The 58,106-nt window shown below is 40.8% G+C and overlaps 2 protein-coding genes across 2 annotated transcripts; both read right to left on the bottom strand.

The window, feature by feature from the left end:
• Positions 1-14,299: 14,299 nt before the first annotated feature.
• On the bottom strand, positions 14,300-34,776 carry LOC101389928 (vomeronasal type-1 receptor 4-like). Its single transcript, XM_004440213.2, has 2 exons — positions 34,710-34,776; positions 14,300-15,678 (listed from the first exon to the last, which is right to left on the bottom strand). The coding sequence occupies exon 2, from the start codon at positions 15,475-15,477 to the stop codon at positions 14,530-14,532; it is 948 nt and encodes a 315-aa protein (XP_004440270.1). The 5' UTR covers positions 15,478-15,678; positions 34,710-34,776; the 3' UTR covers positions 14,300-14,529.
• On the bottom strand, positions 32,203-35,532 carry LOC101389655 (vomeronasal type-1 receptor 3-like). The gene has a single exon (XM_087421442.1). It carries the CDS (start codon positions 35,427-35,429, stop codon positions 34,482-34,484), a length of 948 nt encoding a protein of 315 aa, XP_087277568.1. The 5' UTR covers positions 35,430-35,532; the 3' UTR covers positions 32,203-34,481.
• Positions 35,533-58,106: the final 22,574 nt, after the last annotated feature.

The raw sequence follows: 58,106 nt of genomic DNA on the forward strand, positions 1-58,106 counted from the left end.
CAGTAGCCTAATACGATCACAGAAACTTGAATAGGGGGTGGGAAAGTGTAAAATTTATTGATTCCCAATTTAGGCCAGTAGGGTAAGATATGCCCAAAATAAGTGGTTTTGGAAGGGTAAAGGTATAGGAAATATAGATTCAAATGGTGTAAGACATCCTTTCTAAAGAGAAACAGATGTGAAATGGATTATGGAGGCTGATGGGATCTCACTTCTGTGTGCTTTTTTTGTAGGTTGTTTCATTGTGGTATCACTGGTGACTCTTGCCAGCTCTTCTCTCCTGTTCTTGATAATGATAAAAACTTAAAACATCTGGACTGGGAAACAATAATGTTAAAGATGGTGGTATTATGCTATTGTGTGAAGCCTGGGAACACACAGAATGTCAAACTGAGGCTCTAAAGTAAGGCTTCATTGGGGGCTGGCTCAGTGGCACAAACGGTTAAGTGCGCTCGCTCCACTGCGGCAGCCTGGGGTTCGCCGGTTCAGATCCTGGGCACGCACCAACTCACCGCTTGTCAAGCCATGCTGTGGCAGCATCCCATATAAAGTAGAGGAAGATGGGCATGGATGTTAGCCCAGGGCCAGGCTTCCTCAGCAAAAAAAAGAGGAGGATTGGCAGATGTTAGCTCAGGGCTGATCTTCCTCACACACACACAAAAATAAATAAAGTAAGTCTTCATTGAATTCTGTGATAGAAAGAGGTCCTCGGTCTTGGTCGAGTTATGATTCAAAGAAATAATTCACCACTTAGACAGAGTCAGGCTGCCTCTGGCTCTCCATCTGAAATAGTCACCATAAACTAGGTATCACTTCCATTTTGGGTCATTTTGTGGGGTCTGCTCCCTCAAATTCATATCTGAATGTACTTAAGAATGAAATAGCTAAAATATAAATAATATTTATAAGCAAAATTCAAGTTAATTTTATTCAAATAAGCTAATTCAGATACACTAATTTATGCTCCTATCATCCCTCAGAAAGTTTTAGGGATATTTAACTCATTCTCTTGTATCATCATCATCACTTAGCTCAACATGATACCATAGCCCTCAGGTTTGAAGTCTGATTTCAGTTTTTTTCCCTCTTCCATGGAATAATTTCTCTGCTCTCTGGACTAGTTACAGAAAAACAGACACTATTATTTCCCCTCTGGGATCTTAAGAACCTGTAATGTAGAGAATTCTTTAGCTTACAGAAACACTATTCACAAGGAATCCAGGAAAGAAATAAATGTGTCTTTTCCTCCTATCTCATATTGAACAGCTCTAAAATGAGGGGTAAGGCAGACTTAAATTTTAGGGGAAGACATTGAGGATCAGTGGAAAAAATAACTGTTTCAAATTTCTTCTGCCTTCAGGTTACACCATTATAATTTTGACTTAAAATATCAGAATGGATTTTTTAAATATTTACTTTGTTCTTTGAGATTATTTTTTGTTCCTTCAGTATTTTGCTTCTCATTATGGAAGCAATGTGGGAGAGGAAATAAAAATAACTAAGTTCCATTTCATCCCCTAAATTAGCCCTTCTGCACATGATTAACTCTCTAATTAAAAAAAATCTATTCAAATAACTTGTCAAGTTCATATTTAATTTTACAAATGAAGCAAGCCCTCTGTTGTCATTTACTGAGATTCAGCTGAACATCCAGGATCATATAGGATATAATATCATACAGGATCACTAGTCTCATTTTACAAAGTTTAACAAATTTCTCTGAAGAGATTATTTAATAGAATAATGTTGGTGACAAACATAAATACATACAGTATAAGCAAGCTAAAAGCACATTAAAAATAATATGGTCCATTTATCCAGATATACGGCTACACAGATGTGTATGTGTGGGGGGTTTATCACTGCTCCCTTAACCCTTTCTGTTATCATGGGCTTATTCCCTATACATGATGTTATGAGAACTACCTATATTACCAATAATTTTTCTCGTCTTCATATTTTGAATCACAAGTGAATTATTCCCATTCTTCCTTCCTCCTTTTATATATATATTCATTTTATATATATATTCATTTATATATATTCATATATATTCATTTTATATATATATTCATATATATATATATTCAACATTGTCTGGAAGTCACCATTTATAGCACAAGCTCATCTTAACTTACATCTTAATTACATCTGCGGACCCTATTTCCAAATAAAGTCACATTCACAGGTACCAGGAATTAGGACTTGAATATATCTCTGTGGGGGACACTGTTCTGCCCACGACATGCCTCAACAGCAGAATTGATCATCTATGACAGAGACCATATGGCCTGCCAAGCCTAAAATGGCCCTTTCTTGACCCTTTACAGGAAAAGCTTGCCAACTCTTGCTTTAGATGTTCAGTTTAGAACTCCCGTTTCTGGTCCAGTATGATAGGAGCTTGGAAGACATCTCTCCTACCTACACAACAAGAAAAAAGCTGAGCAAACAAAAAATCCAACAACTCTTCTTAGATCCTTCAGAGACCTGAGGTCACAAGGCAAACCACTGCCCCCAAAATTGGAGAGACAGAAAGGTGGACACAGAGAGTCACAACATAGCAGAGCAGAAACCCACCAGCAGAAAACTCCATGGGATCCAGTCCAAAGCGAAGCATGCCAAAGTTAACTACTAGGTCATGGGGCCAGCCCCAGTACCATGGTATTTTGATTTCTATAGCTTTGTAGTATATTTTGAAGTCAGGGATTGTGACACCTCCACCTTTGTTCTTTTTTCTCAGGATTGCTTTGGCTATTTGGGGTCTTTTCTTGTTCCATACAAATTTTAGGATTCTTTGTTCTATTTCTGTGAAGAACATCACTGAGATTCTGATTGCGATTGCATTGAATCTGTAGATTGCTTTAGGTAATATGGACATTTTAACTATGTTTATTCTTCCACCCCATGAGCATGGAATATCTTTCGGTTTCTTTATGTCATCTTCTATTTCTTTCAATAATGTCTTATAGTTCTCAGTGTATAGGTCTTTCACCTCCTTGGTTAAATTTATTCATAGATATTTTATTCTTTATGTTGTGATTGTAAACGGGCTTGTATTCTTGACTCCTCTTTCTGCTAGTTCATTATTGGTGTATAGAAATGCAACTGATTTTTGTAGGCTGATTTTGTACCCTGCAACTTTGCTGTAGTTGTTGATTATTTCTAATAGTTTTCCAGTGGATTCTTCACGGTTTTCTATATATAGAATCATGTCATCTGCAGACAGTGACAGTTTTACTTCTTCCTTTCCAATTTGATTCCCTTTTATTTCTTTTTCTTGCCTAATCGCTCTGGCCAAAACTTCCACTATATTGAATAGGAATGGCAAGTGTGGGCACTCTTGTCTTTTTCCTGTTTTCAGAGGAATGGCTTTCAGTTTTGCACCATTAAGTATGATGTTGGCAGTCGGTTTGTCATAAATGACTTTTACTATATTGAAGTATTTTCCTTCTATACCCATCGTATGGAGAGTTTTTATCATAAGTGGATGTTGGATCTTATCAAATGCTTTCTCTGCATCTATTGAGATGATCATGTGATTTTTATACCTCATTTTGTTAATGTGATGTCTCACATTGATTTATTTGTGGATGTTGGACCATCCATGCCTCCCTGGCATAAATCCCACTTGATCATGGTGTATGATCCTTTTAATGTATTGTATTCAATTTGCTAATATTATGTTGATAATTTTTGCATCTATATCCATCAACAATATTGGCCTGTAATTTTCCTTTTTTTGTGTTGTCTTTGTCTGGTTTTAATATCAGGATAATGTTGGCCTCATAGTATGCGTTAGGAAACATCCATCTTCTTCAACATTTCAGAATAGTTTGAGAAGGATAGGTACTAAATCTTCTTTGAATGTTTGGTAGAATTCACTGGGGAAGCCATCTGGTCCTGGAATTTTGTTTTTTGGGAGATTTTTGATTACTGTTTCAATCTCTTTACTTGTGATTGGTCTATTCATATTCTCTATTTCTTATTGATTCAGTTTTGGAAGGTTGTATGATTCTAAGATTTTATCCATTTCTTGTAGGTTATCCAATTTGTTGGCATGTAGTTTCTCATAGTGTTCTCTTATAATTGTTTGTATTTCTATGGTATCCGTTATAAGTTCTCCTCTTTCATTTCTAATTTTATTTATTTTTCTTTTCTCCTTTTTTCTTAGTGAGTCTGGCTAAGGGTTTGTCACTTTTGTTTATCATTTCAAGGAATCAGCTCTTAGTTTCATTGATCCTTTCTACTATTTTTTTTAGTCTCTATTTTTATTTTATTTTATTTATTTATTTATTTTTTCCCCCCAAAGCCCCAGTAGATAGTTGTATGTCATAGTTGCACATCCTTCTAGTTGCTGTATGTGGGACGCGGCCTCAGCATGGCCGGAGAAGCGGTGCATCGGTGCGCGCCTGGGATCCGAACCTGGGCCGCCAGCAGCAGAGCGCGTGCACTTAACCGCTAAGCCACGGGGCCGGCCCAAGTCTCTATTTGATTTACTTCTGCTCTGATTTTTATTATTTCCCTCCTTTTAGTGAATTTGGGCTTTGTTTTTTCTTCTTTTTCTAGTTCTTTTTGGTGTAATTTAAGATTAATTATTTGAGATTTTGCTGGTTTGTTGAGATAGGCCTGTATTGCTATAAATTTCCCACTTAATACCACTTTTGCTGTATCCGGTAAAAGCTGGTATATTGCATTTTCATTTTCATTTGTCTCCAGGTACTTCTTGATTTCTCCTTTGACTTCTTTATTGGTCCAATGGTTGTTAAGTAGCATATTGTTTATTCTCCATGTATGTGTGACTTTCTCAGATTTTTTCTTGTAGTTGATTTCTAGTTTCATAGCATTGTGGTTGAAAATATGCTTTATATGATTTCAATCTTCTTAAATTTATTGAGGACTGCCTTGTTTCCCAATGTATGGTCTATCTTTGAAAATGTTCCATGTGCACTTGAGAAAAATGTGTATTCTGTTCTTTTTGGATGGAGTGTTCCATATATACCTATTAAGTCCATCTGTTCCAGTTTTTAAGACCACTATTTCCTTGTTGACTTTCTGTCTGGATGTCTAGTCATTGACATAAGTGGGATGTTGAGGTCCCCTACTGTTATTGTATTGCTGTCAATTTCTCCCTTGAGACATTTGTTTTGAAATAGATTTGTTACTGGTTGCTTTATATACTTTGCTGCTCCTGTGTTACTTGTATATTTATTAATGTTATGTCTTCTCAGTGTAATGGCCCTTTTATCATTATATAATTCCCCTCTTTGTCTCTCACTATCTTTTTTATCTTAAAGTCTGATTTGTCTGATATAAGTATGGCTACGCCTACTTTATTTTGCTTGCTATTTTCTTAGAGTGTCACTCTAAGCCTATGATTGTCTTTAGAGCTGAGATGTGTTTCCTGAAGGCAGCATACTGTTGGGTCTTATTTTTTAATCCATCCAACCTCTCTGTGTCTTTTGATTGGTGAATTCAATCCATTTACATTTAGAGCAGTTATTGATATATTAGGGCTTAATACTGCCATTGTCTTTCTTGTTTTCCAGTTGTTCTATATTTCCATTATTTCTTTTTCCTTTGTATTTCTGACTACAATTTCAATTTGATGGTTTTGTGTGATGGTTTTCTCCATTTTCTCTTTATTGATGATTTGTGACTCTGCTCTGATTTTTTGTATTGTGGTTACCATGAGGTTTGTATAAAAGATCTCATAGAGGAGCTTCTCCATTTTCTGATAGCCTCTTATCTCCATTAGTCTAAGCAGATTCCATCCCATTCCTCTTCCCCGTCTATGTTTTTGTTGTCACAAATTATTCTTTCTTGTGTTGTGAGTTTGTGACTAAATTGAAGTGTTTATAGTTATTTTTGATACTTTCTTTCTCTTTATCTTTTCTATTATAATTAAGTGTCTGCTAGCCTATTCTGATATAAAGCTGCAATTTTTATGATTTTTTTCTGTCTATTTATCTCCTTGCTGAAAGCTCTGTAAACTTTTACCCTTTTGTTTCAGGTAGAAGGGCTCCCTTCACCATTTCTTGTAAAGCAGGTCTAGAGGCAATGAGCTCCCTCAGACTTGTGTATCTGGGAAAGCTTTTATTTCTCTGTCATATCTGAAGGATAATTTCACTGGATAGAGTATTCTTGGCTGATAGTTTTTGTCTTTCAGTATTTTGAATATTTTATTCCTTTCTTTCCTAGCCTGTAATATTTCTGCTGAGAAATTCACTGAAAGCCTGATAGGGGTTCCTTTGTAGGTTACTTTCTTCTCTCTTGCTGCCCTTAATATTTTTTCTTTATCATTGACTTTTGCCAGTTTTACTATTGTATCCCTTGGAGAAGGTCTTTTTGCATTGCTGTAATTAGGAATTCTACTGGCTTCATGTGCTTGTATGTCCAGTTCCTTCCCCAGGTTTGGGAGGTTCTCTGATCCTTCTTCCCTCTCTTCTTCCTCTGGGATACGTGCAATCCTTATGTTACTTTTCATAATTCAGTTGGATATTTCTTGAAGAATTTCTTCGTGTTTTTAGGATCTTAGCTCTTTCTCTTCCTCCACTTAAAGCATTTCTGGGTTTCTTTCTTCAAGATCACTACTTCTCTGTTCATAAGATCTACTCTATTTTTTATGCTTTCTACATTATTTTTTATCTCATTAATTGTGTTCTACATTTCCATAATTTCTGTTTCATTTTTTTTTTTAGAGCTTCAATCTCTCTGTGAAGTATTCCTTCTGTTCATCAGTTTTATTCCTGATCTTATTGAACTGTCTTTCTGAATTTTCTTGTCACTCATTGAGTTTCTTTATGACCGCTATTTTGAATTTTATGTCAGTTAGATTATAGTCTTCTGTGACTTCACGTTTGGTTTCGGAACTCTTGTCATTTTCCTTCTGCTCTGCAGTGTTAATGTAGTTCTTCCTGGTGTCTGATGAATTGAGCCTCTGTTGGTGCTTTTGTGGTAGTCATCACCTTTTCTTATTTGGGTACAGCTTTGGTTACTTTGGTCCTGGTCACCTGGGTCTTGTGTTCCTCCACTGGCTCTCTGTGGGCTCGGATGCTGCCGTCCCTTGCACTGCCTGTGCTGCTGTTCCTGGGTTGTGCTGGGGTGCTTTTGCACCACTGGCAGGGGTGCTGGGTTCACAGGTGTCACTGTTGCTGGCAGGGGCCTGAGGACCCGAGGACTTGTATACAGCCCCCTCTGCTTGTGGAGCTAGTATTGGGGTTGCCACCACTGGGGGCTGGAGCACCAGTTCTGCTGTGGTTCCTGGGGCTTCTGGTTACAAATTTCCTCTCCCACTCTTGGGGGAACAGGGGCTGTTTTTTCTGTTCCCACCCTGTCTGCTCATAGTTCGACCAGTCGGCCACTCTGCGTTCACACAGGCCAGACCACAGCCACTCAGCAGGGCACCTTTGCATGGGGCAAGCAGCTGAGCTCAGTGAGGAGCATTTGCATGGGCAGGGCCACTGTGGTGCAGTAGGTGCTCCCTTGTGCCAGGATACCCCTGCCCTGCAAACTTTCATACAAGGGCCAGGCTGCCCCTCCCTCCAGTCAAAGTCACGCTGGCGACTGTGTGATGGTCTGCCTCCTAGATCATTGTCACTTGGGAAGAGGAGGGGGCTGCTCCTATATTTCCACTGCTTCCTGGAGGTCCAGTCCACCCTCCTCCAGGTATATGGCTGCATGGATATCTCAGGGGTTCTGTTGTGCTGTGTAAGGAATTCTCTGTTGGTTAATGGATGTCTGTTTATTTGTAACTTAGAGGGGAGAGACAAAGGGAACAACTCATTCCACCATGATGCTGACATCACTCTGTGAACATTTATTTTATCCTTCACTTTTCCTGATAGTTATTGCTGGGGGCATCTTGAAATCATAATAAGAACCACAAGGGCTCATCCAGTCACAACATTGGTTATTGACCGGCTGAGACGACCACAAAACAATGGTCTTTACATTCTTTTCACTCTTGTAATTTGTATCTCCTTCATTCACCCGCAAACTGAGAATACCCAAAGTCTGATCTCCTACTATTCTTTCAGGCTGTCTCCCTGCTCTATAGCCCACATCCCCCGGATTCCTCAAGAAAACTGCCTTGGCCAGTGTGTGCTAACTCCCTTGCAAACACAGAATTAAGAAAACCTTGGCTAATGCAGGATTTTATTTCTTTAGGTAACAAACCAAATGGCTTTTTAGAATTAAATTTTTTTGAGGAAGATTAACCCCGAGCTAACATCTGTTGCCAATCCTCCTCTTTTTTTTTTTTTTGTTACTTTTTTCCTGGGTGTTTTAGTAGTTCTCTGTTCCTTTCTTCTTCTCTTGCTCTATTCCCTTGTGATTTGATGGCTTTCTATAGTATTATGTTTGGGATCCTCCCTCTTAATTTTTTGTATATTTATTATAGGTTTCTGGTTTGTGATTACCATGAGGTTCATATATAATAGCCTATGTAAATAGCAATCTATATTAAGTTGATGGTCTCAATTTGACCTCTTACTAAAAGCTCTACACTTTTACTCCCTTCCCCCTACATTTTATGTTTTTGATATCATATTTAACCTCTTTCATGTGTGTGTGTGTATCCTTTAACCTCTTATCATGCAGATAGATTTTTTAGTGCTTTTGTCTTTCGACCTGCATACTAGTTTTACAGGTGGTTGATGCACTACCTTTACAGTATATTTGCCCTTACCAGTGATTTTTCCTTTGATAATTTTCTTATTCTTCTTTGTGGTCTTTTCTTTTCCACTTAAATAAGTCCCTTTAACATTTCCTGTAAGGCCAGTTTAGTGGTGATAAACTCATAGATTTTGCTTGTCTGGAAAACTCTTTTTCTCTCCTTAAATTCTAAAGGATAACCTTGCCAAGTAGAGTATTCTTGGATGTAGGTTTTTTTCCTTTCAGCACTTTGAATATATCATGCTACTCCTTTCTGGCCTATAAGTTTTCTGCTGAGAAGTCAGCTGATAGCTTTATGGGGTTTCCTTTGGATGTAACTTGTTGTCTTTCTCTTGCAGCTTTTAGGATTCTCTCTTTATCTTTAATTCTTGACATTTTAATTATAATGTGTCTTGATGTGGCCTCTTTGGGTATGTCTTGTTTGATGCTCTCTGTGCTTCCTATATCTAGAGGTCTGTTTCCTTCCTTAGATTAGGAAATTTTTCAGCCATTATTTCTTCAAATAGGTTCTCTGCCCCTTTGTCTTTCTCTTCTCCTTCTGGGATACCTATAACATGGATGTGAGTATGCTTGATGTTGTCTGGAGGTCCCTGGACTATCCTCATTCTTTTAAATTATTTTTTGTGTTCTTCTTGTGTGATTTCCTCTGCTCCTTCATCCAGATCACTGACCTATTCTTCTGTATCATCCACTCTGGTATTGATCCTCTCTAGTGAATTTTTCATGTCCATTATTGTATTCTTTTTTTTTTTTTTTTTTTTAAAGATTTTATTTATTTTATTTTTCCCCCCAAAGCCCCAGTGGATAGTTGTATGCCGTAGCTGCACATCCTTCTAGTTGCTGTATGCGGGACTCGGCCTCAGGATGAACGGAGAAGTGGTGCCTCGATGCGCACCCGGGATCCGAACCCGGGCCACCAGCATCGCAGCGCGCGCACTTAACCACCAAGCCACAGGGCCGGCCCTCCATTATTGTATTCTTTAGTTCTGATTGCTAATTTATATATTTTCCAGTTCTTTGTTGAAGTTTCTCACTGTGTCCATCTATTCCTCTCCCGAGATCAGTGAGCATCCTTATGACTATTAGTTTGTACTCTTTACCAGGTAGAATCTATATCTCTGTTTCACTTAGTTCCATTTTGGATGATTTGTCCTGTTGCCTTATTTAGAACACACACCTCTGACTTCTCATTTGACCTACTTCTTTGTGCTTATATCTATGTATTAGGTAGGTCAGCTGCATCTCCCAATTCTGGAAATGTGGCCTTATGTAAGAGATGCCTTATGGGGCCCAGCAATGTCTTTCCTTCTCATCTTCTTGCCCCACATGTTCCAGGAGTGTCCCCTGTGTGGGCTCATTGTACCCTTCTGTTGTGTCGGGGTTGTTCTTGCTGTGGGCACATGTGTAGGCTATTCTGGCCCCCAGGCCAGCCGGTGAGAGGGCTCAGCCATGTGTGGCTGCTATGATCACTTTATTAGGTTGGGCAAGCCCTGGCAAGCCCTGCTGGCTGTAAGGTCTAATAGCCCACAATTCCTGTTGCTTCTTTGTTAGTGAGTCTGGCCCCCAATGTGGCTTGTTGCTTGGCTCAGGGGTTCAGAATTGCTGCAGGCCTCTGATACAGCTCTCTGCTATGTGCAGCTATTGTCAGCTCTCTTACGAGTACTGATGGGTGGGGCCAGCCCCAGGCATGGCAGCACCAGAAGGCAGGTCATATCCTTTATGTGGCTGTTTGCATTGGTCAGTGGCACAAGTCAGCCACAGCCAACATGTCCCAGCAAACATGGACCCACACATCCCACCAACGCAGGCCCACCCCACTTGCATGCCCCGCCAAGGTTGATGCACATGCCTTGCTGCAGAAGTCCCACACACCCCAGCTGCTCGGGCCTACAAGTTTTCCTTGGGCTTGCTGGAGGAGAGGGCCAGTCCCTCAGACAGGCTGCCTGCCATAGCTGTGCTTGATTGTATCAGTGCTCTAGTGGGCTGGGCAAAACCCTGAACTAACAGGCTAGAGGAAGGAATCCAATGGTGTCTACCAGTGTCTGTATCAGCACCACTGACTTAGGTCGCAATAACAGCTGATGCCAGTGTCTCATTCCCTGGGAGGGTGGGTCCAGCCACCTCCTGTCTCTGAGATGCACTCAGAGCTTAGTAAGTGAGTCTTTTTTACCAATGGTCTATGGTCTTTTCTTGTGTTCTGTTGGTTTCTGGACTGGGTGAATGTCTGCGTGGGCCCTTTAAGAGCAAGTTTTTCTTTTTGTGAAGTTTGATAGTTTTTCTGGGGGTATTCCCCATTGGTTTTCAAAGCCAGCAAACCTAGGCATTTTGGGATCTTATCTCAGTTGTGCTGAATCCAAAGGCTGGGATGCCTATTGTGGCATGGATCCCCTGCTCAGATCCCCCTTTCCTCTGGGAAAGCTTTGTATTTAAGATTGCTCCTGGCCATGAAGCACTGTGGCTAGCACGTAGTTTTTCTTTCCTCAGCAGAGGTATATTTCTGCCTCTTCCACCCCTGTTAGGTTGTCACTTGTTGTAGGGGTTCTTTTTATTCAGTTTCCAGATCTCTCTCAGGACAAATTTTTCCACAAGTAGTTATAGATTTATTGTGTCTGCGGGAGGAGGTGAGTTCAGAGTCCTCCTATGACACCATCTTCCCAGAATCCCCCAAGCACTTTTAAACTCTTATGCTCTAGTGTGATTAGAAACTGAGCATTTCATTGATGTATGCAGTTGGCTTTATATCTTGTTGTCTCTGTGACTTTGAGAAATTCATTACTTTACTCTAGTCTTTGTGCCCAAAAAGAAGAAATGGGGGCTGGCCTGGTGGTGTAGCAGTTAAGTTCATGTGCTCTGCTTCAGTGGCCCAGGGTTCGCAGGTTTGGGTCCCAAGCACGGACCAATGCATGGCTTGTCAGGCCATGCTGTGGCGGCATCCCGTATAAAGTAGAGGACGATGGGCATGGATGTTAGCCCAGGGCCAATCTTCCTCAGTGAAAAGAGGAGGATTGGCATCGGATGTTAGCTCAGGGCTAATCTTCCTCACACACAAAAAAGAAGAAAGGGATATAATGACACCTAACGCTCTTGATTTGCCTACCTTTAATCTTTCACTCCTGGCTTTCTAGGACCCTCAAAAGGAAAATATATATCTATTTCAAAACATTAGAATTGGTAAAAGTCACTCTGAATTTAAGATCCTTAAAAATGATTGAGAGGTGCTTTTCTTATTCAAACTGCAAAACAATTAAATTTTCATAATTTATTCTAAGATGATAAAATGAGTTGCGCAATGTCATTCTTCACTATTGAAAAATTATGATGTGAATGCCTTCAGAAATTTATTTAGATATACACAAGTTTTAAAAGAGTTGACACTCATTTAAATCAGTAATTTCACTTGGGGTAGTCTACGCCAATACGCAAAGTGTGAAATTGTATTTACCACCAGGACACTGCTAATGAGAAATTAGAAGTGATTTTACTTCTGGGTAATACTGGGGCATTTAAGTAGGATTTAGGGTTTTAGCCACATGACATATTATGCCCCAGTAAAATGATATGTAAGAATGATTATGATTCCACACAGAATATACAACAACCTAAAGTGAAAAAATATGTAAAATTATAGTCCAAAACCAGCTATTATTCAACTTCTTTAACAAGTACATTTGAACTGCCTTCTTCAGGCAAAGTGTTAGGCAACACTGGCAGGCAAATTGAAATCCCAGTTGTAAAGCCAAAACTTACGATGTATAATTTTTTCACAAAATGAATACACCAAATGCCAAAATGTTTCCTTCGCCTGAGTTAGTGTGTCTTGGAAATATATAATATGATTAATACTATTTTTGCTTATTTTCAATTTTTAAAATGGTGTTGTTTGGGATTAATAAATAAAAATAATGCATTTCACCAAAAATTGACATGTTTTGAAAGCACAACGTAGTTTGAAACCTGCTGAGTTAAATTCTGATTCTATTGAACATCACTATTATTTCCAGGTGAGCAGAACCAGATGCAATATAATGGGAACCAAAGCTCAGAGGTTGCAAGTGGGCTGAGATCTGCAGACTCACACCATAAACCAAAGACACAGAATAGAACTCAACATAAAGTAATATTTGAGAAGACTCAGACACAGTTAAATAAAGACTCTATGGAATTAATGAGGAAGAATTTAACCTAAAAATGATTACAGTGGATGGTGTTATTAGTTCAGTTAGTAAACACCCTTGGTGGGTAGTGACTGGGAGGGGCATGAGTGAGCTTTTGGGAGCGTGATGTTCTGTTTCTTGATCTGGGTGCTGGTTACATGGGTGTGACCTCTGTGAAAATTCATTGAATTATATAATTTTGGGGATATTTTTTATACTGTAAAAAAGGTTAAGGAAAAATCAGTAGATACATTTGAAGGAGAGAATGCCTGATGCTTAAACCTGAATTGGGTTTGTAAGATCAAGGCAAAAGAAAAATTTCAACTTGTGTTGATGAAAGAGATGAAAACCATGATGAAGACAAGGCTACAGAATAGATATGGAGAGCTATCCAGGAGGCATTGCACATCTGCTAAAGAGGAGTGACAATTTCATATGGAAAAAATGGACCTGGTGGCAAAATAATAACCGAAGACAACTTCCTAAGTTGAAGTTCACCTGAACTGCACATCCAAATCACACCCTGGATGGGAGCAGTAATGAAAAACATCTATTCTTATTTAGGTAACAGTCTTACACACTACGAGAATTTATCTAAGGATACAGCACAAATGCTCATGAAAAAAATTTCATCAAAGGAAAAGCATTATTCTGGTGTTGGAGACCTTTTCTGCACCAGGGAAAGCTGGGAGATAGAGGAAAGTGAACTGCTGAATGAAAAGAGGTAAGCCCAAGAATGCTATGTGTAGGCAAAGTAGAACCCAGCAGCCATGCTGACAAAAAATTTAGGCAAAGATTCAAACTGTATATCATTTGAATCATATCCCCAAGGACTTTAATCAAACAATGACTTAAATAGAACAGAGTCCTCAAAATAGCAGAAGATAAAAATGATGGAAAGTGGTGCTGAGCAAAGAGTTTACAAATTACGTCTATTTAAGGCAAAAGCATGACAGTACATGGGGAAAGTATCATGCTATTTCTAATGGAAAATCACTGAAAGTGAAGGGACACATTTAATTGAAGTTATCCCAACAGGCTGGATCTAAAATAAGAAATACCTGAGCATAACATGGGTAGGGTTATTATTATGGATGGATTTACACAGACATTGAAAGATACACACTTGCATTTTACTGTGCATTAAAGAGAAAAACTCTCAGCGTCCCCAATTCTCTTAACCTGCTCTATTTTTTATAGCTCTGTCATATGCACTTATAATTTTCATATAGCAAAAACATTCTATATAATCTACTTGGTAATTATGCCTTGCTCCTAAAATAGTGCCTGGAATGTGTAAAGTGTGCAATATAAATTTGTTGAATAGAAAAATGACTTTCCTGAGAGCAGTGCAGTTCAATAGAAATATTATTGAAGCCACAAATGTAATTTTAAATTTTCTAGCAGCCACATTGGAAAAAGAGTAAAACCAAGCAGATAAACTTAGTTCTAATGATATGTTTCTAATTTTGTTTAACCCAAATATTATAACATAAAAAAGTCATCAATGTGAAAATTATTAATTTGATATTTAGGTACTCCTTTTCATTGGAAGAATTCAAAATGTGTGTATTTTTAATTTACCACTCATCTCAATTGTACTAGCTTCATTTCAAGTGTTCAATATCCACACGGCATTTTTTTCCTCCTATACATAATCATGGAGACTTCTCTGTTGCTGAAGAAAGTTGTGGGTATCAGATCATCTACTGAATGTTCTTGGAGAAAAGATAATTCTCATCTTTGAAATGGAAGAAATAAATTTGGAAATAATCTTATTATTTTTCATCAGCACAAAAGGGCAGATGGTTGGGTAGCATGCTGAAATAATCCCTGTAATTCTCTCCAGACTGGGGTTTTTCTCAGGTCTATAAAATAAGTAAAGGGTAAAAAAGTCATTTGAGCAATAAAAGAAGACAAAGCAACTTACCAGCGAAAGAATATTGTGGGTGGCTTTGATTTCAGGAGATGGCTGGGAAGGGAGGCTGAAGCTATGCACGTGCTGGGCTCTCCGGCTGTGTTTATAGAGGAGATTCACCATGTAGATACTGGATGACATCATCAGGACCACAAAGAGGAGATCTCGAATCATCATAACACTAAAAAGTGCTATTGAATACTGCTGTTCCAACTGCTTAGCTTGACAATATAGTTGGGAATACCCAGAACCAGTAATTGTGACATTGTTTTTGGCTTCTACAGTTTTGATGATGTGGATATAGATGAGCATGTTGACGATCCAGAAAAAAAGGAAAGAAGGAAACATGCATGTAGACATTTTAGATTTAAGCCATGTCCATTTAGAAGTACTGGGACTGATAGTGATGGCTTGAAATGCACTCAGGAGGGAGGTAGTACAGATGGAAAGACCCCGAGTAACTCTGTATGTGTACAAAGTTGCCTTACAACCAACGTCATCCAGAAAATGTCTTACTCCAAAGGATGACATGACATCTGGTATCAACCTGAACAAAATGGTAAATACATTGACCAATGTCAGGTGTATGAAAATCAAATCTATGGGCTTTTTCAGGTGAGATTGAGTGAAGAAGGTGTACATATATAACATGAAGAGCAATGAGTTCCCCACGAACCCAATACAGATTGGAGACATGAGGAAAACCACAAAAATAATATCGCTTGAATACATTACCTTATTGATGTTTTAATTAGCAAACAGGTTTCACATGAAACAAAATAGATTATATTGTGAAATTATAAATAATGGAGCCCGTGGAAGAATATAATGACTGACAGTTCAGTATGGGGGGTGTTGAAATGTTCAACTCTTCTGTGTTTCAGGCCAAGACGGGTCAGCAACAGAGACTGGATTCCAGAAATTCTTTAGAACCTAGAGTACACAATTACATTTTTTTGTGTGTATGAGGAGATCAGCCCTGTGCTAACATCTGCCAATCCTCCTCTTTTTGCTGAGGAAGACTGGCCCTGGGCTAACATCCATGCCCATCTTCCTCCACTTCATATGGGACGCCTCCACAGCATGACTTGCCAAGCAGTGCATCGGTGCACGCCGGGGATCTGAACCAGCGAACCCCGGGCCACCACAGCAGAGTGCAAGCACTTAACCACTTGCGCCACCAGGCCAGCCCCCCACAATTACATTTATTTTTTTTTGTGAGGAGATCAACCCTGTGCTAACACTGCCAATGCTCACCCCCCCCCCTTTTTTTTTTTTGCTGAGGAAGACTGGCCCTGGGCTAACATCCATGCCCATCTTCCTCCACTTTATATGGGACGCCGCCACAGCATGGCTTGCCAAGCAGTGCGTGGGTGTGCGCCTGGGATCGGAACCGGCGAACCCTGGGCTGCCACAGGGGAACGCACGCACCCCACCGTTTGTGCCACTGGGCTGGCCCCCACAATTACATTTTTAAAGAAGGTGGAATTCAAATTGCTAATTAAAATGGAAAAAAAATAAAAAACCAGTGACACTAGAAAATGAATAGTGAATTTATCCTAAAAAGAAATAAATAGAATTGATATCTGTAAAGCAGAAATTAATAAATAACAACCTTCTATGTAGAAGGGAAACAAAATCTAAGTCAGTTTTTTGAAAAGAATAATAAAATCAACAAACTTATGTGACTTTAACACTTCCCCAAAGGAAGGCACAAAAAATCAGGATTAAAAATGTTAAAGGGATAGCAGTGGAGAAGTTGCAAATATTAGAAAATAACATGATACTATCATTAACTATGCCAATACATTTGGAAATCTAGGCGATATAGAGGCAAATTTCAAGATGAATTGGCTTAAAAAAAGATAATAGAATAATGGAAAGTCCTAAATGTGCAAGGCTCATCATGATGAAATCAAACAGTATGTAAAACTCATTCCATAAGAAGTCTTAAAGAATGTTTCAATGGTGAAGTATGCCAAACACCTTAGTAACAAATAATATCTACAACCAATTGCTAAGGAAAGAAAAAGGGAAAACATTACACTACTCACGTTATGAGGTTAGCATAATCTTGGGAGAAAAACATAAAAAAATAATGTGAAAAGGAAATTACAAACCATTTTATCAACCAAATCAAAAACAATTTATACAAAATAATTTTAAAATTGTGTCCACTATATATACGTAAAAAAGAATCAAACATTTGATCAAAGAACTATCCCAAACAGAAAAAGAAATTTCAACATTTGAAACTTGATCTCTATGTAGACTACATAGAGAAACTTGATCACTAGTAGACTACAAGAACAAAAAGATATGATCACTTCAATATACGCACAAGATCATGTGATAAAATTCAACTATGTGTATCATAAAAAGTTTCAGTTATGTATAAAGAGAAAGGAATAACCTTACCCTGAAAAAACATGTACAATGTCAACAGTATCATATTAAATGTTACACATGGAAAGCTTTTCCTTTGAGATTGGCTATGAGAAAAATGTCTGCTATCATCACTTATATTCCTCTTGTCTTTTGATATCCTGGGCTTTGTAGAAAAGAAAGAAAGTAAAATTTATAATAATTGGAAAGAAAGTAACACCATCTTTTATCACTGGCAAATTCTATAGGTTTTAAGAAAGGAACAGATAGATTCATTCACTAAAATATTGAAATTTTTAAGAGCAATTTTTACGGTTACTGAAAGCAGTCAGTATAAAATCATTTGTATTCCTATATGTCAGCATAAAAATGCAATTTAAAGAAAGATACCATTTAAGTAGCATAAAAATATGTTGAACGTTAGAAATTAATATGATAAATGCGTAAAATCTCTAACGGAAACTGCTATAAATTATTCTAAACGTGATTGAAGCATTTTTAAATGAAAATGAATGTATGATAATTTGAGATAAAGGGTATTATCTATAAAAATAAAATGAGGATTGAAAAACAAAAGTGAGGATAATGGATACTAGAAAGGGGGGTAATAAAATGAAAGGAAAATTATATGAAATGTAGATAAATGTTAATTAAGGTGTAGAGAATAAAGAGACATAAGAAAATCATAAATAAGGGGAGATATAACCCAATACATGGATTGTATGGAATTTTCAAATAGTTCTGAGTAATAAAATAAAAAGTCAGAATAAAATGAAGAAAGTGTGATATGGTTTTCAAATGAAATAAAGTTGATTGAAGACAATAAAACAGTATTGGAGGGCTGTAAGAGCTAGTAAAAATCAAAGAGATGAAAGAATGAAGAAAGTAAAACAAACATGGAGGAAAAGAGAAATAGCGACAATAATATGAGAAAGAAGACAAAATACACTTCTATGAAACAGAAAATTCACAGAAGGTTAAATCTGAAAAAACTGAAATCTCAGTAAGGAAGCTAGAATGGGGAATTGGAATATTGAAAAGGTCTTCATACCGCCCTCTCATTCTCAAGGCTGTGTGGCAGAATCCTACCTAAAGGCAGTTGGCTTCCCCAAGCAAGACATCTTGGAACGGCTGGATTGGACCCTTAAAGACTGTATATGAGGGACCGTATGGAAGGACTTCTCCTCCCAGTGGATCACCTTGTCACCTGTGGTCTCCTTGACCTTGCTAATTGGAGATCATTTTGATGTGCCCAGAGGAACAACAAATCACTCTCCCAGATGCAAAGTGATTCTCCTGGTAAATTTAATAGGTTTATTGATCAGCAGTGTACAGTCACCATCTGAGGATGTACATTTTCTCAAGTTGAACTACATCAGAAGTAAACTTTATGATCTAGGAAAGTGATTAAAGTTAGTTTTCACTCAGCCGGTGGAAATTCCCTCAGGACTTGATAAAGAGCAGCTACTCAGAGAGCGCGTTCACTTGTCCACCTGGGCCTGTTGTGTCTCCTGCTTTTATAGACTGTTTTTTCACCAAAGTTACTGAGATGTGACGTATAACATTGTGCAATTTTAAGGTGTACAATGTGATGATTTGATACCTGTATATATTGCAAAATGATTACAGTAATAAAGTCAGTTAACACCTCAATTACTTCACATTACCATCTGTTTTTGTGATGAAAACATTGAAGATTTACTCTCTTAGCAACTTTCAAGTATACAATAGAGTATGGCTAACTATTGTAACCATGCTGTCTGTTAGATCCCCTGAATTTATTTATCTTAGAACTGGAAGTTTATACCCTTTCACAAGATCTCTATTTCCTCCACTCCAGCCTCTGACAACCACCATTCTACTCTCTGTTTCTGAGTTAGGATCTTTTAGATTCCACATACAAGTGAGAATATACAGTATTTGTCTTTCTCTCTCTGATTTATTTCACATTGCATAATGCCCTCAAGGTCCATCCAGGTTGTTGCAAGTGGCAGAATATCCTTCTTTTTAAATAGATGAATAATATCCACTCATCCAAAGGCCTAGCTATTTGCAATCACACCATTTCATCCAGACTTTGTACATTGAGGTCTCAGCATACTTTTGAGGCCAGGAGAAAATCTTTTTCAAATGAAAGGAGAGCAAATATGAAAACATTCTGATATTTAAGAGAAATGGAGAGTGTGGGGGCGTTTGTTTGTTTACTCACAATATGTATTGGGTGTCTATGTGAATTAAACAACCTTCCAGCCACCGAGGATGCTAGCAATGGAGATGGAGATACCTGCACTGTTTTTTTCCATATTGGACACCACAGAGAGAGCCAGAAAATCACACAAATACACCAAAAGATTCCTACAGTCTGGACACCAGGACATTTTACAGAATGGAGGCAGGACCAGGTGAGGGAGGCGTTTGGAGCTGTGACCTCTGAGGGTTGAGGTCCCCCAACCCTGAAATGTGACTGGAACCTCTATGTCCAGCCCCAACACATGGGCATGACCTAACCGAGAGGGTGATTGGCCTAGGGCAAGGGTGGCACATCCTGAAGCTGATCTCTAATCTCTGGACACTATTGTGTGTGTGTGGGGGGAGGTGGGATTGGAAAGCTTCAACAGAAGGACAACCAGGATCTCAGGAGTTCAAGGGGCAGAGAGTCAACTCAATCAACAGTGTGATAATATTTTCCCATATTAATGAAACACATTAGCATATAGAGACAAAACTCTTTTGAAATAGTTGCAAAATATTCCAAAATATGGACTCACTTTTTTTTTTTTTTGGCTCTTCCCCTATTCCTAGGCATTCAGTTTGGTTTTCTATTTTTCCACTGCAAACAACACTTCAAGGAGGATCTTTCCACGCCATGTCCCTGGATATAAGTGCTTTTATTTTATAGAGTAGATTTCTAAAAGTGGCTTTTTGACCAAGTGACAGTTTTAAGCTTAATCTATATTTTCCTACTATCCAAAAAGTTTAAAGCAATTTTTAACTCCTCTGTTAATTACATCTTATGGATAAAGCCTTACTGAAGTTGTTCCTTGCATAATATTGCCCAAGGAAATAATTTGCTACTTTTGAAGATATTTGATTTCTACATCAATGCAGTTGTTGGAGCCCAGGGCTGGTCACACCAAAATATCTCACAATAGTGATAAATAAATGAAAACCAATAGGTTATATTGTAGTATATGAGGACACCATTTGGTTTAAAACCAATTAGGCCTGAAGTGGCCAATTGAGCATGCATTGTGCATTTGCATTAAATACTTACTATGTCCCGAAGACAAGAATGATCCCCCTAAGGAAAGGGATGTAAGCTCCACTATTTTGGCATTTCCTTCAGGATAAGCATGTCTCCTTAAACTAAGGATTAATTGCTGTCTTGCTGTGCTCACCTTGTAGCCACTCAACACGTGACCACTCACCTTGTGACCGCCGATCTGCTATTGCAGCTAAGCATCTTGTGACAATTGTAAAAGGGACATTCTTATCATATGTGATGTATGTTCTTTGTTCCAAGATGGTATATAACCACTTTGTCCACCCCACTTCTTTAGTGTCCTTCCTTCCACAGGGAAGGAATGCCCTGGGCTAGTCTTCAGATCTGGCTCATAGTAAGCTCACCTCAACTTTGATTTATAGCTTAATTATGAATCATTTGCATTGACATTTCAGGGCGTAGTCATGGCAGGATTTCAAAGAAACCTACCAGAGACCACCTGGAATCTACACTGAACCAGGGCCCATTGAGCTCGTATGCATCATTGCATTCTTCAGGTGACCCTGGTGAGTTGTCCTGAAACTGGACCTCCTTACTTTAAGTCAATGGTCCAAAGTTTATAGGAGCTGTTTCAAACCTTAAGACTAGGTTTCTTATGGGGGTACCAGTACATAACCTAGGTAAGAGAAACCTAGCGGGGTAATTCCTAGGAAGGTGAAAACTAGGGGGAGTTTTCTAGGCCAGGGGAGCCAAGGGGGAACATTAGAGTGAATGGGACAGGCTGAACATTTAAAAAATTTTTTGTTTATTGCAGTAACATTGGTTTATAACGTTGCATAAATTTCAGGTGTACATCATTATACTTCTATTTCTGCATGGATTACATCATGTTCTCATGTTCACCACTCAAATACTAATTACAATCCATCACCACACATGTGCCTAATGATCACTTTCGGTCTCCTCCCTCTCCCTTTCCACTCTGGTAATCGCCAATCCAATCTCTGTCTTTATGTGTTTGTTTGTTGTTGTTATTATCTACTACTTAATGGGTGAGATCATACTGTATTTGACCTTCTCCCTCTGACTTATTTCACTTTGCATAATACCCTCAATTTCCATCCATGTTGTCACAAATGGCTGGATTTCATCATTTCTTATGGCTGAGTAGTATTCCATTGTGTATATACCACACCTTCTTTATCCATTCGTCCATTGATGGGCACTTAGGTTGCTTCCAAGTCTTGGCTATTGTGAATAATGCTACGATGAACACAGGGGTGCATGTATCTTTACACATTGGTGTTTTCATGTTCTTTGGATAAATACCCAGCAGTGGAACAGCTGGATCGTATGATAGCTCTATCCTTAATTTTTTGAGGAATCTCCATACTGTTTTCCATAGTGGCTGCACCAGTTTGCACTCCCACCAGCAGTGTATGAGAGTTCCCTTCTCTCCACATCCTCTCCAACACTTGTTGTTTCCTGTCTTGTTAGTTATAGCCATTCTCATGGGCATGAGATGATATCTCATTGCAGTGTTGATTTGCAATTCCCTGATAGTTAATGATGTTGAACATCTTTCCATGTGTCTGTTGGCCATCTGTATATCTTCTTTGGAGAAATGTCTGTTCAGGTCTTTTGCCCACTTTTTAATTGGGTTGTTAGTTTTTTGTTGTTGAGATGCATGAGTTCTTTATAGATTTTGGATATTAACCCTTTATCAGATGTATGGTTTGCAAATATCTTCTCCCAGTTGTTAGGTTGTCTTTTCGTTTTGTTGACGGTTTCCTTTGCTGTGCAGAAGCTTTTTCATTTGATGTAGTCCCATCTGTTTATTTTTTTCTATTGTTTCTCTTGCCTGGTCAGACACGGTGCTTGATAATATGTTGCTAAGACCAATGTCAAAGAGCGTACTGCCTATGTTTTCTTCTAGGAGTTTCATAGTTTCAGGTCTTACATTCAAGTCTTTAATCCTTTTTGAGTTAATTCTTGTGTATGGTGTAAGGTAAGGGTCTACTTTCATTTTTTTGCATGTGGCTGTCAAGTTTTCCCAATACCATTTGTTGAGGAGACTGTCCTTTCTCCATTGTATGTTCTTGGCTTGTTTGTCAAAGATTAGCTGTCCATAGACATGTGGGTTTATTTCAGGGCTTTCGATTCTATTCCATTGATCTGTGTGCCTGTTTTTGTGCCAGTACCATGCTGCTTTGGTTACTATAGCTTTGTAGTATATTTTGAAATCAGGGAGTGTGATACCTCCAGCCTTGTTCTTTTTTCTCTGGATTCCTTTAGCAATTCGGGGTCTTTTGTTGTTCCATATAAATTTCAGAATTCTTTGTTCTATTTCTGTGAAAAACGTTGTTAGAAATTTGATAGGGATTGTATTGAATCTATAGATTGTTTTAGGAAGTATGGACGTCTTAACTATGTTAATTCTTCCAATCCAAGAACATGGAATATCATTCCATTTCTTTGTGTCTTCTTCAATTTCTTAAAGCAATGTTTTATAGTTTTCAGTGTACAGATCTTTCACCTCTTTGGTTAAGTTTATTCCTAGATATTTTATTCTTTTTGTTGCAATTCTAAATAGGATTGTATTCTTAATTTTTCTTTCTGCTACTTCATTGTTATTGTATAGAAATGCAACTGATTTTTGTATGTTGATTTTGTATCCTGCAACTTTATCATATTCATTTATTACTTCTAAAAGTTTTTTGGTGGATTCTTTAGGGTTTTCTACATATAAAATCATGTCATCTACAAATAGTGACAGTTTCACTTCTTCCATTCCAATTGGGATCCCTTTATTTCTTTTTCTTGCCTGATTACTCTGGCTAGGACTTCCAATACTATGTTAAATAGGAGTGGTGAGAGTGGTCATCCTTGTCTGGTTCTTGTTCTTAGGGGTATAGCTTTCAGTTTTTCAGCATTGAGGATGATATTAGCTCTGGGTTTGTCATATATGGTCTTTATTATGATGAGGTATTTTCCTTCTATACCCATTTTATTCAGAGTTCTTGTCGTAAATAGATGCTGTATCTTGTCAAATGCTTTCTCTGTGTCTATTGAGATGATCATGTGATTTTTATTCTTCATTTTATTAATGTGGTGTAGCACGTTGATTGATTTGTGGATGTTGAACAATCCCTGCATCCCTGTAATAAATCCCACCTGATCATGGTGTATAATCTTTTTAATCTATTGTCTGCGATTTGCTAGTATTTTGTTGAGGATTTTTGTGTCGATGTTCATCAGTCATATTGGCCTGTAATTTTCTTTTTCTGTGTTTTTCTTGTCTGGTTTTGGCATTAGGGATTTGGCATAATGTCAGCTTTGTAGAATGAGTTAGGGAGCTTCCCCCCTCCTCAATTTTTTGGAAGAGTTTGAGAAGGATAGGTATTATTCGTCTTTGGATGTTTGGTAGAATTCACCAGGAATGCCGTCTGGTCCTGGACTTTTATTTTTGGGGAGGTTTTCGATTACTGTTTCGATCTCCTTACTGGTGATTGGTCTATTCAAATTCTCTATTTCTTCTTGATCCAGTTTTGGAAGGCTGTATGATTCTAAGAATTTATCCGTTTCTTCCAGATTGTCGAATTGGTTGGCGTATAGCTTTTCATAGTATTCTCTTATAATCTTTTGTATTTCTGAGGTGTCCATTGTAATTTCTCCTCTTTCATTTCTGATTTTACTTATTTGAACCTTCTCTCTTTTTTTCTTGGTGAGTCTAGCTAAAGGTTTGTCAACTTTGTTTATCTTTTCAAAGAACCAGCTCTTGGTTTTATTAATTTTTTCTATTGTTTTTTTAGTCTCTATTTCATTTATTTCTGCTCAGATTTTTATTATTTCCCTTCTTCTACTGATTTGGGGCTTTGTTTGTTCTTCTTTTTCCAGTTCCTTTAGGTGCATTGTTAGATTGTTTATTTGAGATTTTTCTTGTTTGTTGAGATAGGCCTGTATCGCTATAAACTTCCCTCTTAGAACTGCTTTTGTTGTGTCCCATAAACTCTGGCATGTCATATTTTCATTTTCATTTGTCTCCAGGTATTTTTTGATTTCTCCTTTGATTTCTCCATTGACCCAATGGTTGTTCAGTAGCATTTTGTTTAATCTCCACATATTTGTGGTTTTTCTGGTTTTCTTCCTGTAGTTGATTTCTAGTTTCATACCGTTGTGGTCAGAAAAGATGCTTGGTATTATTTCAATCTTCTTAAACTTATGGAGACTTGTTTTGTGGCCTAATATATGATCAATCCTGGAGAATGTTCCTTGTGCATTTGAAAAGAATGTGTATTCTTCGGTTTTTGGATGGAATGCTCTGTATAGATCTACTAGGTCCATCTGTTCTAGTATGTCATTTAAGGCCAATTTTTCCTTATTGATCTTCTGTTTGGATGATCTATCCATTGGTGTAAGTGGAGTGTTCAAGTCCCCTACTATTATTGTGTTACTATCTAGTTCTCTTTTTATGTCTGTTAATAATTGCTTTATATATTTAGGTGCTCCTACTTTGGGTGCATAGATATTTACAAGTGTTATATCTTCTTGTTGGATTGTTCCCTTGATCATTATGTAATGCCCTTCTTTGTCTCTTTTTACTGTTTTTGTTTTAAAGTCCATTTTTTCTGATATGAGTATTGCTACCCCAGCTTTCTTTTCATTGCCATTTGCGTGGAGTATCTTTTTCCATCCCTTCACTTTCAGTTTGTGAGTGTCTTTAGGTTTGAAGTGTGTCTCTTGTATGCAGCATATATATGGGTCTTGTTTTTTTATCCAATCAGCCACCTTATGCCTTTTGTGAGTGTGTGTGTGTGTGTGTGTGTGTGTGTGAGAGGAAGATCAGACTTGTGCTAACATCTGGCAATCCTCCTCTTTTTTTGCTGAGGAAGACTGGCCTGGGCTAACATCCGTGCCCATCGTCCTCCACCCTATATAGGATGCCGCTACAGCATGGCTTGCCAAGCAGTGGGACGGTGCACGCCCGGGATCTGAGCCGGCGAACCCTAGGCTGCTGCAGTGGAGCATGCGCACTTAACCACTTGTGCCACCGGGCCGGCCTCCCACCCTATGCCATTTAATTGGAGCATTTAGGCCATTGACGTTTACAGTAGCTATTGATAAGTATTTACTTACTGCCATTTTTAAACTTTTTTTTTCCCTCGGTGTTTTAGTAGTCCTTCTCTCTTGCTTTCTTCTTCTCTTGGTCTCTTCCCTTGTGGTTTGATGGCTTTCTTTAATATTACATTTCGGGTTCCTTTCTCTTGTTTTTTTGTGTATTTATTATAGGTTTCTCGTTTATGATTACCATGGGGTCCATATACAGTAACCTACGTATATAGGAATCTATATTAAGTTGATGGTCTCTTTAGTTAGACCTCTGACTGAAAGCTCTTTATCTCCCCGCCTCCTTCCTTTTATGTTTTTGATATCATATCTAACCTCTTTTTTGTGCATTTGTATACATTACCCTCTTATCATGGAAATAGATAATTTTTCCTATTTGTGGTCTTCTCTTTTACCCTTAAATAACTCCCTTTAGCATTTCTCATAGTACTGGTTTCTTGGGGAAAAACTCCTTTAATTTTTGCTTGTCTGGGAAACATTTTATCTCTCCTTTTCTTTTGAATGATAACCTCGCTGGGTAGCGTATTCTTGGCTGTAGGTTTTTTACTTTTAGCACTTTAAATATATCGTGCCACTCTCTTCTAGCCTGTAAGGTTTCTGCCGAGAAATCAGCTGATAGCCTTATGGGGTTTCCTTTGTATGTAACTTATCTTTCTCTTGCGGCTTTTAGGATTCTCTCTTTATCTTTAATTCTGGACATTTTGATTATGATGTGTCTTGGTGTGGGCTTCTTCGGGTTTATCTTGTTTGGTGCTCTCTGTGCTTCCTGTACCTGGAAGTCTGCTTCCTTCCTTAGGTTAGGGAAGTTTTCAGCTATTATTTCTTGCAATAGATTCTCTGTCCTTTTGTCTCGCTCTTCTCCTTCCGGGACACCTATAACACGGATGTTAGTGCACTTGATGTTGTCCCAGAGGTCCCTTAGACTGTCCTCACTCTTTTTAATTCTTTTTTCTTTTACCTGTTCAGCTTGGGTGATTTCTTCTAGTCTTTCGTCCAGCTCGCAGATCCGTTCTTCTGTATCCTCTACTCTGCTTTTGAGTCCGTCTAGTGAATTTTTCATTTCCAGTATTGTATTCTTCATTTCTGATTGGTTCTTTTCTATATCTTCCATTTCTTCATTGACATTCTCACTGAGTTCATCTATTCTTCTCCCCAGATCAGTGAGCATCCTTAACACTCTTAGTTTGCACTCTCTGTTGGGTAGGTTGCTCATTTCTGTTTCACTTAGTTCCTTTTTTATTGTTTTGTTGTGTTCCCTTACTTGGAACATATTCCTCTGCCTCCTCATTTTGCCAAATTCCCTATGCTAGTGTCCATGTATTAGGTAGGTCAGCTACATCCTGCTCTTGGATGGGTGACCTTACTTATGTGATTCCTTATGAGGCCCGGTAGTGTGCTTCCCTCAGTTCTGAAGGTTCCAGGAGTGACCCCTATGTGGGCTACGTGTGTCCTTCTGTTGTGGCATGGTTGCTCTCACTGTAGGTGCCCAGGGAGGCTGAGTTATGCTCCTGGCCAGCTGTTGTAATGCTCAGCTGCTTGTAGTTGTTGTGGGCCCTTCAGTCTCTTTATCAGGTGTGGGAAGCCCCAGCACAGTTGGCCGCAAGTTCTAATAGCACATTTGTGTGACAGTATTTCTTTTAAGTGAGTAGTCCCCCAGTGTGGCAGGTTGTTAGGCTCTGGGGCTTACAATTGCTATAAGCTTATAGCCTTTAGGTCTCTTGTCAGCTCTCTGAGGGTTGCAGCTGGGTGGGGCTGGCCTCAGGCATGGGAGCACCCAATTGTTTCAGGCTTTGGAAAGTGAGGCAAACCCCCATGTGGGTCTTTGAGAAGCACAAGTCTTCTGCAGCTGACAAGCACTGCTGCCCACAGGTCCACACACACAGTCAACACAGTCCTGCCCCATGTGCATGCACCAATGTCCTGAAGCTAACCCAGTCTCTCCAAGGCGGGAGCCCCACAAAATCCACCACCACCCCGCACTCTCCACCCACTCCTTGCACACTCCCTGTCCCAGAGAGGTGGACCCACTTTGGAGAATCCAGGTAGGTCACTTAGCAGGCCCACAAGTGGCCCAATGGCTTGTTGTTGGGTGGGATCTATCCCTAGGGTGGGCTGCCTGCCCTGGTGAGCTGGGTTAAATTGGTGCTCTAGTGGGTGGGCCAGAGCCTGGGCTAGCAGGACCCAGGGAGAACTCCAATTGTGTCTGCCAGTGTCTGTGCCAGTACGCCCACACCAGGCCACAACGATGGCCGCCGCCAACGTCCCAGTCCCTGGAGAGGTCTCACCTCTCACCAAGATGCACTCAGATCCTATCAGGTGAGGAGTCTCTTTTCACCAAAGCACTGTGCACCTTTCTTTATGGTGATTTTAGGCTGCTTTCTGAAATGGATGAATTTGTGCATGGGCCCTTTAAGAGCCAGTTTTAATTTCTTTGGGAGCCAGCTTTTCTGAGGGGTACTCCCCAATGTTTTAGTAGCAAGTAAAGTCAGATATTTTGCCACTCGTCTGGATTGTGCTGGGTCCAAAAAATGCCTACAGTCAGGGCTTTCCCCGGCTGAGGGCCCCACTCCTCCAGGGAGGGCTGAGTAACTTTGGGCTGCTCCCAGGTGGTCGTGAAGCGCTGCAGCTTGTGAAGGTGGCCTTTTTTCTCTCCCGAAGGGAGTTTCTGCCTCTTCCACCTCAATGGGGATTGCCGTTTGCAGCAGAAGTTCCTCTTATCCAGTTTTCAGTTCTCTCTCAGGGGTAATTTTTCCACTAGTAGTTGTAAATTAGCTGTGTCTGCGGGAGGAGGTGAGTTTAGAGTCTGCCTATGCCACCATCTTGACTTCTCTCTCCTCTCTTTCTTAAAAGGATAATTTTCCTAGACTTTTAGTCTTCTCTTGAAAAAGAGATTATAAAAGGTTTTCTTCACTTTTGAGTGAGTCTCACTTTGGTTAAATGGATAACTAAGCACTGTTCCATAGTGACCCTCATTTCATGGCAACAAGATCAGAAACCCCTTGATCTTGTTTGACAAAGTGTTTTAAAGCCTTTTGATGTTTTTGACAAGCTCCCCAAAATTCATATTCTGAATGAAGTCTCTCTTTGGACTTACAAAAAATTTCTCTGAGAATTTTCAGAGGGCCCCTCGGACTTCTCAAAGAAATTCTTTCTCTATTCCTATAAAGAGGGAAATACTAAACTAATTAGGCTTATTTGGTATGCTAAATTGCACAGGAAGCATTGTCAAGCAAATGATGATAAGCATTCTCAGGTTATATTGCATAGGTAAATATTATTCACTATCTTAACCCTGCTACCTTGCTTCCAGCACTACAAGAGGAAAAGACCATGACTGCACTCTATTATCTAATTTGGTTTACATGTGGGTGTTGCTTTAATGATAAGCAGGGATATTATCAAGCTGGATATGCTGTCCAGCCTCGAGAATGCCCACTACTATCTATTAACTCTGCTAACCCTATAAAATATTCCCTTCAAGAGGCTCAAGAAATCACCACAGAAGAAGAGAAACAAAGGTGGCAATAATAGGGGGAAAACAATACTTTTGGAGACTTTCTCCCACAGTGGCTCATAAAGCCTATACTTGTTATGCTATATGCCCAAGGTATAATCTAAGGAAATTACTTCATGGGTCACAAGGCCACTTTCCCCTTCCTAATGGACCCTTTGAGGTATGGCAATTGAATTTTTTCCAAATGCCACCATCCCAAGGATAAATATATCTTGTAATGATCTGTATGTTCTCACATTGGGTTGAGCCCTTTCCTTGCAGCAGAGCGATGGCTTTAGGTAAATTACTATTGAAAAGGATAATTCCTGTTTGAGGAATTCCTACTGAGTTACACAGTGACTGGGGGAACTCATTTCACCAGACAAATAATTAAATCTGTTTGTGACATTTGGCCAATAATGCAACATTTTAACTAACGGCACAAGCAAAACTCAATTGGCAAAGCTTTCAGAAGCATTTAATCTCTCATGGCCAAAAGCTCTTCCACTAGTGCTCCTCAATCTTACATCTATACCCTTTGGTAAACATCAGCCATCCCCTTTCAAGATAATAATGGGACGGCCTATGCAATTAGATGAAGGAATGTATGAACCAACTTTGCTTAAAGGACATCTCTTAATTATTGTCAAGGTCTCATTGAGACATCTAAAAGAAATGAGAGGGTGATAGCTGATTCTTTTCACAGTGAGCTCCCAGGTCATAAAGACCTTTAGGATCATGTGCTACAAGCTGGAGATTTTGTTTATTGGAAAAGACACCAGATAAAAGACTCTTTGCAGCCCTGCTGGAAAGGACCATACCAGGTTCTTTTAACCAATTCATGTAGCACAGCATCAAAAGGCATAGACTCATGGACTCACATTTCTTGTTTGTTGTTGTTGTTTTTTAAAGGGCCTCTCCACCTAAGTGGGTTTCAGTTCCTATTTCCGATACCCAATTTCAACTGAACAGTGCAAATATCTCCAAATCAGGATGAGAAGAAGACAGCATCTGTTGTAGACAGCCATCCCAAGACTCTGGACTGGGCCTGTATTCCCAACTTTATATCTCCTCATTTAAACTTTTGTAATGCTTACACTGGATACCTATGTTATAATGGTTCCATTTAATGCTTTCAGAATACCATCATACTTAAAGAAAGTGATTGATTTGGAACAGACTCATCTCCAAGGCTAAGCATTTATCTAGTTGCTCCTAATGGAACTCAGTGATTATGTGGAACAAATCTCTGGCCTTGGCTCCTACCTGGATGGCTAAGACACTGTACCCTGAGCTTCCCTTGGATGCAGGGAAGGATTCGCACTGAGCTAACCACTGATGCCAATCTTCTTCTCTCTAAGGCCAGATGGGCTCATTCATTGTTCCACTGGTATGGCCACCTAGTGGCTCTATTTGTTTCTTCGTTGGGGCTAGAAGTTGTCATTATCACATATAGAAGCCCTGACTAGATTTACTCAACGAGACCTTAATGATAGTCAAGCAGGAATAGCCTCATTAAATACTAAAACATTTCTAATGAAAAAGGCTGTCCTTCAAAATAGAATGGGCTTAGATATTCTAACAGCGTCCCAAGGTGGTATATGTGCAATCATTCAAACTGAATGCTGTATTTTTCTACCTGATGAATCTTCCAATGTGTCAGCTCTACTAAAATGCTTAAAAAAGTAGGTGAACGTCTTACGTGCTCCTACACCCAGTCTTGATTTGTTGGGTTGGCCTCCTTCAGGTATTGGTTCCCTTTTTTGATCCAGATTGAAATTATAATTGCAAACAACGTAAACGTAAGGAGTCAAAAAAATCACATGTTCAATGTTTGTGCGACAACCTAAAATTTATTGAAAAACCTATGAAATACTTCCTCTGTTAATACATACCTCTATGCTTATCCAATATATCCAACTGTTTTTCCCCAGTGTGGACAACTGGGAAAATAAATGAGATAAAAGCCTATCACAGAGGGACATGATGGACCCAGGGCAGGCAGCAACCACCCTGGCACCAAGGGTCAACATTTTGATCATCAATGCTTTCTATCAAAAGATTATAGATCAAAAGGGGCAAAATGATAGATAAATGAAAATCAATAGGATATATTGGACTATACGAGGAAGACACTTGGTTTAAAACTAATTCGGCCTGACCTTGTTTTTCCAAAAGGGCCTGACGTGGCCTGTTGAGTGTGCATTGTGCATCTACCTTAAATATTTACTGTCTCCCAAAGACAAGACTGATGCTCCTAAAGATAGGGATGTAACCTCCCCCATATCAGCATTTCTTTTAGGATAAGTATCTCTCCCCAAACTAAGGATTAATTACCGACCAGCTGTGCTCACCTTGTGACTACTCACCTTGTGACTACTTACCTGCTGTGCCAGCTAAGCATCCCATGACAATTGTAAAAGGGACATTCCTATCACATGTGATGCATGCACTTTGTCCCAAGATGGTATATAACCACTCTGTACACCCCACTTCTTTGGTGCCCTTCTTTCCTTGGGGAAGGAGGAACCCAGGTTAGTCCTCAGATCTGGCTCATAATAAACTCACTCCAATTTTGATCTATAGATTGCTTGTGGATTATTTGCATCGACAACAGCGTATTGGTTATTTTGAATTAGAGTTACTTGAGAATCAAAAAGGGCATTCTGACCCTCCTGTCTCTATTCTCCCTGAAAACAGGAAATAAATCTCCCATTGAAAGGTGCTCTCCCTGCATCCTTATCATTAGAGCTAGGGAATGCAGAGCTGAGAAGTCTGCGTAAACAAACCTTGCTAATTTACTACCACAAGCTTAAACTCTCCTTAAATTCCTCACTAATTATGCACCTCAAATCTAAGCTTCTTGGTCTTGTCATTCCTCAAAAATTTCTTATTTCTTTATGTAAAAGATTTATATACTGTCTGCTTTGTTCACTCTCTGAGCATCATTTATCTATGTATGAACATACGTATGAAACTGAGTGTTTCTTCTGTAAATATGGTCTTGTGTCAATTTTACTATTAGTCCAGCCATAAGAACACAAGAAGGGGAAAAAGGGGAATGTCCCTTGCCTCAACATAGGTATCAAGCAGAGGGAGGGCTTTACAAAGGACACTGTATTCATTTTTTATTTTATATCCAGGGATTCGAGGACCTGTAGGAGATCTTTGGCACACTTTCAGGGAGTTTCTAAATCCCATAAAATTATGTTTGTGATGTTGAGTTGATATAAATAGATAAAACATTTTATAAGAATATTCATCAGGTTGTCTATAAGCATATGACACCCCAAATTAAGAATGGTGAATACAGAAGAAATTATAAAATTGTGCAGAAGATGGAATTAAATGGCTATCTTATAAGCCCTAATATTTGGCTTCTCTTTTCTTAATGGAAGTGCCTGATTTGAGCTTTGGTTGCTGAGGCATCCACTTAAAGACTGCTATCTGGAATAAAGCATTGCCAGCCACCCCACTAGATAAAAAGCCACACTCGCCACTTCAACACATCTTTGTTTTAGGGATCTTCATCGTTTTTTTTGTTTTTTGGGTTTTTTTTGTGAGGAAGATCAGCCCTGAGCTAACATCTGTTGCAAATCCCCCTCTTTTTGCTGAGGAAGACTGGCCCTGGGCTAACATCCATGCCCATCTTCCCCCACTTTATATGGGACGCCGCCACAATATGGCCTGACCAGCAGTGCGTTGGTGCGCACCCGGGATCCCAATCCAGGGCCACTGCAGCAGAGCGAGCGCACTTAACCTCTACGCCACCAGGCTGGCCCCTCTTGGATGGTTTTAATAACTGACCATTGGGCTCCTTGTTTTTTCTCTTCCTGCACTTTAAGTTCTCACTCATATTTTTTTAATTCACTGATAAAGAGTGAACAAGTGACAACCAAGGCCCCCACCCTCAATCTCAATAAAAGCAGAACCAAAGATCTGCTTTCTCTCTCTCTCTGACTCTGTCTCTACCTCTCTCTGGCTTCCATCAGCACATTTGTTATACCATAAAAAAACGGTTAAAAAAATCAGTATATAGATTTGAATGAGAGGATTTCCGATGCTTAAACCTCAATCGGGTTTGCAAGATCAAGGCAAAAGAAAAATTCCAAATTCTGTTGATCAAAGAGATAAAAACCATGATGAGGACAAGGCTACAGAAGGGATGTGGAGAGCTATCCAGGAGACATCGCAGTTCTGCTAAAGAGGAGTGACAATTCCGGATGGATAAAACAAAATTGGTGGAGGGAAGATAATCATTAAATAACGGAAGATAGTTTCCTAAGTTGAACTTCACCTGAACTGCACATCCAAATCATGCCCTGGATGGAAGCAGCAAAGATAAACACAACTATTCTTATCTAGATAACAGTCTTTAACTTCTATGAAAGTTTATCTAATGATAAAGTATGAATTTTGAAAGCTCATGGAGAAAACTAAATTTATTCAAAGGAAAAGCATCATTCTGATACTGGATATTAGTCTCCACAGGGAAAGCTGGAAGACAGAGGAAGGTGAACTGCTGAATGAAAAGAGGTAAGCCCAAGAGTCCTATGTGTGGGCAAAGTAAAATCCAGCAGCCATGCTGAAAAAAAATTATGCAAATGTTCTAACTACATATCACTTGAATCACATCCCCAAGGACTTTAGTCAAACAATGAATTAAATAGAACAGAGACCCCAAAATGGAAAAAAATGATGGAAGATGGAAGATGGTGCTGAAGAGACAACTGTGCAAATTACATCTACTTAAGGCAAATGCACCACAGTAGACATGGAAAGTGTCATGCTATTTCTAATAAAGAATTATTGAAAATGAAAGGACACATTTAATTCAAATTGTCGTAACAGACTAGATCTAAAATAACAAATACATGAGCATAGCATGAGTGGGGTTATTATTATGGAGGGATTTACACAGACATTGAAAGATACACACATGTAATTTAGTGTGCATTAAGGAATGAATCTTTCAGCACTCTCAATTCTCTGCTCTATTTTTTATAGCTCTGTCCTATGCGCTTATATTTCTCCTATGGCACAAACATTCTATATAATCTCCTTAGTAATCATGCCCAGCCCCTAAAATAGTGCCTGGAATATGTAAGGCATGCAATATATATTTGTTGAATAGAGAAATGACTTTCCATAGAGCAGTGCAGCTTAGTAGAAATATAATTGAAGTCCCAAATGCAATTTTAAATTTTTCTAGCAGCCACATTTTCAAAAGAGCAAAACCAAGCAAAGTTAGTTCTAATGATATTTTTTTAATATATTTTGTTTAACCCAAATTATTATAATGTAAACAAGTAAACAATATGAAAATTATTAATTTGATATTTGTGTACTCATTCATTTTAAGAATTCATAATGTGTTTATTTTTAATTTACAGCTCATCTCAATTATACTAGCCCCATTTCAAGTATTCAATAGCCACATGGCATTTTTTCTTCGTATAAATCACTGAAGAGACTTCTCTGTTGCCAAAGAAAGTTGTGGGTGTCAGATCATCTACCGAATGTTCTTTGAAAAAAGGTCGTTCTCATTTTTGAAATGGAAGAAGTAAATGTGAAAATAATCTTATTATTTTTCATCAGCACAAAAGGGCAGATGGTTGGGTAGCATGCTGAAATAATCCCTGCAATTCTCTGAATTCCTGGGGTTTTCTCGGGTATATAAAAAAAATAAAGGGTAATGAAGTTGTTCGCACAATGAAAGAAAACAAAGCAACTTACAAGCAAAAGGATATTGTGGGTGGCTTTGATTTCAGGAGATGGCTGGGAAGAGAGGCTGCGGCTGTGAACATGCTGGGCTCTCTGGTGGTGTTTGTAGAGTAGATTCACCATGTAGATACTGGACAACATCCTAAGGACCACAAAGAGGATATCTTTAATCAGCATGCCACTTATAAATGCCATTGAATAGTGGCGTTCCACCTGCTTAGTGTGACAGTATACTTGAGAATACCCAGGACCAACAAATGTGACATTGTGCTTGGCTCTGACAGTTTTGATGATGTGGATATAGATGAACATATTGATTATCCAGAAGAAAAGGAAAGAGGGAAAAGCACATGTAGAGATTTTAGATTTAAGCCATGCCCATTTAGAAGTACTGGGACTGATAGTGATGGCTTGAAATGCACTCAGGAGGGAAGTAGTACAGATGGAAAGACCCCGAGTAACCCTGTATGTGTACAAAGTTGCCTTACAACCAACGTCATCCAGAAAATGTCTTACTCCAAAGGATGACATGACAGTTGGTATCAAGTTGGATGTGATGGTCAAAGCATTGACCAATGTCAGGTGTATAAAAATCAAATCTATAGGCTTTTTCAAGTGAGATTGAGTTAAGAAAGTGTACATATATAACATGAAGAGCAATGAGTTCCCCATGAACCCAAAAGAAACTTGAAATATGGAGAAAAACCCATAAATCACATCACTTGGAGACATTATCTTATTAATGTTTTAATTAGGTCAACTGGGATCAAATGAAACAAAATATATTGTGAAATTATAAATAATGGATCCTGTGGAAGAATATAATGATTGACAGTTCAATATGGGGAGTGTTGAAATGGTCAACTCCTCCGTGTTTCAGACCAAGATGAGTCACTTCCAGAGACTGGATTCCAGGAATTCTTGAGAACCTTAGAGTACGGAATTCGGTTATAAAGAAGGTAAAATTTAAATGGATAATTAAAATGGAAAACGATAAAGTATACAGTGCCACTAGGAAAGGTATAGCAAATTGATCCTAAAAAGAAATAAAAGGAACTGATACAAGTAACGCAGAAATTAATAGATAACAACCTTCATATGGAAAAATAATCAAAAGTCAGTTCCTTGAAAGGAATAATAAAATTAACAAACCTATGGGAGATCATAACACTCCCCCAAAGGAAGGCGCACACAATATCAGGACTAAAAATGTTAAAGGGATAGCAGTGGAGAAGTTGCAAATATTAGAAAATAGCATGATACTATTATGAATTATGCTAATAAATTTGGAAATTTAGGAGATACGGAGGCAAATTTCTAGATGACTTAACTTCCAAAAAAAAAAAATTAGAGTAATAGAAAGTCATAAATGTGCAAGGCTCTTCATGATGAAATTGAACGGTCAGCAAAAGTCATTCCATAAGAAATCCCAAAGAATGCTTCAACGGTGAAGTATGTCAACACACAAGAAACAAGTGATATCTACAAACAACTGCTAAGGATAGAAAAAGAGAGAACAGTCCATCGTTTCTCGGCCTTTTGGCTAAGATCAAGCGTAGAGAGAACAGTCCATTAACCATTATGAGGTTAGCATAACGCTGTTAGCTAAAAGTAACAAAAACAGTAGGAAAAGTACAATGATAAGACTATTTCATGAACTTGAAAAACAATCTACACAAAATAATTGTAAAATTGCATCCACAATACATAAAAAGAATCAAGGATTTGACCAAAGTATTATCCCAAACATGGAAGGGAAGTTGAACATTTGAAACTTGATCTGTATGATGACCCGCATTAGCAGACCAAAGGAGCAGAGATATGATTACTTAATATATGCATAAGATCATGTGATCATAATCAACACATGTATATGATAAAAATTTTTGTTATATAGCAATAGAAAGGAATAACCTTACCTCAACAAACACACCTACAGTGTCAACAGTATCACATTGTTACATATTGAAATGTTTTCCTTTGAGATTGGCTATGAGTAAAAATATCTGCTATCACCACTTATTCCTCATGTTTTCGGATTTACTGCTTTATAGCAAGGACCTGGTGGTCTAGTGGTTGAGATTCAGCACTTTCACTGCTGAAGCCAGGTTTAGTCTCCAGGTCAGGGAACCACACCACCTGTCTGTTGGTTGTCACACTGTGGCGGCTGCTGTTCCTGTGATGCTGAAACCTATGCTACTGGTATATTCAAACACCAGCAGGGTCACCCATGGTGCACAGGTTTCAGCAGAGCTTCCAGACAAAGACAAACTAGGAAGAAGGACCTCGCCACCCATCAGAAAAAACTGGCCACGGAAACACTATGAATAACCACGGAGCATTGTCTGATAAAGTGCCGCAGGTGAGGGGATGGCACGGAAAGTCAGGGCCAGGTTCCCCTCTGCTGTACACAGGGTTGCTGTAGTCTGAATCCACTTGCCACACTAACAACAAATAGTAAAGAAAAAAAGTAAAATTGATAATAATAGGAAAGAAAGTAACACCATCTTTCATCATTGACAGATACTATAAATTTTAAGAAGGAAACAGATGGAATCATTGGCTAAAATATTGGAATTTTCGAGGGAGAGATTCAAGGCTACTGAAAGCAAAGTCAGTATAAAAACCATTTGCATTTCTATATGCCAGCATAAAAACAGTTTAAAAATGCAATTTAAAGAAAGAGACCATTTAAATAGCATAAAAATATGTTGAACTTAGAAATTAATATATGATAAAAATATGTGTAAAACTTCTAAGAGGAAACTGTTATAAATTATTCTCAACGTGATTAAAGCATTTTAAAAGAAAATGAATGTATGATATTTTGAGATAAATGGTATTATCTATAAAAATAAAAAGATGCTGGAAAAACAAAAGCGAGGATAGCAGGTATTAGAAAAGAGGTAATAAAATGAAACTGAGAGGAAAATTATATGAAACAAATGTCAAATAAGGTATAGAGAATAAAGAAGAGACATGAAAAAACATAAATAAAGGGAGATATTAGTCAATATATAGAATCATATGGAATTTTCAAATAGTTGTGAATAATAAAATAAAAAGTCAAAATACAATTAAGAATGTGAGATATGGTTTTCAAACGAAACAAAATTGATTGAAGACAGTGAAACAGTATAAGAGAGCTGTAAGAGAAACTAAAGAACCAGAGAGATGAAAGAATGAAGAAAGTAAAAGCAAATATATGGAGGAAAACAGAAATAGTGAAATAATATGAGAAAGGAGACAAAATATACTTCTATCAAACAGAAAATTCACAGTAGGTTAAATCTGAAAAAAATTGAAGTCTCAGTAAGGAAGCTAGAATGGGGAATGGGCATATTGAAAAGGTCTTTATACCGCCCTCTCTTTCTCAGTGCTGAATGTGGCAGAATACTTCCTAAAGGCAGTCGGCTTCCCCAAGCAAGTGAGACATCTTGGAAAGGCTGGATCAGACCCAGAAAGACTGTATATGAAGGACAGCACGGCAGGACTTCTCCTCCCAGTGGGTCACCTTGTCACCTGAGGTCTCCATGACCTTGTTTCTTGGGGATCATTTTGATGTGCCCACAGGAATAACAAATCACTCTCCCAGAGGCAGAATGATTCTCCTGGTAAATTTTATTGATTAGAAGTGGAAACTTACCATTTGAGGATGTACATTTTCCCAAGTTGATCTACATTAAAAATAAACTTTAGGATCTAGGAAAGTGATCAAAGTTAGTTTTCACTCGGCTGATGGAAATTCCCTCAGCAATTGACATAATGTGACCTCAGAGCAGCTGCTCAGAGAACAGGCTCACTTTTCCTGCTGAACCTGCTGCACCTCATGCTTTTACAGCCTGTTTTAATTGCTACACATTCCACAAAATGCAGTCACAATGCAGCCCAGTGAATTTTACTGTAACCCAACCATTGCAAGTATCACTCAGGATTGTAACATGCGTGGTTTGCTGTGGACTCTCTCATTTTAAAATTGCTTGCCACAATATAAAGATTGAAATTGCTTCAAAAATCTTACTGTTAAATACTTACTACATAACAGATGACGCAAACTAAAAAAATAACAAAAAGAATATATAGTCATACACAACACAGCTTAATTAGTAGAATATTGCTAATAACTCTGAACACTTTCTAAAGACGTGTGCCTTTAAAATTAATATACAAAACAACTGTCATGAAGGGAGAAGCATAATGGGATCTAAATGGTGGTAAGGTTTGGTGAACTTTAATAAAAGAAACTTTAACTAAATTGGAGTCAGGAAGGCCTGTAGGGGGAGCTCTCGTGCCCTATCACACATCGTCAATTACACCCAACAGGAAGACACTGATGCCTGCGTCTTCACAGGAAGTAAAACTGCTTTACTACTGAAGCAAGATTTCTCTCCCCACCTGGCAACAGCCCAGCCAATGAGAAACACTGCAGCTCAGCCAATGAGAAATGTCACAGCTCAGCCAATGAGAAGCCATTGCTGCCCTGAACTGTTACTTCCCCCCAATGGACTTTCCTTTAGAACAGCCCCTCCCCACTCCCTTTTTTCCTCCATAAAGGCAGCTCCCCTCCTTTGTTTCCTGGATTTGCCTCTGGTTTGCCAGAGCATGCACATCTCAAATTGCAATTCTTTTGGCTATTCCTGAATAAACTCATTTTGAGGGTAAAATAACACGTGAATTTGCTTTCTAAGTTGATAGTTTCAAGGTTCCATTTTAGATAGTACAAATGATACTAGGAGACTGATTAATTCAGTATGTATATTTTAATCTCTAGTGCAATTGCTAAAATCTATACAAGAAGATATTGTAAAAAATACAATATATAAATTAAAGTGGGTTACTAAAACCAAGGTGTATTAGTAAATTATAAATTAAAATGGATTTAAAAAACACTGAAATAAAAAAGAAAGCAGGGAATGGTTAACAGGAAGGAAAAACAGTCAGAACAAACAGAAAACAAATAATGAAATGGCTGACTGAGGATAAATCCTAACATCAGTAATGATGATCAATGTAAATAGTCGAAACACAGCAATTAAAAGAAAAAGATCGCCAGAATGGATTAAACCAAAACAAAAAGACCTAATAGACCCAATCACACACTGTCTACTAAAAACTCACTTCAAATATAATGATATAACTTTATAGTTAAACGGTGAAATAAATGTACAATGCAAACACCAATCAAAAGGCAGATGGATATCCTAAGTGAAATAAGCCAGTCACAAAAGGATAAATATTCTATTATTCCATTCGAGTAGTCAAATTCATCAAAACATAAAGTGGAATTGTGGTTTCCAGGAGCTGGGGACAGGGAGGAACAGGGAGTTAGTGTTGAATGGTTACAGAGTTTCAGTTTGGCAAGATGAAAAAAGTTCTGGAGGTTGATGGTAGTGATGGTTGTACAAAGTATGAATGTACTTAATGCCATTGAAGTCTACACTTAAAAATGGTTAAAATGATAAATTCATTGTTATGTATATTTTAACACAATTTCAAAATAAATAAGCAATAAAGAAAACTGGAACAGCTATAAAATGACAGGGTCAAATGGTAGACTCTACATGTCAGGTTCTGCTTAATCTTGTGAGGTACTAAATGATGAAGGCCTCTCTCAGAGATAGCTAGATTCTCCTTGTTTTCCTCTTACTGGTTGAGTGGAGTCCATTTATCCACAATCTATGTGTTCTGTGGAGCCATTCAATGAATATATTACTCTTCAATTCCTCATGCTGGTCTCTATACGAATGGCAAAAGATTTTTCTGCAGGTGTTTGCATTTTCTCCCATTCCGCTGCTCTATTCCTTCAAATGTACTTACATTAATCTAGTCATTATAGTAGTAGATAAAATGTTAAAAGCAAAACATATGAAAAAACACCACCATTAATGCTTGTGAATGCCTTGAATGCCTCGCTGAGGAGTTGTTGTATGCCTTCCTGAATTTAGTTGTCAGAATATGAGACTTCAAATAGAGTTATCACCAGAATTGCTTTCCACATTAATCAGGAGAATTTGCCTCCCCAGGTCCTGTCAATCATAAACAGATCTGCCTGGCTTTCTTCCATTCTGAGTCTCCACGAAATATGTCAATGTATGAAATTTCGATTTTTAGCTTGGCTTAGAAAAGGTTTAGCAGGAATATTACTACTCTCCAGATATTCTTAGGTTAAGGTATTAGACATGATACTATGTAAATGGAGATAATTACCTTCAATGGTCAGAATCTTCAGCAATACAGATTGATAACATAGATTCAACAAATACATGAATATATATTCACAACAAACATAAAGGTGCAGTGAATTCCCTTACTTGGTGATGAATTACCATTTTTTCAGATGAGATAAAGGAGATTCAAACATCAGATGGTGACTAAGGTTATTTATGAAATTATCTTTATTTTTTCTATATATTGTTTTCCAACTATAAGAAATTAATTCATACTGTCACAAAAAGAGGCATACACCTATAAAGTTAAAAGCAAGATAGAGAAAAGATGAAAAGTGTTAAAATATTCCTTCACTGAAGGTATTTTGGTTTATAAAAATAATAAATGCTTATTGTCACCAACACAGAAAAATTCAGCCAAGTGAAAAAATTACCCATAATCACATTATTGAGAGATATCCATAAGGTATAGTTCCTATTGAGTATTGCTGCTTTTATCCAAAATTCAATGGCTTAAAGCAAAAATTTTTTACTATCTCTCATGGTTCTGTGGGTCAGGAGGGGCTCAGCTGATACCACCCTAGCCAGAAGATGAAGACATACCTGTTTATTGCTTCCCATGTGGTTTCCACTGAAATAGCATGGGAGATGGGTGGAGAGGAGGTTATGAATTTTCTCACACACTTTTTCTGCATTAATTGAGATGACCATATGGTTGTTAATCATTAGGAAAATGCATATTGAAGCCACAATGAGATACCACTTTACACTTACTAGGATGGCTATAATGAAAAAGACAGACAATAACAAGTGTTGGTGAGGATTTGGAGAAACCGCAACCCTTATATAGGAGAAAGTAGCTGGTGCAGCCACTTTGGAAAATAGTTTTGCAGTTCCTCAAAAAGTTAAAAATAGAGTTACTATATGGCCCAGCAATTCCACTCCTAAGTATATACCCAAGAGAAATGAAAACATATATCCACACAAAAATTTGTACACAAACGTTCATAGCAGCATTATTCATAACAGCCAAAAAGTGGAATCAACTCAAATGCCCATTAATTGAGAAATGGATTTAAAAAACATAGTATATACATACAATGGAATATTATTGGCCATAAAAAGGAATGAAGTACTGATACATGCTACAATATGGATGAACTTTAAAACATTGTGCTAAGTGAAATAAGCCAGACACAAAAGGCTATGTTTTGTATGATCTCATTTATAAGAAATGTCAAGAATAAGCAAATCCATAGAGATAAAAAGTAGATTAGCAGTTGGCATGGGCTGGGTGGGGGGTGCATGGAGTAAGGAGAGACTGCTAATGGGTATGAGGTTTCTTTCTGAGGTTACAGAAATATTCTAAAACTGGTTGCAGTGATGGGTGTATAACTTTGTGATTATGCTAAAAGCCACTAAAGTAGGCACTTTGAAAGAATGAGTTTTATGGTATGTGAATTATATCTCAATGGAAATTAACAGATGATAGTTGCACAGAATGAAAGTCCTGGGGATCTGCAGCCAAGCATGCTCCAGTCTTCCACTGAGTACCAATGTGTGCATATGTGGGAGGAAGCTACCAAGGTCAGAGAATGAACCACCAGAAAGTAGCAGACTGAACAGTTCCTAGAATATAGAAAGTGCTGCAAATAGTTTGTGTTCCTACTATATGCTGTCTCTAAGAATCCCTTTATTTCTTGGAAACATGAACAATTGAAGTTGGTAATGGGGCTCTCCCCGCTATTGTTACTCAGAGATTAAGGCTGCTGCAGGCTATCTCTCTGGAATGTTGCATGTTTCTAGGGCAGGAGAAGCTAGAGATTGGAGAATTGTGTGTGAGTCTTCACTGTCTCAGACTGGAAAGGTACTAAGGGACATACTGATCATGCTCACATTTCATTGGCCAGAATGTGTCACATGTTCCCAACTTCCTTGCAACAGTGTGGGGGAGGCAGAGGAACAACTGGAATATGTGGTGTATTTTTTTTTTTACCTCTGCCAGAGTGAGATTTAAGGTTGAAAAATCTACATACAAAAATCTCTTGCAGACCTATATAGCTATTGTGCACTTAAAAATTTGTTGAGGGTAGATCTCATGTTAAGTGTTCTTACCACACACACACACACACACACACACACAAACCAACAAAGGGACACAGGAAACTTTTGGAGATGATGGATATGTTACATTGATTATGGTGATGGTATCATGGGTGTATGCATATGCCCAAACTCACCACATCGCACACATTAAATATTTGCGGTTCCTTATATATCAATTGCACCTCAATAAACGTGTTTAAAAAAAAGAAAAATATAAGAAATGATACCACTTACAAAAGCACCTAAAATTTAAAGTTTTTTGAAATAAATCTGAAAAAAGTTGTACAAAACCTCTTTGAATAAAATTCTATAAAGACAAATTTAAAAAGAGGTAAATTAATGTAAATATAGCAGACATAGACACTATAAATTTACGAAAATTTAGAGGTTGTAATACTGGCAAAGGGACTGAGAAATATACTAATGTAATAGAAGAAACGTGCAAAAATAAATCTATAGAAAAGAGGTATCATTTCAGATCATTGGGAAAGCAATGTTGGTTTTCCTTATAGCAAAAGAATGAAATTGGAGCACTAACTCACTCTATCAACAAATATTAATTCCAGGTATATTGAGTATAAAAGGCAACATTCATAAAGCCTTTAGAAAATAAAGTGTAGGATAGAAGAATCTTCATGATGCTGTATAAATAAAGATTTGTATAACAAGGCAGAAAAAAACATAAACTATAAGATACAGATAATTCACTATGTTGAAATTAAAAACTTTTCTTCAACAGAAAACACCAAAAGGATTGTGAAAAGACGTATTACAGGGTCAAAGGGAAATGTTAACAGCATATATAATTGGATGTGAACATAACTTCTAAAAGTCAATAAAAGACAGAAAATCCAACAGAAAAGAAGCGAAACACTTGACTAGAAACTTTGAGAGAAATGTTGCCAATAAACATATTGCAAGGTCCCAACTTCATTAATAGTCAGGTTAAAACAAATTAAACTGAAAATGAAATATCATTACATTTGCGTCAATGTGGCAAATACATGTAACCAAGGAATACTTGAAATTATAAGTCATTCCAACTGTGCCTTCTGCCCTCTTGGGGTGAGCTACATGGCCATTCATTCTTATAACCAAATTGTCTGGAGCCAGAGTGGGCCTTTCAGAGGGAGGGAACACAGAAAAATTAACCAGTGTACATCTAAGATAACACACCTGAAAGGAGGCAGTAGGTTGGCATATTTCTGAGTCCCTTTGGAATATTATTAAAGTCAAACAAATTTATCTATCTATCTATCTATCTATCTATCTATCTATCTATCTATCTAAATTTTTGGTGAGGAAGATCAGCCCTCAGCTAACATCTGTTGCCAATCTTCCTCTTTTTGCTGAGGAAGATTAGCCCTGAGCTAACATCTGTGCCCATCCTCCCCCATTTTGTATATGGGATGCCACCACAGCATGGCTTGATAAACGTCGTGTTGGTCCGTGCCCAGGATCCAAACCTGCGAACACCTGGCAGCTGTAGCAGAGCGTGCAAACTTAACCACTATGCCACTGGGCTGGCCCTAAAGACAAATTTTGAAATGGTGCTCGTAGAAGAGGCAGCTGTACTAGCCTACACTACTCAAATGTAGGCACCCCAGTTGGTTTACTCAAGGAATGGACCTGGTTGCACCCAAGGGGCTGTTCCCAGCATTCTAAACAAAAGCCCCAAGATAATCTCTGATTGGTTTAAGTCAACTGCCCCTCACATGAACCCATAACTGTGATTAGGAGAATGGAATATCCTTGGAGGTGGGATTAGAGGTAGGTTCTCTGGATGGGTAGCATAGGATGTATGAGGAGTGGGTGGACATCCAAAACAAAATATGGGTAGTTTTAAGAAGGGGGAAGGGAGATGAATGCTGTGTGGACAACCAAGAAGCATCCATAACCAAGTTCTGGTGTTAAGTGTCTGTCTCCATCCACCAGAATGTAAGTTTCATAACAGCAGACATCTTGTCTTATTCATTGCTGGAACCTCAACACGTAGAACATAATAGACAGTCGATAAATGTTAGTGCATTAAACAAAAGGATTAAGGAATCCTACTGACCATTCCCTAGGAAAAATAAAGATCAGTCCCAGTTTCTCTTTCTCTCGTTCTTTCTTTCTCTTCCCACCCTCTTTTATTTGGGCAGCCTCTCTTTCAGGCTGACGTTGCATTGCCCAGATCACCTCTCTAAGCTTCAGCATCCCATGAAATGGGGACAACAACAGTAGTTATTTTATGGAGTTGTCGTAAGGATTAAACGAGACCATGCATAGGAAGCAACAGCAGACACTTGGCCTGTGGTGTGTTCAATAAACAACGGCAATGACGATCATTGAGATCTGATTCATTTATTTTTCAGCAAGTATTTTATCGAGCACCTGCTATGGACCTGGCCCTGCATTGGGCACTGGGGGCAAAGATGAATAAGACTCAATCTCTCGAGGAGTGCACAGTCTGGTAGTTGTGACAAACATACAGGCACCCAATTATAATACCATGACATTATGTTTTATAACAGAGAGATGATGTACGATGGATTAAAGCAGCACAGAGCAGAGACCTCTAAGTTTCCTGGAGGAAGCAATTATGGTAAAGCTAAAGGACGTGAGTGTATCCAGGAAACAAGGATGATGAGGGGAATTCTGGATACAAAATCCAGCAGTTCATTGTTGCTAGAGTGAACAATGAGAAGCCATAGGTCACCACAAACTCATTCCTTATTTTGTAACAAAATCTGTCTCCCTGAAATTGCCAACTACCGGTTCTAGATCTCAATCTCTCTTCTCTCTCACTATACAATTTCATTTATATGAACATGCTCAAAAAGATAAAAGTATAGTGATGGAGAACGGATCAGTGGTTGCCAGGGTTTAGAGGTGTGAGAAGGGTGTGACTATAAAGGAACAGCGCAAGGGAGATTTTGGGGAAGATGGAAGTATTCTGTATCCTGATTGTGGTTACACAAACCTATACATGCATTATATGCTCATAGAACAGTACACCAAAAAAGTCAATTTCCCTGTATGTTCATTTAAAAGATACAAATTTTTAAAAGACTACATATGTAAAAAAATTTACTCTTATGTCCCCAGGAAACGACCTCAGGCAATGTAAATGTTCTGTATCTGATTGGGGTATTGGTTACACAGGTGATTATGTTTGTCAAAACTCATTGTACTAGACATTGAAGATCTGTGCATTTTACTTATATAATTATATCTCAAGAAAAATAAATAAACCAACAAACAAAAAGCAAGCAACCAACCAACCAACTGATCAATTAAAACAAAAAGTGTGCAGAATGGAAGTCAGAAATCAAGAGAGGTCCAAGCAGAAGAGGACCATACTCCCTTCCTTCTGGTGTCTATACCTCTATTAATGCATTCATCACTACCTCTATTAATGCTAGAGCAAACTCATCAGTATGGGGAGCACCCATACCAGTGTCCCATAAGCCTCTAATGTTTATCCAATGCCTGCGTGAAAGGCACTGTGCAACGTATTTAATTAAATTGTTTCCCATCTTGACACTGGAGGTAAGGCGTTCTTGGACAGATAACATAAGATGGATAGCTAAAGCCTTCAGGACCAAGTAGGACGAGAATCCAAATACCGGTTCCCCTACTCACTAACTTTGTGGGCTTGGGCAAATTACTTCCCTTTTCTGAACCCCAGTACAGTAAAATGGGGTAATAAAACCTACCTTGCCAGGGTTAAACGAGTTGATGTCAGCAAGTGCTAACATTATTCCCATTCAATAGACTCTGAAACTCAGACACAAAGAGGCTAGGTAACTAGATTAAGGTGTGTGGAAATTAATAAAAGAAACCTTAACTAAATTGGAGTCGGGAGGGCCTGTAGGGGGAGCTCTCACGCCATAGCACACGTCATCAGTTACACCAAACAGGAAGAGACAGACTGCTGCATCTTGGACGGGATGTAAGACTCCTTTACTACTGAAGGAAGATTTCTCTCCCCACCTGGCAACAGCCTAGCCAATGAGAAATGCTGCAGCTCAGCCAATGAGAAGCCATTGCCACCCTGAACTGTCACTTTCCCCCAGTGGACTTTCCTTTAGAACATCCCCTCCCTACTCCCCCTTTTTCTCTAAAAGCAAGCTCCTCTCCTTTTTTTTTTCTAGATTCGCCTATGGTTTGCCATAGCATGCACATCCCAAATTGCAATTCTTTTGGCTATTCCAGAATAAACTTGTTTGGAGGCTTTTCAAGTTAACAGGTGACAGCTGTATAAAGTAGGGCTAGGTTTAATACTAAGTCAAGCTGACTATAAAGTTCAGTCTTATTCACCAAATAAGATTGATTGAATCAACCTATCATTCTCTTCTCTCCCCTTCCTCTGTCCCTGAATGCAAGAGCCCATGCAGCCCATCCCCAGTCCCAATGACCTCTGTCCTCACTCTCACTCTGGTCCTCAGTGCCCTAGATCTATCTAGGGTGGGTGGTTTCCATGTCTTTGAGGACCCTCTGGAGGCTCAAAGGATTTGTGTTTATCAGCATGACATCATGGGGCTGGTGTCTGAAGATCTGAATTCATTTCTGGCTCAACCATCCACATTTCACAACACCTTAGGTGGTTCCAACCTCCACAAGCCTCAGTTAGCTCACCGGCAAGGTGGGTGCTGTTTTCCCAGAGCTGAATATCAAGACCCAGAGCTGAGGACAGAAAAACAACGTTAACCTCACAGTTTAAGGTGGCAGAATCACCAGCAGTTGGGGCTTGTTTCCTAGTCCTTGCATATCTTGCCAAAGCACACAAGTTCAGCAGAATCTGTGCCACACAATTTCCACCTCCTGATTTGACGAGAATTGGCTGGAAGAAGGATGTCGCCTTTCAGAGAGAGAAATTCATGAAGATGAGCTTTCCCTTCCTTACTTCCTCATGAAGAGGAAGAGATAAGGACTTGGGGGTGCCTGCAAGGGCGACCAGTTGAACACCTTCTTGGTCATTGAACTCAACGACCTGCCCTTGTGCTCCCAGGACAGGGCACAACATGTAACTCTTACATTTTAACTGGACACGTGACTCTATCTGGAATAAAGACTGGATGTCCCAGACCCTCCTTCATCGAGCTGAGGCCATGTGACAAAGTTCTGACCAATAGGATGTGAGTGGCAGTGACGTGTGAGACTCCAGGTTGCGCCCTTTAAAGAGAAGCCATGACCTCTCCACTTTCTCTTCTCTCCCTTCCCACTGGCTGGAATTTAAGCCTGGCAGACAGGATGGCAATCATCATTCAGATGCAAAAAACGCTCTCAAGGATGGCAGAACAACAAAACAGAAGAAGCTTGGATCCTTATCTGCCCTGGACAGCTTATGCAAAACTCTTCAGTGAATGAAAAATATATCTCTATTATGTTTGAGCTACTCTGTTTTGAGGTTCCTAACTAATACACAAGGGGAAACAAACTCTTGATGGTGAACTGCCAGGTGGATAGGGGACCAGCTCTATCCCCACCTAGTTCCTAACTCCCAAGAGGTATAGAGAATAGTACCTGCATTGGTTTGCCAGGGCTGCCATAACGAAGTATGAGTAGCTTTGAACAACAGAAGTCTATTGTCTCGCAGTTCTGGAGGCTAGAAGTCTGAAATCAAGGTGCTGGATGGGCCATACTCCTTCTAAACCTGCAGGAAAAGGATGCTTCCTTGCCTCTTCCTGCTTCTGGTAGCCCCAGATGTTCCACGGCTAGTGGACACATCACTCCAATCGCCCACGGTCACGCGGCATTCTCCTTGTGTCTCTTCACATCATCTTCCCTTTGTACATGTCTGTCCCTGTATCCAAATTTCCCCTTTTTTAAAGCCCTGTTGGATTAGGGCTCACCCTAATGACCTCATTTTAACCTGATTACCTCTGTAAAGACCCTATTTTAAACTAAGGTCATATTCTGAGGTTAGGATTTCAACATGTTTTTGGGGGGGACACAATTCAACCCATAACACGGCCACAGAAGGTACATAAGATTTCTGGGTTAGTCTGTCTCCAGATTGGTGCAGCTAATGGAGTAAAGAGTCAGTGCATGAAAGGAACGCAATGCGATAGCACCAGCTGGAGATGAGCAAATAGATGTTGCTGCTGACATTAAATAACAGGTAACTGGGCTACAGTTCCGGGCATTGCTTTCAGTGCTTCCATATATGAACTCCTTTATTCCTCAGCACAACCTGCTGGGGGAGGCACCACCATTACCCCATTTGATGGAACAGGAAAATGAGGTGCAGAATGGTTAAGTAACTAGGCCAACGTTACAAGCCATAAGTGGCAGAGCTGGGATTTGAACCTAGGTGGTCTGCCTTGAGAGGCCATGTCTTAACCAGTTCAAAGGGGACCATCAATGCCTGTTGGAGATGGTATGGCTGTCATGGCCAATGGCTGTCCTCATCCAGTCCACAGATGAGCTTGAACAGTAGTTTCAGCCAGCCAAAGAGAAGACATTATTAACCATGTCTTGGGCAGTCAGTGTAGGTGACATATGTCTTTCCTCACTCCCGTCCTCACCTCAGACTAGAGGTAACTCAGTTCAGGAGATGGCATGAGGCATGTGAGCGCTAACAAGACCCCCTGGCCCTCAGGCCACTGGAGCCACAGGTCCAGAGGCTGAGATTTTGGGGTTTTTTTTTTTTTGAGGAGGATTGGCCCTGAGCTACCATCTGTTGCCAATCTTCCTCTTTTTTTTCCCTTTTTCTCCCCAAAGCCCCAGTAGATAGTTGTATGTCATAATTGTACATGCTTCTAGTTGCTCTATGTGGGACACGGCCTCCGCATAGCTTGATGAGTGGTGCATAGGTCCGAGCCCAGGATCCGAACCAGTGAACCCCAGGCTGGCAAAGCAGAGCCTGTGAACTTAACTGCAACACCACCGGGCCAGCCCGGAGGCTGAGTTTTAAAATGAGCAGAGCTCTTCCTACTCTCTTTTTCCTCAATTAGTTAGAACTTGGTATTTTTGAATTTTTACAGAGTGAGGCAAAACCCAAGTTGTGAAAGTATTGATTGTATCCAGAGAGGGGTGCGTACTCATAGTTCATAGGTACTTTCAACAGTTGGAGAGGAGTTGGGAGAGGGGCGCCTGGACCTTGCACTGGCACTGATATAATTTATGACTCCTGAACTTTATGATGGACTCGTGGGCTTTTGATGTATAGGAAACCTCTGTTAAGACACTGTAAACCAAGTCAGCTGTTTGTCATAAGCAAAAGCTCTCCTGAGCACTCTGGAGTCCCCCGGACTGTGGAGAACCAAAGGGTTTAGGGCACTGATAATGGCGCGGGTGTACTTTTCAATCCTGTGCAACATGCAATTCTTGTAACAATCAAAACAGTGTTGAATGATGGCAATACGTTCACTCTGGAATGAGAAAAGGACCGTAGGATCACACTGCAAATGGCACTTTTAAAGCTGTTCATAGACTCTGTACCTTGTTCTTTGATAATAATGGATTAAATTTAAAATGTACATTCGTTACGGCCAGGTAGAGCTGGGGAGGGAGGGAGGTAAATGTTTAAGGGAATTCTGACATGTAAAGAAACTCGCCATTTATTTATATAATATGCTAAGCTCCAAAAAGTATTTTAAGACTTGGTATTCCCTAAGTGGAATGTGATTTTATTGTATTTTTAGTAGCAATTTTGGATCTAGGTTGATAGCAATGAATGTCTCAATAAATTGAAATTTGATGATTAATAAAATAACACATAGGGTTGAGCCCTTAACAGAATGAGAGAACCAAAAGAGACTGAAAAGTTATAGAGTTGGATTGAGATTTTGTAAACATTAGCCTTGGACTCAGCAGGTAAAGCAGAGTTAATAACTGTTATATGATATAAAACTGGTTCATGTTTACAATCCATTGAGTTAAGATGTTTTCCCAAACTGTCTACAAGGATAATTCTTACCCTACAGGTAAGTGGGGCTGTGGGGCAACAGGGGCAGGGGCAGGACGACAAAGACGACAACCTTAAGTGAAAGCATTTCACAGGCTGTCAAGTAGTTGATAAATGTTAGCTGAGCCCAGACCAAGAAGTGGGAGAGAGAGAGTTGAAGGTCTTCTGGAAATGTCCAAAAACACCAAGAGAAACCCCGAATCAGCAACCTCAGCATGCTTCCTTATGCTGATCTATGTCTATGAGGGTGACCTCCTGAGAGAGCAGATCTGTGGAGAGCTGAGAGCAGGGTGTAGGCAGGTGGGAGGCAATACTGAGGTTCTGAAAAATCCCACAAACCACCCAGGGGACACTGTAGCACCAGCAATACGGTACCTGGGATATTACTGGCTTTAAAAAATACTGTCTGCAGAGCTGATCTCACGGCTGGGATGGGACGACTCAGATATTCTGGATACCACCTTGGCCACCATTGCATAAGCCATCTCATCACACTTCCAACCATCCATAAGGCAAGGTCCAGGAGAATGTCTCCATCCAAAGACAGGTTCACGGAGCTGACGCTGGGGTGGAAGGGAACATTGTAGATGGTCTGGAAAGGCCTCAAACCATCATACGTTGATCTGAAAGATGAGCTCCAAGAAGCAGCCAATCGGAGATGGAGCCCATGCAGGTCATGCCAACGTCTGTAGCAAAATGACTATTCCTAAGATGCTATACACCACACCCAGAGGATCTCAGCACGAATGGTCTCATTGTCCTATGCCTGCAAGGACACAACCCAGAGTGTCCTCTTTGAAGAGTTATCCATCCATCTGTGAACTTCTTAAAATTTGATGACCACCACCGGGAAGGCCTCAGCACCAGAGGTCTATGTGCAGGCGGTGGAGGAGGGTCCTGGAGTGCTAACATTTGAGAAAGTTCCTACAGCTCCCACCTGCATTGGTGGCTACCCAGATGTTCTTTATGCCACAAACTGCCAATGGGAAGTCCTTGCCACAGGATGACCTTATTATCAATGGTTTTGGTAAAGACCTTCTGCAAAGTCCTTCTCAAGAGTATTTTGTGGCTCACATGGGCATGTGTGGCACTTCTTCAAATGTCACAAACCACTGCTGGGGACCCCTTACCACCAGTGTCTTCATGCCTTGGACCCGTGCTATCCAAGAGGGCAGCAGCTAACCATTTACATTTTAATTTAATTAAAATTAAGTACATTTCAAAATTCATTCACGTTTTGGTGAAATCTGAATAAGATCTGTACCTGGATTAACAGAATTGTACCGACATCAATTTCCTGGGTTTTTGACAACATCTTACGGCTATCTAAGATATCATCACTGGGAGAAGCTGGGTAAAGAGTACATGGGAAGGCTCTGTGCTATTTTTGCAACTTCCTGTGGGTCTTAAACTATTTCAAAATAAAAAGTTACCCAAAAAAATAATAAAATCACTTCTGCAGTGGTACTAACCATATTTCAAATGATCAAAAGGCCACATGTGCCTGGTGGCTAAGATATTGGACAGGGCAGATAAAGAACTTTCTATCACTGCAGAGAGTTCCACTGGAAGGCGCTACCCTAAATAGGCCTCAGTTGCACATGGTTACCCCCTATTACCGCTGTGGGGACACTGAGCCCCCTCCTTGGCCCCCCACTGCCTGGCACCCAGCCCTCACGCGTCGCGATGCACCCTCTGATGCTGCAGCAGGTTGCTGGGATGTGCGAAGCTTTTGCTGCAGATGCTGCACTTATAGGGCGTGTCTCCCGTGTGCACCTTCTCGTGGACCGCACGGTAGGCCAGGTCCTTGAAGAGCTTGGGGCAGAAGCGGCAGGCATAAGGGCGCACAGGGTCGCCCGTGTGCACGCGCCCGTGCACCCGCAGGCTGTGCCCGGACGTGAAGCGCTTGCCGCACACCCGCACGCACGAGGCTTGTCCTCGCAGAGTTGCCGCCGGTGCAGAAGCAGGGCCGGCCCCATTGCGAAGGCCTTGCCGCAGTCCCGACAGGAGAAGGGCCGCGAAGGGGCGTGCAGTGGCTCCTGGGCGTGCAGCTCGTAGGGGGTCTTGAAGCGCTTCGGGCGGGCAGGACGGACAGGGAAAGGGGCGCTCGCCCGTGTGGAGGCGCTGGTGCTCCTGGGGGCAGGGACAGCACAGAGAGCGAGGAGCAGCCGCCCACCTCTGCAGGACGCGCATCTCCTGGTAGACTCACCCCTAATACTTGCGAGGTCTCCGGAAAAGAGACCAAATGTAAGTGCACATGCCATATGCCAAAACATTTTAAAAATTACAAATCAAACTATTAAATATGTTCTTCCTCCTACTTTGACAAATAGACCTTCATAATGACCTACAACACCAGGTCCAAATTTATAATTTTTGGAATCCTCATGATGCGGGCGCGGATATCAGTTCCCCTACATCAAACCCAGCATATATGGGGTTAAAACCAAAAGCACTCATCCTCTTTCCACGCTTCTCCAAGTTACATTCATATGTAAATATAGGTTTTTTTTTTAAAACCTTTGAATTCCTAAACTTCACGTGGCAGATAGAAGTTACAAATTGTTAAAAGCCCAGGTGGCCTCAAGCTGGGCTCACTCTGAAGTTTTGGCTAATTACCAGTTCTTGAGGTTTGTTACAAGGAAACCGATATCCAGAAAATATCAAGGAGCTGAAGCTTCTCAGACCTCAACTCCTTGGCTTCCTGGGGCCAGAATCCACTACGGAGACCGCTGAAGGACGCGCGCCAGAATCCACTACGGAGACCGCTGAAGGACGCCCACCCGCGATTCCCTTTTCCCTTATCTCGCCATCCTCCTCCCTGTCAGCAGCCAGGCCAAACACAGGCTGATGGGAAAATGCCAACCAGCAAGGCCACAGGCTCCCCCTCCCTACAAGCAGCCACATTCCTCACAACCTTTAAAACCCCTTGTCTCCCACCTTTTGGGGAGATGGGACAAATTTGAGAGCTCTCATCTCCCAGCTGACGTCCCCCAAAATAAAAACTCTTTCCTCGCCAGGAGCCTGGTGTTCTAGTTTCATTTGGCTCCTCTTGCGTGGTGGGTAAAGAACCTGGGTACGTATCTGGTAACACTCAGAGTTGCACTTGGTCGAACCAGGAGAGCTGGCCCTGCTTTTCGGCCCTCAGGGGACATGGCACACACAGATGCACAGCCCAGCCCACACGTCCAACCCTCCCTGCCATCCTTCCTGCCTATAGTGAACATGCCGGCAGGGCAAAGTGCACCCTTGATGGTGGATCTGGAGAGAGCCCTGGAAGCGGCCTGGAGGCTCCTTGCGCAGGGAATTCCAGGGTTTCTTGTCCCCCTGGCCACACAAGGAGGGGCACCGGGAGAGGGTCAGCACAGCACCCGGTAACATGAGGCATCAGGGTAGGTCTCTGAAAGCCGGGCTCCTCCAGGCTAACACCAGGCCTGTCCCTTCTCCCATCATGGCCCTCAGCACACCTGCCCCCCTCCCCACCCACTGGACGCCTCCCTTTCCAGTACTGTCTCCTCCAAATCTGACCCCATCTCCTTACCCACCTCAAAAACCCATCCCCATTTCTCATCATCTCATGACCACCCCGACCGCCACCTCCCTCAGCGGCAAGTCTACTTTCTTTAGGCTTCTCCCCTCACATCTTTCCTGAGCCTTTTCCACCTTCTAGCCACCTCCACACCCATTTAACCCCTCCCAACTCCAAGGCCAGGTCACTCCCCCATTCCCTTCAGGCCCAGCCCTGCTCTCCCTCTTCCCCAAGGCCCTGCTCTCTCTATTGCCAGAAAGCTCCACCCTTTCCTTCGGACCCCGCCCAATCTCCAGTCCGCTGCCCAGCCCTGTCCTTTTCCCCAGTCCCCGCCCTTCCCTTCAGGTCCCGCCTCTCCCTTCAGGTCCCGCCCCTCCCTCCAGGTCCCGCCCACCACTGGTCCACTGTCCTGCCCCTTTCCCCAGTCTCCCCCCCTCCCTTCAGGCCCCACGCACCACTGGTTCTGCGTCCCGCCCCCTTCCCCAGTCCTCGCTCCTCCCTGAGGCCCCGCCCACATCCGGACCCCTGCCTTGCCCCTTTCCCCAGTCCCCGCCCCTCCCTCAGGCCCCGCCCACCTCTGGTCTCCCGCCCTGCCCTTGCCCACAGGCCCCGCCCCTCCCTGCAGGCCCCGCCCCAGGCCCCGCCCACGGCTCCCCACCTGCAGGTGGCTGGCCCGCTTGAAGCGCTTGCCGCAGGCGTGGCAGCGGTGCGGCCGCCCGTCGCTGTGCACCAGCCGGTGGCTCTTGCAGTCCGAGTGGCTCTTGAAGGCGGCCGCGCACAGCCCGCAGAGGAAGGGCCGGGCCGCCGTGTGCACCACCTCGTGGCTCAACAGCTCCCACACTTGCTGAAGGCCTTCCCGCAGGCCGCGCGGCCGAACGGCCTGGCCCCTCCAGGATCTCAGCGCCGTCGCGGGGGGAGCCTGGCGCCCCCTTCACCGAGCGCTCCGCCGCCGCGCCGTCGGGGACCAGGCGCCCGGTCGAGTACCCCCCGTGCTGGTCGATGAGCCGCAGCAGGGCCGGCGCCTCCGCCTCGCCTCCTCCGGGAGCCTGGGAGAGGAGGAGGGAGGGCTCAGTCCCTGGGTCATCCCCGATCCCACCGCTGCCCAGCGGCGGGACCCTGGGCTTGAGGCTGCAGCCGCCTCATCTATCAAATGAGCAGATAACGGGACCTCCCTCCTGGAGCAGAGATGCGGCTTAAATGGGTTAATACTGAAATCCTGCTCCTGCACCCCACTCCAGCTCCTGACGTCTTCAGGTCAGCAAAAGGCAGCCCCTTCTTTCCTTCCAGGTGCTCAGGGCAAAAGCCTGACACCTCTTGCGCACACACCTTCATCCAATCCCTCAGCAAACCCGTTGGCTCTATCTTGCAAATACGTCCAGAGTCCGATCACTTCTCACCGTCTCCACAGCCACCACCCTCTAAGCCAAAATCGTCTCTCCCCCGGGCTACTGCAGTTTTCTCCTCTCTGGGCTCCCTGCCTCAGTCCGCGACCTCCCCACTGTGTTCCCCACAGGGCGCCAGAGGGCGCCTGTGAACAGCTAAGTCAGTTTACCTAAGTCCCTCCTCAGCTCGGAGCCCTCCCCTGGCGCCCCTCTAGCTCAGAGAAAAGCCCAAGTCCTCGGCACGACCCATGAGACCCTGCGTGACCTGCCCGCCTTCCCTCTTTGACCTCATTTTCACCTCTCCCCTGGCTCACTAGGCTCTGGCCACACTGGCCTCCTCCAGGTTCCTCCAGGGAACCCTCTTCCTGGAGATGGCTTCAGGGTTCCTCTCTCACCCTTGTCAGGCCTTTGCTCAAACGTCACTTCTCACTGAGGCTTTTCCTTACCACCCTGTTTAAAATGGAAACTCGGGCTTCCCTCTGACTCTTCCTACCTCCTTCCTGGCTTTAATTTTCTCCATAGCACTTATCTTTGGATGTGAGCCTGGAGCTGCCTGTGTCCACCTTTTGCACTTTTGGGGAAGAGTCAGCCCGGCAATGAAGCTGTCAGAGAGGAAAACAGCACCAAGAGAAGGGAGAGACAGCTTCCTGATGAACACCTAGATCTAGCTACACCTGAAGCATCAACTCCTCCACTTTTTGGTTAGGTGAGGCAATAAATGACCTTTCGTTGCTTAAGCAGTTTGAGTTGGGTCTTCTGCCATGTGGGAGGCTCAATAATGGACTGCAAATACATCCAGGCCCTAAATCCTTGGAGCTTGTGCAGGTTACCTTAAATGGTAACAAGGACTTTGCAGATGTGATTAAATTAAGGACCTTGAGATGGGGAGATCGTCCTGGACTATCTAGGTGGCCCTAAATGTAATCACAAGTGTCCTCATAAGAGGGAAGCAGAGGCTGGCCTGGTGGCATAGTGGTTAAATGCGCATGCTCCACTTCGACGGCCTGGGGTTCACAGGTTCGGATCCCGGGCGCAGACCTATGCACCGCTGGTCAAGCCACGCTGTGGCAGGCATCCCACATAGAAAGTAGAGGAAGGTGGGTACAGATGTTAGCTCAGGGCTAATCTTCCTCAGCAAAAAGAGGAGGATTGGCAACAGACGTTAGCTCAAGTCTGATCTTCCTCACCAAAAAAAAAAAAGAGGGAAGCAGAGGGAGATTTGACACAGAAGGAGGCGATGTGACCACTAAACCAAGATGCTACGCTGATGGCTTTGAAGATAGAGGAAGGGGCCAGGAGCCAAGCAATGTAAGGAATGCAGCTCTAGAAGCTGGAAAAGGCAAGGAAATGGTTTCTCCCCTACAGCCAAGCACAGAGGGAGCAGAGCCCTGTGGACACCTTGATTTGTGCCCAGTGAAGTTGACTTTGAATTTCCGATCTCCAGACTGTAAGTGAATAAATGTGTGTGGTTTTAGGTCACCGAGCTTGTGATAATTTATTATAGCAGCCATGGGAAACTAATACCTGCCTTTTGCAGCCAAGACTCCAAACACAGAGGGGACACAGCTAATACAAACAGTTTATTTGGCATTTATTTAGCACTTTCTATATACTAGGCACCATATTGAGTGCTCACAATAACCCAGTCATCTGCAAAGAAACTGAAGCTCAGAGAGGGTGAGCCACTTGCCTGAGGTCACAGAGCTTGGAAGTGGACGAGTCAGGATTTGAATGTGGAAAGTTGGGTTCGAAAGCCAGCCCTCACAAATCTGTACTCACCTGCCTGCTCGGTATATCCACAGACCTCTTAGTGACAGTGTTAGAGATAATGTTATCAGCTAATATTTATTGGACACAGGATGTAGGCACTGTTCTGAGCAATTCATGTGTATTAACTCACTGAACTCACAATGAGGTGGGGACTTCTATTATTCTCATCTGACAGATGATAAAACTAAGGCACAGAGATTAAGAACTATCTGGATAAGATCACATAGCTAGTAAGAGACAGAGGTGAGATTTGAACCCACAATACCCTGCCCCTCTGTAATGATGAACTCTCATTTGATAGAAGGGGACCCGAGGGCCCAGAGAGGCGCAGGAACAATTCAAACATCACTGAGCAATGACTGACCTCTCCTGGGCTGGGACCCAGCCAGGCTGCCTGCACTGCGGTTGACATGCTGTGTGACCTCAGGGAAGTCAAGATGCCTCTCTGGACCTCAATTTCCTCCCCTGAGAAATGAGGGGGTTGGGCTGGACCAAAGTGTGGTCCTCAGAGTGCCTGCATCAGAATCGCAGGGGAAGGCTGGTGAAACATATTTACAT

Source organism: Ceratotherium simum, chromosome 33 (assembly GCF_057802395.1).
Source record: "Ceratotherium simum simum isolate JZ-2026a chromosome 33, ASM5780239v1, whole genome shotgun sequence".
Lineage (NCBI taxonomy): Eukaryota > Metazoa > Chordata > Mammalia > Perissodactyla > Rhinocerotidae > Ceratotherium > Ceratotherium simum.

Excerpts from the sequence above, each read along its gene's own strand:
- LOC101389928 (XM_004440213.2), bottom strand. The coding sequence starts at position 15,477 with ATGTATTCAAGCGATATTATTTTTGTGGTTTTCCTCATGTCTCCAATC.
- LOC101389655 (XM_087421442.1), bottom strand. The coding sequence starts at position 35,429 with ATGTCTCCAAGTGATGTGATTTATGGGTTTTTCTCCATATTTCAAGTT.